This window comes from Lontra canadensis, unplaced genomic scaffold (assembly GCF_010015895.1).
Source record: "Lontra canadensis isolate GAN:19392208 unplaced genomic scaffold, GSC_riverotter_1.0 scaffold85, whole genome shotgun sequence".
Classification (NCBI taxonomy): domain Eukaryota; kingdom Metazoa; phylum Chordata; class Mammalia; order Carnivora; family Mustelidae; genus Lontra; species Lontra canadensis.
Window position 1 is genome coordinate 8,184,014 of NW_022631079.1, and position 72,089 is coordinate 8,256,102.

Sequence of the window (72,089 nt, forward strand, 5' to 3'; positions counted from 1 at the left end):
CTCTTCCTACTTTGAGCCTTGTTTGTTCTTTGTTTTTCTTTTTCTCTAGTTCCTTTAGCTATAAAATTAAATTGTTTGTTTGATTTTTCTTGTTTTTTTGAGGTAGGCTTGGGTTGTTACAAAATTCCCTCTTATAACTACTTTTCCTGCATCTCATAGATTTTGATGTGTCTCATTTCGATTTTTCCTAAAGTTTTTTAAGATTTTATTTATTTATTTGAGAAATAAAATGCGTGTGAGTGCACAAGTGGGGAAGGGGCAGAAGGAGAGTGAGAAGGAGGGAGCCTGATGTGGGGCTTGATCTCAGGACCCCAAGATCATGAGTTGAGCCAGAGGTAGATGCTTAACTGACTGAGCCACCAGGTGCCCCTGATAGGCCTCATTTATATTTTCATTTGCCTCTAGGTATTTCTTCATTTCTCTTTTGACTTCTCCAATTGCCAATTGGTTGTCCAAAAGCATGTTTAATTTCCACATATTAATAATTTTTCCAGTTTTCTTCTTGTAATTGAGTTCTAATTTCATACCGCTGTGGTTGGAAATGATGCTTGATATGATTTCAGTCTTCTTGAATATACGGAGACTTTTTTTGTGGCCTAGCACGTGATGCATCTTGAAGAATGTCCCATATGCACTTAAGCAGAGTATGTGTTCTGCTACTTTTGGATGGAAAGTCCTGTGCATGTCTTTTAAGTCCATGTGGTCTAACATGTTGTTTAAGACTGATGTTTCCCTATGTATTTCCTAATTGGATGATCTATCCATTGATGTAAGGGGGGGGGGGTCAAGTTGCCTACTTGTATTGTAGTATATTGTATTTTCTTGTGTCAATTTCTCCCTTCAGGTCTGTTAATATTTGCTTTCTTGTAGTGCTCTCATATTTGGTGCATATGTATTTATAAATGTTGCATCTTCTTGCTGGATTGACCACTTTATCATTATGTAATGCCCCTCTTTGTCTATTGTTACAGCCTTTATTTTAAAGTCTATTTTGTCTGAGTCTAACTACAACAGCTTGTCTTGGTTTTCACTTACATGAAATGTCTTTTCATGGGTGCATGTGCCTTCATTTTGAAGTGGGTCTCTTGTAGGCAGCACATAGATGAGGCATCTGACCTTGGCATGGCTGCAGCACAGGGGGATAGGGTGCTTTCCTGGATGGCTCTGGTGTAGCTGCCATATATGGTACAGCTGGGGTTCTCCTGGCTGGCTGCAGTGTGCTGTGTTATGTGTGTAGCAGGGTGTGCCTAGTGGCACTAGTAGGTCAGAGTGCCAACATGGTACCTGCCAACACCAGCATTAATAGGTAAAGTGGGACTACAACAGTGGTGCCCACCAGCACTTTCATTCCTGGAAAGAGTCACAACAGGATTCTGTCTTGCTGGAAGTACTTTAAGATTAGTAGGTGACTCTCTTCCACTTATGGCTAGGTTTTTTCAAAATGCTGTTTTTATGCTCAGTCCCAGGCTGAGTGAATCTGTGTGTGAGTCCTTTAAGAATGGATAGTCTATTCCCTACAGTTCTGTGGTTGTCCTGAACATACCCCCCATTGGTTTTGAAAGCCAAGTGTCTTTCTTATGTATGTATGTTCAGTTAACCGCTGTATATTACACCATTAGTTTTTGATGTAGTGTTCAATGATTCATTAGTTATGAATAACACCCAGCACTTCATGGAACACTACATCAAAAACTAATGCAGTACTGTATGGTAACTAACATAACATAATAAAAAAGTTTAAAAAAATCAGGCAGGGGGAGACAAGATGGCAGGGAAATAGGAGGAGGCGCCATTTCAACCTGTACCCTAAAATGAGCTGATTACCTACCAAAGAACTCCGATCACCCATGAAATCAGCCTGAGATCAGAATTATACATGTCTGGATCTCTACATGGGCAGAAGACGCCAGTGGGCAGAAAAAGCAGAGTGGGAATGTCGGACTGATATCAGAAGATAAGCCACCAGAGGCGACTGATTGGAAAGTAATACCCCTAATACGAGAGTGCCCTGCGTCTGGGGACCAGCATTAACTTGGAGACTGGTTGAAAGCACTCAAAAAGAGCAAAGGATCGCGGGGAGGGGGGTGGAAATTGTGGGAATTGGGGCAGCTAGGGACAGGGGATTAAGTCCCCAGACCCAGGACAGCCTCCCCTGACACTGAGTCAGAGAGAGTCCGGTGGAGAAACCAGGTCTTGGTCCCTGAGCTGCCAGGGCACCTGAGAAAGCATGGGGTCCAATTCCTGTGAGGGGCTGGGAGCCTCGCCAGATGGCAGAACGCCAAATAGTGCTAACTGAGCCTGAGACATGCGTGCCCCAAACCTTCCCTCAGAGAGGTGTGCGAAGGCCCAGCCTGGTGCTATTGAACCCGCGCCCTGCTACCAGAGCCTGAGATGTGTGCGTGACCCACACCCTCCCCTAAGAGAGGTGCGCGCAAGCCCGATGCTCTTAGACCCAGAAAGACCAGGCACTCCCAGCCCGGGCCAGCGGGAAAATCTCAGTGTGCAATCACTGCTTGGAACCTCTCTGGCGGTCTGGAGCTACCCAGACAGCCACCGCTGCCATGGTTTTGGGTACAAGCAGAAAATCCTGTGTCCTCTGCGACCCGACTCGGAACCTGCTCTGCCAGCAGCCAAGGGGGAATTTATGTGGACTCTGCAGCACCCACAGGGGACCAGACTGAGGCTTCTCTCTGAGAGGGAGGTCAGGGTGCAGTTTGCTTTCCTCTAAACCTACAAAAACCATCAAAAGCGGTCAAGGCAAGAGAAAAAAAAGTGAACAAACATAAAAACCTCTACAGAACAAAAGCCTGAAAAAACAGAGGTTTCCTCAGAGCCCACTGTCTTGAGGGGGGCGGGAGGACTTAACTCAGGGAACGTCATTGACCGAAAACCCACGTGGCAGGCCCTTCCCCCAGAAAACCAACCAGGAAAAAAAAAAAAAAAAAAAAAGACTACAAGAGAACAGCCACCACTACTCCATAGGACAACTTTTATTTTTAACTCTTTCCCACTATTCTGGTTCATTTTTTTATATAGATAATTTTTTTAACCTGTTTACCATCACAGTGAGATGTCCAATACATCAAATTCCATAATAACCTTCTAACCTGAACTTTTTGATACATACACCTGTGTTTTTCTTTTGCATTTCTATTTTTTTAATTTTTTTAAAATTTTAGTTTATTTTATTCCTTTTTTATTTTTATTTTCTAATATTCATATAGAGTTAAACTTCAAGGTAATCCCCAATCAATGCTACCCCTATAGGTAAACCAATTTTTAATCCCCCTTTATCTTAGGAAAGTTGAGTCCTCTAACAAAGATACCAAGATACATCCAGGAAGAATCAAAACAACCTTCCTCGCCCACACTGAGAATTTATAACCACTTTCCCATCTTTTTCTTCCACCAGTGTTTCTGTGTTTTTCTGTTTGTCCTGATAGTGTATAAATCTTATACTTGGGGTTCTTTTTGATGAGGTTCTTCCTTTATTTGCTTATATATATATTTTTTTTCTTTTGTCATATACTTTTATTAGTCTTTTTGTTTGTCTGTTTTTGTTTGTATACTTCATAAATCTTACCTTGGGGCCCATTTGGGCTGAACCTTCTCTTTTATCTTCCCTTTTTCTCTCTCTCTCTCTCTATTTTTTTTTTCTTTTTCTTTTCTTTTTTCTCTCATTTGGGTGGGGAATCCTGATTGCTCAGAAGTGTTCCAGGGTGCACCTTGACAGCACCACGGTCGATACATCCAGCTACATCCGTTCAGTCATCTCTCACCAAAATGACTAGGAGGAAGAATGCCCAACAGAAGAAAAATACAGAGGATGGACCTTCTGCAACAGAGCTAATGGCTATCAACATAGACAATATGTATGAAAGAGAATTCAGGCTAACAATTATCCAGGCAATAGCTAGGTTGGAGAAAGCCATGGATAACCAAACGGAATTGATTAGGGCAGAACTGAAAGCGACCAGGGATGATGTTCACAATGTTAGGGCACCCCATTTTTTTTTAAAGATTTTATTTATTTATTTGACAGACAGAGATCACAGAGAATCAGGCAGAGAGAGAGGAGGAATGATTTCTAAGGCAGGTATTTTGGTAGTGGGGTAGCCTGCTTAGCGAGTTCTAGATAGAATTGGAAGAGAATGGCCAACAGTTACATGCAGATACAAACAAACTTGCAACAGTCGTCTAGATGCATATAGATGGCCAGCAGGTACAAAAAAAAAAAAAAGATGCATACCAGTAGTAACCATTAGGAAAATGCAAATCAAAATGATAATGACATATCTCCTCACACCTGTTAGAATGGCTACCATCAAAAACAGAAGAAATAGGAATTGTTGGTGAGGATGTAGAGAAAAGGGAATATTCATGCATTGTTGGTGGGACTGTAAATTAGTGAAGCCAGTATGGAGAATAGTATGGATGTAAGCCATGGTTGAAATAATTCTATTATTATTATTTTAGAGAGGAAGGGGAGGGAAAAGGGAGAGGGAGAGAGAGAATCTTAAATAGGTTCAATCCTACAGCCCTAAGATCCTGACTTGTGCCAAAATCAAGAGTTGGATGCTTAACTGACTGAGCTACCCATGTGCCCCATTGTAGGAATAATTCTAAACACAGTCCTTCAAGATTCAGGTCCTCTTATTATTCAATCAAACACTAATCTAGGTACCACTGTGAAGAAATTTTTGCAAATGTAATTAAAACTCTGAGTCACTTGACCTTAAGACATAGAGATTATCCAGGTGGGCCAGACCCAATCAGGTGAGCTCTTTACACAGGCTTTGTCTGGTAAAAGAAGAAAAGGTCAGAGAGGGGATTTGACATATCATTGTTGGCTTGAAGGTAGAGGAAGACACAACAGAAAAAGTGGGGGTGGCCTTACAATCCTGAGTGAGGGCCCAGGATGACAGCAGGGCCATGTGAGATCAAGTTGTGTCTCAGATTCACCAATATACCCGCAAAGTTGTGATGATCTCATAGCAATGGATATGATTAATGAGGTCTTCTCCTCAAACATAGTAGGTTAACTTTGAACATGATTCAATTTCACAATTATTTATTGCTTAATGTAACTCTATCTATAAATTGTTATTTGTTTAGAAATGGCAATCTCTTAAAGCGTTTTTTACAAAGGCAATGAAAATCTTCACTTTCAGTTTTGCATTTTTTTTTCTTCACTCACTATGGTCTCTGACAATTTTTTTTCTGAAAGAGGAAAGCCAGTCTTTAAAAAAAAATGCTGGAGAAAATGGACATCCGTAAGCTCAAAAAATTTCAACCCAAACTTCAGACCCTTCACACTAATTAACTCAAAATGGATCACAAACTTAGCTATAAAACATAACATTATAAAACAATCAAAACAAATCCCAGGAGAAAACCTCTTAGATGTAGGGACACACAAAGAACTCTTAGTTCTTTTTTGTGAACACCTTTTAATGAAATTTTACCTTTAATAGTATGTTCATTCATACCTTTAGTTATTCTGAGTAAAAAGGAAAAGCATTCATTTTGCCCTTTCAAGTTTATAGACAAATCACACGGATTGATCCTTCATTGTAAACGTACAGGTGGTCAATAGCAGAGCTATCCAGTGTTTTCCCAAGAAAAAACCTCTCTTTATACTCATGAAAGTTTTGGAGAACCAGAGGATTGGGAATGATCTGGGGATGCTGGCAGTGGTTGGTGTGGAGCAGGGAGGCGATTCTCCAAACCTGGAAGAAACCCTCGGAGAAAGAAAAAAGTTACTTGGGCATCATATCTGCTTATCAACCTTAGTGTGCCATATTATGTAGAATAATGAAAACAGTATTTTCCAGCAAAAACTGGAATAGGTAATACAAATTTTTTTTAAAGATTTTATTTATTTATTTGACACAGTGAGAGAAAGAGATCACAAGTAGGTGGAGAGGCAGGCAGAGAGAGAGAGAGAGGAGGAAGCAGGCTCCCCGCTGAGCAGAGAGCCCAGTACGGGGCTCGATCCCAGGACCCTGGAATCATGACCTGAGCTGAGAGCAGAGGCCTTAACCCACTGAGCCACCCAGGTGCCCTGGTAATACAAATTTAAGGATGCTAAAATGCACACATGTATATCACCATGTAACATATACGGATATACATGTGTGTGTATACATCTATGCATTTTTTCTTCTAGCTTTATTGAGGTATGATGGGCAAATAAAGATTGTATGGATTAAGGTTGTACAATGTGATGTTTTCACTTACCTACATATTGTGAAATGATTTCACAATCATCTCACAAGTGAAACCAGGAAATCATACCACAGTTAAGCTAATTAATATACCCATAACCTTATGTCTTTGCCCTTTTCTTGTAGTGAGAACACTTGAGATCTACTCTCCTAGCAAATTTCAATATATAATACATTATTATTAACTATAACCACCACTTTGTGCATTAAATCTCTAAAATTTATTCATCTAACAACTGAAAGTTGGTACCTCTGTATATTTGTAATTTAAATTGTTAGACAATAAGCATGCAGGCATATTTTCCTTTCTCTCACACACCTTTCAAATAATGTCTTTAAACACTTTCAATAATTCAAAAATAATTTTCAAAGAGGGAAAATGCATGCAGTGTGATTGATCACTACCCTTTTTTATATGAATTTATTAATAAACCAATGGTTCTCTGGACTTTTTAGCACATTAAATGTTAAAGTAAACAAGAGATAATTGTTTCATGTTTTTAGAATAGTAGATTTACAAGATATATAGCTGTTGCAAGTTGCATATTTAAATTATCTTAAATATACTCTTTGGTAATAGCTTTTTAAATGATTTTTTTGTCATCATAGAAATAATACCTTAAGGTAAAATTGCTTTTTAAACTGTATTCTGTAAACACGTAAGTTTTGTGATTAATCTCAAAAGCAACAAGGATATTTGTATTTGACATATAAAATAAAAGATTTAGATTCAATAATTTGGAGTTTTCTTTGCATCATTAAATTTCAATTGTTAATGCTATTTTATCTTACAGATTCTTATCAAAACATATTGGCTACTTGGAAACCTTTTTAAAGATGTGATCACACTGTTGTGATTCAGTCTTCAGGTAGATTGGAAAGCTCTACGACATGTGTCCATGAATAAGCCAACTTTTACTGATCCGTTTCAACAGGCACCAAACTAAGTACAGGCAATGTGGTCAGACATTCCTCCCTGGGCCTGCAAGGAGCTTTCAATGTGCTTGTGAGAAGCCTGCCATGATAGGCAGTGGCTGTCACAGGAGGGAGTGCAAGGGGTCTGGAGAAGCAGCACGTGGGACCTGACTCAGCTGGGGGAGGAGGCAAGTGCTGTGGAGTGAGTGGTGTTTGGAGGAAGGGCTGAAGAATAGGGGGTGTTCTCCTTGGGGAGGGAGAGTCAGCTGGTTGCCTTGAGATCATTCCAAAGTTCACATCCTCTAGCCAGAGACCACCAGGAACACTCCTGTGAACAAGTTTTGTCCAGAACAAGTTGGGCTTATTATTCATTGCAACAAGGGAGGACATACACCATGGGGAACCAGGAGGTGTCTGGGGAGGAGGTTTTAGAAAAAAATCTACTGTTGGATTGGGTTTTGGTTGGGTGATTTGAGGGAAGGACGAAAAGTGGGGGCTCACTTTAGATTGGATTTAGATTGGATGCTGAATCTAACCACATTTAATTGGATGCTGAAGGCAGAGGCAATTCTATGATATCAATAAATCTTATCTATAGGAGGGAAGATTATAGTCGGAAAAAACCATTACCAGTAATGAGGTAGATGTCACTCATATTAATGAAGAGAATGGGGTGCCTGGTATTTTGGGGTGATCTTTGTTTCTATACTTAGAAAACAATTATGAGTTACCTTCATTTTGTCCCCCTTTATCATTATCTCAGAGTAACTTTGTCTGGCATTGGTATTCTGTGATACCCCTTGGCATTTATGTCCAAGAGAAGAGTAACACAGCCCTGGTGTGAATCAGGGCCACTTCTGGCTATTAGCAGGGCTGGATCTCCCCCCCGCCACCCCCACCGTCCCATCAGTAAAGGGAACACAGGTAAGCTTTTACCTTCTATTGGGAGACATAATTCTTGAATTCTAGAAATCAGTGAAATGTACAGGTCTTCTAGCCAAACCTGTTCAATGTATGGGGAGAAAGAGATTAATGGGTAAGTGCATCACTGGCTTGGATGTATTCTCTTAAGATTGGCTTAACTCTTCCACTCCCAAATTTTATATTTATTTTGACATAGTAAAAATTCATAAATGTTAAAACCACCAAGATGATTTCAGTTCTTGCACTCTCTCTTAAGCACTGTCTCAGCCTGGGCCCTCTGGTTCCCTTTGCTTAAGATTTCAACCTCTGACTTTTCACCATCCCACTGTTATTCCCTAGAAAACTAGTGGACTTGTATCAGTGGAATGATATAAAACAAAGAGGACATTCACAAAACATTTATTATATAACAACATTTATTATAAAAATGTATAAGATGTATACAAATGTATAAATTATCATAAAACTAAATGACATTTATATAATAAAAAGACATTTATTATATAAAGTCTTCTTGTAATTTGAACACAAAGGGTTTTTTTTTTAAAGATTTTATTTGTTTATTTGACAGAGAGAGAGATCACAAGTAAGCGGAGAGGCAGGCAGAGAGAGAGGGGGAAGAAGGCTCCCCCCTGAGCAGAGAGCCCAATGCTGGGCTTGATCCCAGGACCCTGAGATCATGACCTGAGATGAACGCAGAGGTTAACCTACTGATCCACCCAGGCACCTCTACAAAGGGTTTTAATAAGAACTTGTTCACTGATAAATTATCCATATGCTGAGTACAGGCAAAAATGTCACCCCAATAAAAAGAACACAGACATGATAGCCCTTGAGAGTGGCAGAATGAAGTTAAAAGTAGAGTACTTCTCCTGAGATGGCAGAGGTCATTTTTTTTTCACATCTATAATTTATAGTATTTTTTACTGTCCCTTTGTTTGTCGATACATCCATCATATATCATATCTTATCATGTCATGCCATGAAATGTTTCGTTTGGTGCCTGTCTCTTGGTGAGCTGCATGACATTCATACTTCCTGTGAGTCTGTCCCCTGATGTCTGGCTTCACCTTGACAAGTATATCGGACTCTCCCAGTGTGGTGGGGATCAGAGAGTCTGAGAAATAATGACGTCCTTTCTGCAGAAGACAAGCAGGTAACGTAGACAGCGCATCGTGGACGAACCGGTTAGACTCTCAGTTCAGTCCGTTTTCTACATCTAGTGATACATTCAGGTGATTGATTCTGACATCGAAGTTGAAATACTTCTCTTTCTCTACTTGTGCTCCTCACATCATCCTCTATGGCGAGAGCTGACAGGCGCAGATGCTGCCTTCACCAGAACTGGGTCATTGGCTGACCTTGCTGCATCCATGCTTACAGCCCTTACCTTGGGGGTTTTCCGGGCTGTCTGTGCTTAAGTGCACTCACAGCAGCTGCTTGGCCTGTTAGCTAGAGGTCTGTCTTAATACGCCAGCTTGTGAGCACCATCAGTGGTTGTGCGCCCGAGGAATAGCCAAGCTGTTTAATTTGGTCCAATGTATTTAGCCCCCTTGCTTCCTAGCCAAATCACTGTGTCCATATGCTTGATGGCAGGAATCCATTCTTTTCTGTCCCCACAACTATTCACATGATCCAAAGCAAATAACATCTCCCAGTAGATTTTCCATTTTTTTATGTTGGGAAATAAAACTACCTACAAAATTTTACCTTGAAAGCAATAGGATACTTGCAAAAATGTAATGGAAATGCAAACCATTGCATTCTTAACGATAAGCCATTCTCCTGAGTATGGTGTGTGCGATCTCTGTTAAATGCTGTCTGGGGTCCCCACAGCTTCTGCACCCTCCCCACACCTCCCGTAGGTCTGATGGTCCAGGAAGGGCATGAGGTTCCTTCACTGCACTCTAACTGAATTTCAGCTCCCTTTAGTTTCCCCTCAACAAAACCCTCACCACAGGCTTGGGGTCCTATTTGTGCACAGCTGTGCTGTGTTTGCAGGTGAGTTGGGGCAGAATGGTTCACTCACCTCTGTGTCACCCATGCCCTGCCTATGAGGGGATGATCAAGGTTGCCAAGTTTGGTGAAACAGCTCTTCTGGAGTTCCACAGTCCTCATTCTTTCTGGACCAGCCATATACATGGTTTGGCTGATGGAGCCCAGAACCCATGGTTGTTTTGGATTCTGGATCAGCTTCTTAGAAAAGACTGGGAATCTTGTTCATGTCAGTGGTCTCTACATTTCTACCATTCTTTGAGCCCATAAAAATCTTTCAGAGTATGTATCCTCTTATGTGTGTGTGTTTATGTATTTGTAATTTAACTACATGCATAGTAAGTCTATAACTTATATCCATGGCAAAGCTCATATAAATATAGGGATTTAAAAAAAATGATATGAAAAAGTTTCCAAATGGAAGTTCTAATGTGTTCCTTCTGCACCCCTATGTACTGTCCTGTCCAGTCCCCTGGTGAGCTCCTCCACAGAAAGGTCTCTGTTGGGGTCCATTATCAAAGGAATGAGACTGAGACAAAGTGAAAGTTATGCAAAGCTTTATTCTATGCCAAGCACTAGAAGTCAGACTGACCAGACAGGGCCACCTCCGAAGAGAGTGACCCCATCCCGATCTCACAGGTTGGTTTTATAGGGCATAACCGCAGACCTCAAGGTATGTGGCTTCTATTGTTAAGGCATTTACTCCTGGAATCGATAGCTGGAACTGATACCAGGAACTAATGGGGCGTTTATTCTTGGAGTGAAGTCCGTGGATGTAAACAACATTATGGCTACCTAGGCAATATGGAGCCGCTCTAGTTAAGCAGGCCCTAATACTTAAACAGGTTTTAACATTAAATCGGCCCTAACCGTCTCACTCTTAATGGACTCCCCAAGCTTCTCAGATGAGCAAAGCAGGAATGGTATCTCCAGGAACTGGGTTTTGTGTACTTTTGCCTCCAATCCTCAAAATCTGTGAGGACTACTTGGAATTGCAGGTGGATTCAAGATGTGGAGAAAGGTACACCTCTCACCAAGGAGTCCACCCAGCAGGAAAAGTGGAACACACTCCATTGTACTTATTTTCATGAAAGTTAATAGAATTAAATTCCCATTTGTCATTCTTTTTAAAGAAATATTACAAACTGTCATTTGGGTGCCTGGGTGGGTTAGTCATTAAGCGTCTGCCTTCGGCTCTGGCTCAATCCCACGACCAAATCCCACATCAGGCTCCCTGCTGGGCGGGAAGCCTGCTTCTCCCTCTCCAGCTCCCCTGCTTGTGTTCCCTCTCTCACTATCTCTGTCAAATAAAATATTTAAAAAACAAACAAACGAAAAACCAGACTGTGATCCAGAGAGGTTTCTATTCTCTGAAATTTTCATTATCTAAATGGCAAGATGACTTTTTCTTCCTTTTTTTCTCTCTGAAATAGTGATATGTACCATTATCTGGTGGTGATGGAAATAATTTCCTGTAGGGATATCATCTGGCTTAGGAAAGGGATCCTTTCACACTGCTCAAGTTGTGTAGCAGAGGAAGCATTGGATTAGAGTCAGATGTGGAAACTGAGTACCCATGTGGCTTGGGGAGACTCTCCATACCATGGGATCCCCATTTGTTAACTAGGTGGCTGGGATAAAGCAGAGACCAACACCATTGTGTGTTTGTGTGTGTGTGTGCGTGCACATGTGTGTGTTGGTAATAGTTCTTTGTCTCCCCTCTTCTCCTCTTCTCTTCTTCCTTTCTTTACCTACTTCTTCATCTGAAGTCTGCAGTAAGTGTCTGACAATGAGGGAGGGTTCTGGGGGAGGTGGTGGTGGAGGGCAGTGTCTTCCCTGTGTAAATTGAGGGAAGATAGGACAAGCAGCATGCTTTGGCCAAGTTTTGTTTCCTACTTATATTACGGGCACATTTTCTAAATGGTGACCTAGCTATGGCCAAGACACCTTAAACGTGCCTGTTCTTCATCTGCTCTCTGCAAATCCTTCCAGCCAACAGCATGCAGTAGCCCTCCCAGTCTTAATAGCTTATGAATTGTGTACTTTTTTGTGGGGCAAAAGTGTCTCAGTTTCCTACCTGAGACCTCACACCTTTTTTTCTACTGAGAAAAGTTCGAGGTAATGGAATCACTTCCTAGAAAATGTTTGTGTTGGTTCCTCGCTTGCCCTTATTCCAAGTGGGGTAAGAATGGCTACTGACACTAACAAGACACATGTCTTATTTATCACTTCTATAAAAATAGTCTGTCCCTGATTCTTTATATGGAAAACCCAAAAGACTCCACCCCCGAACTACTAGAACTCATACAGCAATTCAGCAACGTGGCAGGATACAAAGCCAATGTACAGAAATCAGTGGCTTTCTTATAAACTAACAATGAAAATACAGAAAGGGAAATTAGAGAATCGATTCAATTTACTATAGCACCAAGAACCATAAGATACCTGGGAATAAACCTAACCAAAGAGGTAAAGGAGCTGTACTCAAGGAACTACAGAACACTCATGAAAGAAATGAAGAAGACACAAAAAGATGGAAGACCATTCCATGCTCTTGGATCAGAAGAATAAACATTGTTAAAATGTCTATACTGCCTAGAGCGATCTATACTTTTAATGCCATTCCGATCAAAATTACACCAGTATTTTTCAAAGAGCTGGAGCAAATAATCCAAAAACTTGTATGGAATCAGAAGAGACTCCAAATCACTAAGGAAATGTTGAAAAACAAAAATAAAACTAGGGACATCACGTTAACTGATTTCAAGCTTTACTACAAAGCTGTGATCACCAAGACAGCATGGTACTGGCAAAAAAACAGACACATAGACCAGTGGAACAGAGTAGAGAGCCCAGAAATGGACCCTCAACTCTATGGTCAAATAATCTTTGACAAAACAGGAAAAAATATACAGTGGAAAAGACAGTCTCTTCAATAAATGGTGCTGGTAAAACTGGACAGCTGTATGTAGATGAATGAAACTCGACCATTCTCTTACACTGTACACAAAGATAAATTCAAAATGGATAAAAGACCTCAACATGAGACAGGAATCCATCAGAATCCTAGAGGAGAACATAGGCAGTAATCTCTTCGATATCAGCCACAGCAACTTCTTTCAAGATATGTCTCCAAAGGCAAAGGAAACAAAAGCGAAAATAAACTTTTGGGACTTCATCAAAATCAAAAGCTTCTGCACAGCAAAGGAAAATCAACAAAACAAAGAGGCAACCCACAGAATGGGAGAAGATATTTGCAAATGACAGTACAGACAAAAGGTTGATATCCAGGATCTATAAAGAACTCCTCAAGCTCAACACACACAAAACAGACAATCATATGAAAAAATGGGCAGAAGATACGAACAGACACTTCTCCAATGAAGACATACAAATGGCTATTAGACACATGAAAAAATGTTCATCATCACTAGCCATCAGGGAGATTCAAATTAAAACCACCTTGAGATACCACCTTACACCAGTTAGAATGGCCAAAATTAGCAAGACAGGAAACAACGTGTGTTGGAGGGGATGTGGAGAAAGGGGAACCCTCTTCCACTGTTGGTGGGAATGCAAGTTGGTGCAGCCACTTTGGAGAACAGTGTGGAGATTCCTCAAGAAGTTAAAAATAGAGCTTCCCTATGACCCTGCAATTGCACTCCTGGGTATTTACCCCAAAGATACAGATGTAGTGAAAAGAAGGGCCATCTGTATCCCAATGTTTATAGCAGCAATGGCCACGGTCGCCAGACTGTGGAAAGAACCAAGATGCCCTTCAACGGACGAATGGATAAGGAAGATGTGGTCCATATACACTATGGAGTATTATGCCTCCATCAGAAAGGATGAATACCCAACTTTTGTAGCAACATGGATGGGACTGGAGAGATTATGCTGAGTGAAATAAGTCAAGCAGAGAGAGTCAATTGTCATATGGTTTCACTTATTTGTGGAGCATAACAAATAGCATGGAGGACAAGGGGAGTTAGAGAGGAGAAGGGAGTTGGGGGCAATTGGAAGGGGAGGTGAACCATGAGAGACTATGGACTCTGAAAAACAATCTGAGGGGTTTGAAGCATGGGGGGTGGGGGGTTGGGGGAACCAGGTGGTGGGTATTAGAGAGGGCACGGATTGCAGGGAGCACTGGGTGTGGTGCAAAAACAATGAATACTGTTATGCTGAAAATAAATTAAAAAACAATAGTCTGTCCCACAAATCTTTTTTAAAAAAAAGAATACTAATGCATCTGATCCACAGAACCAACTAACACACACGCACATAAAATTGCTGAGAGCAAAGAGCTGTGTCATCTCATTTCTTGTTATCAGGATGAGACGAGGCAGTGATGTTTTCCTTCAAAAGATGGTAGGACTTCAAAAATACCCATCTATTTTGTTAGAAGTTACATTATTTTATACCTCTTACAAGAATTTAATTTCATTCTGACTAAAACCATGGTTTAGAAGTAGCTTAAACTTAAAAAAGAAAGTATCTTTTTTATGATTGTGGGTTATCGTGGATGCAGGCATCTATAGGGAAATGATGAGTTGTCTTGGTTATTAAATACTACTGATTGGACATTATAGGCTATCCAGGGCCACTTTCCATAGTTCCTGTGATTCAGTAACATGAGAAAGTATCAAGGGAGCAAATTTCAAAATGTTAATAAAATTAATAACTGTGAGTCCATAAAATATTTTACTTCCTATGTTTTTTCTTAATTAAAAAAACGTATATATACCCACAGAACTGACACCAGCTCTTGCTCTCTTCTGAGAGAAAAGATTGTGGTATCATCACCTCAACAGGTGACCTGAGAGATTTAGGCATACACTTGAGATCTGTTATCTAGATCTTATCAAATCAGGGCAACAGGACTCTTAAGACCAGTGAGAAATATGGAGTCTCAACTACGTGTCCAGTTTGGATAATATTAGGTAGATGGTGAGATCTTTGTTATTATAATGAAATGCTGATTAAATGTATACTTTTTAAATTTAAGATGTTAAAATGCCAATTTCCAAGTAATTTAATTGAGGTAATATATATTTCAAGCAGCAACTAAATGGAATATTTTCTAAGATATCAAAATTATTTAAGCACTGTGCCCTTTTTTAGCTGATAATATAAAGCAGAGCCTGACTTCCCGAGTCATAGAAACTGAACATGCCTTAAGATTCTTTAAAATATGAAACTTTCTGAACACTCCAGAAGTTTAAGCTACCATAGCTGAGCATTAGCTCGTGATTTTTTTCATATTCTGGATGTATATGTGATATCATCTAAGGATACTATCATATTTTAAAAGGAACAAAAAGAAAAAGATATAATTATTTTATGTTGTTAACAGTAAATATAAACAAACCAAAGGCAATAACAGAAATATTGCCGAACTGTCTCATTTCTGAAACAGCTTCATGTGTTTGACACTGTGAATTCTTTGATTTAAAAATAAAGCAAGCCTCGCAAACCTACCACAAGCTGCTCTGGGCCAAAGAGTGTGCTGTCTGTACAGCTCAGTCAGTGGACTCTCTGCTGGTTCACTCCATCCCACATTCCAATGGCTGTAGGCCTCCCTACAGCATTTCCAACGTGAAGAAGTCACTTTGGGTGGAGGGACTTGTCCCTAACAAAATAAAGAACATGACCCCTGAGGCCATTTCACTAAACCGTAGCTAAAACTGGACAAATAAGAGTTCTTCCCTCATTAGACGATGGCAAAGTTTTGTTTTCAGTTTCTGATTCTTTAAACTGTGCATGGGAGCTCAAGCTAATGAAAATCTGTGAAGGAAAGGATTTTTCAGGTTTACATGGGGAATCTAAGTCTTCTTCATAAGTAATTAAAAAATACACAAGTCTTTTCTCTGTAGAGCACAATTGCACTGCCAGTTAAGTGGCTTCAGATCCATGCGGGGCCTGTCACTGGTGGCTACTTGGGTTCCTAAGGATGGAGGTGAGGCCTCTGTTCAGGGTATGTCTTTGGTGTCTGCAGGGCACTGGGAGGCCTCTGTGTGGGCTCTGCAGAGCTATGTGTGGGTATTCAGATCAGTTTCTGAGGTGTGTCTGAGAGAAGTCTGTGTGGATCTCTGTCACAGGTCTCTGTGAAGTCTCTTGGTGTTGTCCACTGTGAGAGTTTCTGCATAAGTTATGTGTGGGAGGGCTTTGAAGGTCATCCCTGGACATGGTGTTCATGAGGGCTCTTGATGTTGGCCCCTGTCAGAGGTCTCTGTGTAGGATCTGTGTGGGCTTTGTGTGGGTCTCTGTGGGAGGTCTCAGTGTGGGTCTCTGTATGAGTCTCTGTGGGAGGTCTTGGTGTGGGTCTCTGTCAGAGGTCTCTGCACAAGGTCTCTTGGCATGGGGCCTTCCCTTTCTGGCCTTCTTGTGCCATCTGGCAGGAGAAGGGCAAGGGGACTTGCTCCTTCCTGTTTCTGGCTGTTCCACCAGCCTCCTGTCCGCAGCACTTCTACCAACAGGAGCGTGGGGTGCACGTCCGACTCCTCAACTCCCAGAACTGATGCCACTGGGAGGACCTAGCAACAGCCAGGTTCAGGACTCTGCTCTGCGCCACCCTCTCCTGAGCTTCCAAGGGCCTGGGGCGCTGTCTGTCCTTGTACCACCTCCCCCGGGTCCTGACTACACTGTCTCTGCTGGCCCACCCTGGGGACTTAGAGGCAGGACCTGGCTCCAGGGAGAAGCTGCGGCAGGGCAGGACTGCACCCACTTTGTCCCCCACCCCAGATACATTCCCACATGGGGTATCCTGACAGCATGAGGGCGGGGCCATGCCTGCTGCCATCTGGATGGGGGATCCCTCCAGGAGTGGGACTCTCCACCATCTGAGTGATGTGTGAGGGGCCCTGGAGGACAATGTTGGACTGGGAGCGGGGCATGCAGGGGGGGCCCTCCTGGACTGCACCCTCATTCTGGACACGTCCCTTCCAGCCTGGGGTGGGACAAGCCCCATCTTGTCCTCCTGCCCTTCTGGGCTCTGGGATAACCATGCAGGAGCCGGGCCAGTCCCTTGGCCTCCGAGTCCCCACCAGTCCCCTGGGAGCCATCCTTGGGCCACATGTGTAGGTAAAGGTCACAGACCACAAGTCCGTCCTGGGGACTGCAGTCCTACAAGCTTATCAAATTGTGCAGAAGTTAATGTCTCTGCCTGAAGGCCTTGCTGCCTCTGGGAACCTGGCCCCCCATGTGGGAGCTCAGGTGGCTTATGTACAACCCCCACCCCACCCCCTCCACCACCCCACCCCTGGACTTGGCAGCTGGAGTAGGGTGGAGATCCTGTGGGGACAGTCCTAGGGCCTCTAACTGCTCCCCTCTGGGCCCGTAGGTGGCAGTGGGACACAAAGGATCCTCAGTCGTCACACCAGGCATGGGCTTACCCTGTCACTTGGCTTCCTTCCTGGCCTCAGGATGTGGTCCTGACCCTCAGGGCAGGGTCCCCCTGCCCACAGCCACACCCCCTCCAACCCCCAGAAGGGGAAGGGGGTGCTGGTGAGCAGGCACCTTCAGTGCCCTGGGGCTGAGCAGGCTGGTGCCTGGGGGTCTCTGTGGCACCCCACACACCCTCAACTCCGGGAGTGAGCTCGTCCTTTGCTGCTCCGAGTGCAAGAGGGGCTGTATGGAGCTAAGATGGGATTCTCTGGGAAGAGAAGTCTCCTGGGGTGGCGGCAGGATTTCTCACCTCTGCCCTCAGGGCCAGCCTTGCGTCTCCCAACTGCGGGCCCCACTCTGATCTAGGACTCCATCTTCCTGGAGCCTGAGTGTGATTTCTGCCTCAGCAGAGCCTCCCTACAGCCACACAAATTTCAGGTGGAGGGAAAGCAGGAGAGGATGGGCAGAGCGAGGTCCCACTCTGGGTCTTGTTCACCTTGTTGTGGAAATGGAAGGTGTGTGAGGAAGGGGGTGGAGGTCACTGGCCCTCCAATGCCCCATTCCTTCTGGAAGCCAAAGCAGGCCCTCAGGGAGAGAAAACCCTGATCCCCCCCCCCCCAACACACACAAGCAGGGCACACACAAAGTCCAGCACCACTCATGAGAAAAAACCAAACATACATATATTTTTGGGAAACAATAAAAATTGTGGCATGGGGAAGTCATTAGCACACAGAGGATGTGCTAATGTGAGAAAAAATGGGCTTTCTTTGCATATACTCGATTTTTTCTTGAAGGAATTCTTCCTGACCAGGAAAGATGTGTGAAGCGTTCTCTGACTGATAGGTTGAGACATATTTTCGAAGACTGCATGTAGGATAATGGTGAACTTGACCTGAGACACCTGCCACCATTGGCTGGTGCTGGCCGGGTCTGCCTGGGGGCCCCAGGTCCCTGGGGAGGCTTTCCCATTCACCATTCCTGTCTCTGGTCAGCTGGCTCTTGCTAGGGCAGCTATGACCCTTGGGGGTACCTTGCTGATTGGAGGCTATCCCTCCCATCCCCCTCTTCTGGTCTGTGGAGGCGAAAGCCCTGTGGGGGCAATAATGCCTATGTACTGGGGACTGCAATTCCTTGTGCTGATATATCTCTGAGGCCTGAATTCCTTGGTGGAGTCCCAATTTTTCCACCAGGATTTGTCCCACAGCTGTCACGATCATCTGAGTTTTGGCAGCCCTGTCGTCCATAACCGATCTGCTTCTGACTGGCACCCAGCTCTGGGCAGGAGCCGAAGCAGGCTTGCCTTTTTGAAGGGGGCCTTCCAGTCCTTTGCTTTTTTTATTGGGATTAAGGCACTGCAGAAAATTCTTCATCCTTTGTCTAAAGTGGCTTTCCAGAAAAACGTGTCCCTTTTCTGGTGGCATGAGCTGGAGGTATTTGCTCCCAAGGCTCTCTCCTGATCCTCTGACTGGGGAGGGTGGCCTATCTGGCTAGCGTGGGAAACCCTGATTTCCCATGGTTCTGTACACCTGTCTTCATTCTCTTCTGGTTTGGGTCTCTTCTGGTCCTTTCCTTCATCAGTGATCTCACTGTTGCTCTGGCTGTCACTTGGTTCCTCAACCTTTGGTCCACAGGGCTCTTGCTGCCCCTCACTGTTCGATCCACTTGAGCTAAGGTTATGTGACACAGGGGAAGCTGGTGTCTCTCCACTGGCACATTCCATTTGGGAACAGGAGGGTGACTCTGTCAAGCTGTCTACAGCAAGGACAGCATTAGTGTGAGAGTCTGGCAGGAGCACATTGGTACCACTGTCTTCAACAAGCACACAAGTAGCAAAGTCTGGAAGGAGGATGTCACTGGGAGAATCTTGAGGAAGCACACCAGTGGTATGGACTTCAGGCTGGTTCTCTGACTCTATCTTCTCTTGGAGCTCAACCTTACTAACCTTTGTTTTAAGGCTTACCTCCTCTGGATCTTGAACAACCAACACTGTAGATGGTGAGGGGCTTTTCCTAGCACCTGGATATCCTGATCTCCTCAGATCCACATAAATGGCTGGTTTGTTGGCCAGCCCACTGGGTCTTAAGACAACTTTCCAAGCAGGGGCCTTCTTGGCCTCCATCACCTCTGTGGCCCCTTCAGACCTTGGGGTATGGGACCTGAGCTTCATCTTCAGTGTTGCTACCATGTCTGGTGAGGCCTGACCTCCACTCTCCTCTTTTAGCTCATTCCTGGCTATTGCTAAACTTGGACTTGGTTCCAGGTTGTCTTTCTTGGCTCCCATAACAGTCTTGCTGTGCAGGGTTCTGTTTGGGAGGCTGAGAATGGAGGCCTGAGAAGGTGATCTGCCCTCCTGTCTTGATAAAGACATCTCTGAGGACTGATGGCCATCACCAGGTGAAGTCCCTCCCAGGGCCTGCTGGATTTGCTCACATATGGGTGAGGAAACAGGCAGGGGACTCCCTGAAGTGGGATCAGACTTTTCAGTTATACCCTTCTCTCCTGGATGGGGCAGAGGTGGTTTCCCCAAGAACTTGTAAAATTTGGCTTTTGAGGGGGCCCCAGGTACAAAGGTGGATGAGCACGGAAAGGGGGACTGGGGAAAGGGCAAGTGTTGAGCTTCACATAGTTTGAGATCTATGGGCTCAACAGTTTGGAGAGGTAGGTCCCACTTACGCCTCACTCGAAAACTTACGATGTGTGTTTCCAGCTTCTGCTGAGTGTTAGGACAAAGGAAGGACAGCTCATGGGAGGTGTTTACGCAGGGCTTCCGATCCTTCAAAATTGCTAGATTTCTGATAGCCATGTGGGGTTGGGACTTGGGAAAAGCATGGCTGGCCACAAACCAGTATCGACTAACAGTCACAGGGATCAGACCCTCACTGATCTGTCCCAATTTCCTGTGCAAATGAACCTTTAAAGTTTTTTCTAGATGTTTCTTATCTGGGCCCCTGGCTAAGTATTTTCCTGGATCACCCTCCAAGGCCCCTATCAAGGGTCTTCCAAACTCATTCTCAGAGTTGGTTCCCAGAACCTTCACTGGGAACCTAGCTGAGATCCTGGAGAGACCTATTGGGGTCCTCTTCAGACACTGCCATAAACCCTTACTAAAGTTCTTCTCTAGTTGGAATCTTGCTTGATACTTCCTGTGGTATCTGGACCTGGTCCTCCATGTAGCTTGGCTGCTTTTGCCCTTAAACACAAAGGGCCTTGAGAGCCCCTGCTCTCTCTGTGCCTGACTCACCCCTGGGGATTCATCCTGAGGCCACCTCAGTTCCAGAGACAGCTGAACCTTGTGGGGCAAGTTGCTTAGCTGTTTATTCCTGCTGAGCTTCCTCTGAAGCTGTGGCTTCTGGATATTAAAGATGACAAAGTCCCCTTGAAAAGTGGAACCTGATCTGTGGGCCTGGGAGTCCTGGTGGTCCTCCAGAAGCTTGGGAGGGACTTGGCTAAAGAATTTTGGAGATCTTTTCTCCATAGTGGGTAAAGTCTTCCCCCTTCCTTGTTGCTTTGGCAACCAGGGCCACTCCAGATGTTGCATTTTAGTTGGGATGAAGGATCGTGTCTTATTCTGGGATGTAGCACAAGATACCCCACTGGCCCTCCTCTGGGATGGGAGAGAAGGTGGTCTTATTGGGACAGAGGGTGAAAGGGGGATCTGGGGCTGGGGCAAGGTTAGCGTTGAGGGTTGGGGTTGGATCCCACGGTGGAGCAATGGTGGGGCATGGGAAAACTGTGTAGAAATTTGATCCTGGTTTAGAACTGGCAAGCAATTAGAGGTCCCATTGAATAAAACAGAGGGAAACTGTAATGGAGAAGAGTGAGTAGAGAACAAGGCAGTGGCCACCAGGGACTCACTGTGCAGAGAGGGGAGACCCCAGAGGAGCTGGCTGCATTTCCATTGCAAGTGGTCTTCCAAGACCTTGAAAGATGAGAACAGCTGAGTTTGGGCTAGTGGCTCTGCTTTGATTTTAATGTTCCAGAAGGATGGCAGGGTGGTGGTGTTCTGCTCAGCACCCAGCAGCTTCCACAGAGTCCCCCAGAAGCTCACGTGGTTGTCTGGGCACCATTGTTTGAAAACTGACCCAACTTTTTCTTTCTCCTTCCAACTCTTCAGTTCTACCCTTTTGCTGATTAGTAGTTCAAGGAGCTTCTGGACATCCGGATTGACAAACAAAGGGTTATGAGTCTCTATCTGCCTGTTAGTAAGGCCACCCCAGAACGAGGCATCTGGTGGGTGGCAGGACACGTTTCTTGCTGGCACTTGTGCTGTAATGTGCCAGGCAGGAACAAGGACTTGGTACTTTCTCACCACCAGGAAAAGGATAAAATGGGGTAGCTGGCATGGCCAAGGCCTGAGATGGCTGGAATGAGAGAGGCCCAGTAGGAATTACCTGGAAGAAAGTTCTTTCTCACTGTGTCTGGTAGGACTTTTTTTAAGTTAGTTTGCTCTTCTTGAGGTCGCACTGGCAGGGTGGAGGCCAGAGGCTGAGGGAGCCCTGTCAGCAGAGCACGAGCAGGTGATGAGGCCATGGCAGGAACAGCGTCTTCCACAGCCTCCCTGCATGGCTGACGGGCTCCATCTGGCGCCCCTCGGCGCACCTGCCCAGGGGCTGCTTGCCATAAGGACTGGTGAAAGCCCTCCTGGTCAGAGAGCCTTTCCAGGTGGCTGTGGGAGACAGGAGGTGTGAGCTGTCCTTGCAGCAGCCTGGGGCTGGGAGGGGACCCCATGATCCTCCATGCCCCACACCCATATCACAATGCTCCTGCTGTCCCTCAGCCCAGGGCTTTGGTCACAATCTATCCCATGGCTCCTCCCAGCTCCCCCCCCCCCAAACAGCCCCAGAGGCCATTCCCTGCAGCCCCAGGGATCACACCATAGACTCCGGGAGGCCCACCCAGGGGAGAAGGGGGCAGATTCTTTACCTTTGCAGAAGGGAGAACAGGTCCTGAACCTCTTCCAGATCCTGTAGGCAATCTCTGAAAACTGGAAACAGGAGACCGGGTCACAGAGGAAGGCGGGGCTTACAGGAGATGGGGTACAATGTCCCTTTAGGGGAGACATTTGGGGGATTGGACTCAGGAGCCCCAAACAGCCCTGTCCAAGGCCACATGCCCACACGGTGATTACAGGGTTCATTTTGGGGATCGCTTTGTCTTTTCCAAAGTGTTTTCTCACTCATGACCTTGCTGGGGGAGGAAGGACTGCATGGCCTCACAGAGGAATCTGAGCTGAGTTTAATAGCTTGTCCACAGTGGGAGCAGGAGGTCCCACCCCCAGTCCAGGCCCTGGGGCCCCTGCTGGGCGACACCCATTTCCAGCCCCTCAGGGCTTTGTTCTGGCGCAGAATCTGGGAAGCCTCTGGGTTGTGCTCTCCCTCCCAGGAGCCACCAACCTGCCACCCAGTGCTCTGTTTCCTGAGGGATGGGCTCAGGCCCTGGTGTCCTGGAGACGGTTGGGCTTGGCCTCAGAGCAGGGGGCACAGTGTAACTGGGGCATGCAGGGGTGAGTGGCGGATGCTCACCTTTCAGAGTCTGGCTTTTCTGGCTTCTGTTGCTCCTTCTCCGTGGCTCTGCTTGGTACTGAGATAAGAGAACACAGGGAGGCTGGGACCCCTGCCCCAGCAGCAGGTGCTCACTGCTCATGAGTAGCGTGACTTCCTACATTTAACTAAGAGGGGGTGGGCTGTGATTTTCTTTAGTTTTACTCATTTCCTTTTCAAAATGGATACAAATATTTCCAGTTTTCCTTTTTTGAAGAATGTACAGAAGGATATTCTATGTGAGAAGTTTGCCACTGTTCCTCTACTCAAGAAACACAATCCCAGACCTGGTGGTGCAGCTGGACTTTTTCACATAGGACTCCACTTTCCAAGGCCAGAGCCCCATTCTAGCTGCTGCTTGGGACCTCCTGGGCTCAGTACTGACCTCAATCAGCCCCAAAGGGGGAACATTCACCTGAAACACCTGTCCTGGACCGGCAGCTGGTGACCCGGTACTCAGGGGCCTGACCTCCGATAGAGAGGCAACTTTCAGCCTCCGGTCCTCGGCCACTGGTCACTCTGTTTGGGACGCTGTCCTGGACCCCTCCACCACACCTGGACTCCGGCCCGAGATCTTCGGGGAGAAATCCTTGTGTCCCTCTAACCCCTGCCTAGTCTGGCTTGTCCTGGATGGTCTACTCTCTCCTGAGAATACCCGTTCTATTCTTTCCCATTTCAGGAGTCTCTCCAGTGACTCAGAAAAGTGGAAAGAATAATAGAAAAGAAGATAGAATCACACTCTGCTGGGTCTGGGCCGAGGGTTCCTTACCTTCCTGCTCTTCCTGTGTCTCTTGCCTGGTGGTGAGGATGGATCAGGATGGAAATAGGAAAGTAAGAAGATGAAGAGCCCCAGTCCACATACGAAGGCAAAGATGGAATTAACTGCCCAGATAGTAGGACTGGAGCTCAGCCAACCATCAATAAAGAATTCCTGAGGGAAGAGATAATTCTCCATTTTTCCTCATCAGACATTAGTGTCCGATCGCACTGCTGCCCTCAGGCAACTGAGCCCTGAGAGTTAGTGACCAATCGCACTGCTGCCCTTAGGCAACTGAGCCCTGGGTGTGGAGGTGCAGACACAAGCCCCACACCCACATCACTGAGCTATTGTCTGGTCACAAAGGGCTCCTGAGGGAGGGGGAGGGGACAGAAGAGAAGCAGCCCCTCCCCCCACCCTGTGGCTCCATCCCTCCACCCTCCCAGGCCTCCAAGTTCCTCCCCTCAGCAGACACCAATGTCTTCTCTGTATCTATGAATCTGAGTTTCTTTTTTTTTTCAATTCTACATACAAGTGAAACCATATGGTATTTGTCTTTCTCTTATTTTATTTAATATAGTATTCTCAAGGTTCTCCATGTTACCACAACCATCACCATTTCATTATTTTTTATGGCTGGATAGTATTGATGTATGTGATATCTTTATCCATTCACCCCAGTATACATGATTCATTTAAGACTGATGTTTTCTTTTTGACTTTCTGTGTGGATGACTTTTCCATTGATGTAAAACTGTTGAAGTTCTATACTGTGGGGAACCACGTTTAATGTTTTTGATGTCACAATTTTTTAAAAATATAAATCTTCTAACTAATTATTGTAGTTTCAGTTAAACATACTATTTTAGTCTTCACTCTAGCTTTATAAATGATTTACCCACTACCTCTGCTGTACATACACTGTATGTTGCGTTTGCCTTTAAGATTTTATTTTTATGTATTTTCTTGTTAATTATGACATTTCTTTTTAGTTTAAATAAGTCCCTTCAACATTTCTTATAAGGCCAGCTTAGTGGTAATAAAATCCTTTAGTTGTTTATTTAGATAATTCTTAATCTCCCTATTAACTCTGAATGACAACCTTGCTGGGTAGAGAATTCTTGGATGCATGTTTTTCTTTTTGCACCCTGGATAGAAAGGCAGGTTGCAGTCAGCCAGCATTTTTTTCTTGTTTTTAAAAACTCATTTTGTGAGGGCCTGTATGAGGGCCTGGTTAGCCAGAGGAACTTACTTGCAAACCCCAGATATAGGGGAGAGCCAGACCAGATGGAGACATCCAATCAGTGGGACATGCATATATTTACTGTGGTGAATTGAAATTCAATTGGTCACTCATATTGCCCACCAAGCATGACTGTGCAGTTTTCCCTGTGTGTTGCAATCTCACTGGCCGCCTGTGTGTGGGCCGGGCTCAACAACCTCTATAAAGGTTAGTCTGTGAGGCTGGATGCGGGGGAGTAGTAGTATTCGTTGGGGTAGTCATTGGGGTAGTTGTTGGGGTAGTCGTCAGCCTCATTGAGGTCATGTCTAGGGAGCGGCCTCATCCGGGGAGCGGTCTTGCCAGAGCAGCGTCATCCGGGAAGCAGCCTCATCTGGGGAGTTGCCTCGTCAGGGTCATTGTCATTGCCTCTTCGAAAGAGATGGCCCCTACCAGTCGGTTTGGTTTTCGATGCTTGGTGCGAAATAAAGCTTTGCTTGACTTTCTCTTTGCATCAGTCTCGTTCCTTTGATCACAGACCCTAACATTGGGGCTCAGCTGGGATCAAACAATAAGAACTGAGCCAGCATCAGGATTTCTGGGAAAAGCCTCCGGAGGTAAGATCTTGGGATCCTGTATGTCTGACTGGTTGCGGAGCTCCAGGGTATAACCCACCGGGGGGAAGCTGGATGCAGCCATGCTCCCCAGGGCTGGAGTGGATGTCGGGATGCCCCATCCCTCTGCTGGTAGATAGATGGGGGATTCGAGTCCCCCTGGGTGGTCACCAGGGGGTTCGAGTCCCCCTGGGTGGTCAGGAGGTTCAAGTCCCCCTGGGCGGTCAGGGGGTTCGAGTCCTCCTGGATGGTCACCAGGGGGATTCGAGTCCCCCTGGATGGTCAGAAGGTTTGTGTCCCCCTAGGCGGTCAGGGGGTTCGAGTCCCCCTGGATGGTCAGGGGGTTTTGGTCCCCCTAGGCGGTCACCAGGGGGTTCAAGTTATCCTAGGTGGTCAGGGGGTTCGAGTCCCCCTAGGCAGTCACTGGGCGGTTTGAGTTCCCCTGGGCGGATGGGGGGTTCAAGTCCCCCTAGGCAGTCAGGAGGTAAAGAAAGTCCCCACCAGTGCCAGGTTCTGGGTAAGGATCACTGGGCCTGCAGTTGTTTTTGCCTTGGTTTTTTTTTTTTTTTTTTTTTGTTGTTGTTGTTGTTGTCCGTTGTCTGGTTTGTCGGGGACCAAGAAAGTTCCCACCAGAAGCAGGCTCTGGATGGGGATCACTGGGCCTGTGGTTGTCTTTGCCTTGTTTTTTTTTTTTTTTTGTTGTTGTCTGTTGTGTTGTTTGTTGTATTTGGAGAAATGGGACAAGCAGGGAGTAGGGGACCTGTGACACCCCTAGGTCTTGTTCTCGAACATTTCAAGGATTTTCAAGGTAAAGCCATGCAGTCGGGTGACAAGATTTACCTGGGAAAACTAAAAACACTCTGCCAATTAGAGTGGCTCACTTTCTCCACAGGGTGGCTGCCGGAAGGAATGTTTGCCTAGGCTCAGATCTATTCTACCCTGAGTGAGGTCTTCAATCTACATCGAGGCCAAAAACCATACATTGTGGCCTGGCGATATCTGATAGAAGAGCCACCATCATGGCTCAAGTCCCACCTTCCCCCTGCTAATGAAACCATCTCTCTCCCTCTAAGGTAGGTCAAAGCACCAAAACCAGAACAGACAGATGAGGGGGAACCAGGGAAGAAGACCGTCCTACCTCCATCAGATGTGGAGGATGTGGAATTCCCCCCCATCTGCCCCCTAAACCTGACTTTCAGTCCCGAGACACCCTTACCAGTCCACCTCATACACGGTCAGGGTCCAGCTACGGGACCACCAAGCAGAGAGACCGCCCTGATCTTTCCCCTTTCCTCTATCCCCCTCTGCCTCCCTTTACCTCACTGGTACTGTTGGCGCCAATGCTGCCTCTCTGTGAGGTTGCTCTATTGGATGGGAGAGGGAGCCACCACCTAACCTATATCCCTTTCTCCTCTTCTAACATCTATAACTGGAAGGCCCAACACAAATCCTTTTCTGTCCATCCTCAGGATTTAATTAGTCTCTTGGAGACTGTCTTTCTTACCCACCAACCTACCTGGGTGGATATTCAACAGCTCCTTATGGCTCTCTTTAATGCAGAAGAGAGGGATCGCATCATGTGAGAAACCCATAAGGAGATAAGCAAGAGCACTTGGCAAGGACCTCGATCCCCACCGAATGGAAGACTACTGCCCAAGGGAACCCCCCGACTGGGATCCAAACTCCGATGAAGACAAGGAGAGCTTACGTTTCTACTGCCAGACTCTACTGGGAGGCCTCTGTGCAGCTGCAAGGAGACCCATAAATTTATCTAAAATTAGTACAGTGGCTCAAGGTAAGAATGAGTCTCCAGGAGCTTTCCCAGAAAGGCTTATCAAAGCCTATAAAATGTATAGCCCGATCGACCCTGAGGCACCCGAAAATCAGAGAGCAATGAATCTTGCGTTTGCCAGTCAGTCAGCCCCAGATATAAGGAGGAAACTTCAGAAAATTGAAGGATTTGAAGGGAAGAATCTGACTGAATTAGTGGGAATAGCAGAAAAGGTGTTTACCAACAGGGATGCCCAAGAGGATGAAAAACAGACAAAAAGAATGGTTAAATTTTGGCATTACATGAGGTTGGGAGGAGACGGGTAGGGGATAGTAAATGGAAGGAAAAGCCTAAGCACAGAGAAGGCAGGTGGGAAGACTTAGATTCAGATCAGTGTGCTTACTGTAAGGAAAAAGGACATTGGGCCAGGGAGTGCCCCAAAAGGAAGACAGCAGTGCTCACAACCAGAGAGTGAAGGCGCCATGGTTTGGAGCCCCTCCCCAAACCTCGGGTAAAAATTGAAGTGGAGGGGGAGGAGTCAAGATGGCAGAGAAGTAGCAGCTGACACTACTTCAGGTAGTGGGAGATCAGCTAGATAGCTTATCTAAAGATTGCAAACACCTACAAATCCAATGGGAGATTGAAGAGAAGAACAGCAATTCTAGAAACAGAAAATCAACCACTTTCTGAAAGGTAGGACTGGCAGAGAAGTGAATACAAAGCGACGGAAAGATAGACCGTGGGGGGAGGGGCCGGCTCCCGGCAAGCGGCGGAGCAACGGAGAACAAAACCAGGACTTGTAAAAGTCTGTTCCACTGAGGAACATCGCTCCAGAGGCTTAACCGGGGTGAAACGAACGTGGAGTCAGCGTGGCCTCAGGTCCCGCAGGTTCACAGAAGGATCGGGGGTGTCTGAGTGTCGCAGAGCTTACAGGTATTAGAATGGGGAAGCCGGCTACAGAGACAGAGCCGAGGAGTGAGCTCTAAGCTCGAGGTTACCTTGAACTGGTCGCAGGCTCGGTCAGCTCGGAGCGCGGCCAGAGGCCAGGGTGACGGGAGTAATTGGGCGCTGTTCTCTGAGTGCGCACTGAGGAATGGGGCCCCGGGCTCTCGGCTCCTCCAGACCAGAGACTGGGAGGCAGCCATCTTCATTCCCGTCCTCCGGACTCTACAGCAAGCGCTCAGGGAACAAAAGCTCTCGAAAGCAAACCCGAGCGGATTACTCAGCCCGGCCCCTGGTAAGGGCGGTGCAACTCCACCTGGGGCAAAGACACTTGAGAATCACTACAACAGGCCCCTCCCCCAGAAGATCAACAAGAAACCCAGCCAGGACCAAGTTCACCTACCAAGGAGTGCAGTTTCAATACCAAGGAGAGCAGCAGAATTCCAGAGGAGGAGAAAGCAAAACACGGAACTCATGGCTTTCTCCCTATGATTCTTTAGCCTTTCAGTTAATTTAATGTTTTTTTCTGTTTCAATTTTTTTTCTCTTCTTCTGCTAATTTTTTTTTAACTTTTACCCTTTTCTTTTTTAACGTTTTTTAACTAGTTTATCTAATATATATATATTTTCCTTTTTATATTTTTTCTTTATTGGTTTTCTTTTTTTCATTGTTTCTTTTTTTTTTTTTTCTTTCTGAACCTTTTTATCCCCTTTCTCCCCGCTCACGATTTGGGATCTCTTCTGATTTGACTAAAGCATATTTTGCTGGGGTTGTTGCCACCCTTTTAGTATTTTACTTGTTCCTTCATATACTCTTATCTGGACAAAATGACAAGGCGGAAAAATTCACCACAAAAAAAAGAACAAGAGGCAGTACCAAAGGCTAGGGACCTAATCAATACAGACATTGGTAATATGTCAGATCTAGAGTTCAGAATGATGATTCTCAAGGTTCTAGCCGGGCTCGAAAAAGGCATGGACGATATTAGAGAAACCCTCTCGGGAGATATAAAAGCCCTTTCTGGAGAAATAAAAGAACTAAAATCTAATCAAGTTGAAATCAAAAAAGCTATTAATGAGGTGCAATCAAAAATGGAGGCTCTCACTGCTAGGATAAATGAGGCAGAAGAAAGAATTAGTGATATAGAAGACCAAATGACAGAGAATAAAGAAGCTGAGCAAAAGAGGGACAAACAGCTACTGGACCACGAGGGCAGAATTCGAGAGATAAGTGACACCATAAGACGAAACAACATTAGAATAATTGGGATTCCAAAAGAAGAAGAAAGAGAGAGGGGAGCAGAAGGTATATTGGAGAGAATTATTGGAGAGAATTTCCCCAATATGGCAAAGGGAACAAGCATCAAAATCCAGGAGTTTCAGAGAAACACCCTCAAAATCAATAAGAATAGGTCCACACCCCGTCACCTAATAGTCAAATTTACAAGTCTTAGTGACAAAGAGAAAATCCTGAAAGCAGCCTGGGAAAAGAAGTCTGTAACATACAATGGTAAAAATATTAGATTGGCAGCAGACTTATCCACAGAGACCTGGCAGGCCAGAAAGAGCTGGCATGCTATATTCAGAGTACTAAACGAGAAAAACAGGCAGCCAAGAATACTATATCCAGCTAGGCTATCATTGAAAATAGAAGGAGAGATTAAAAGCTTCCAGGACAAACAAAAACTGAAAGAATTTGCAAACACCAAGCCAGCTCTACAGGAAATATTGAAAGGGGTCCTCTAAGCAAAGAGAGAGCCTAAAACTAGTAGATCAGAAAGGAACAGAAACAATATACAGTAACAGTCACCTTACAGGCAATACAATGGCACTAAATTCATCTCTCTCAATAGTTACCCTGAATGTGAATGGGCTAAATGCCCCAATCAAAAGACACAGGGTATCAGAATGGATAAAAAAACAAAACCCATCTATATGTTGCCTACAAGAAACTCATTTGAAACCCGAAGACACCTTCAGATTTAAAGTGAGGGGGTGGAAAAGAATTTACCATGCTAATGGACATCAGAAGAAAGCAGGAGTGGCAATCCTTCTATCAGATCAATTAGATTTTAAGCCAAAGACTATAATAAGAGATGAGGAAGGACACTATATCATACTCAAAGGATCTGTCCAACAAGAAGATCTAACAATTGTAAATATCTATGCCCCTAACGTGGGAGCAGCCAACTATATAAACCAATTAATAACAAAATCAAAGAAACACATCCACAATAATACAATAATCGTAGGGGACTTTAACACTCCCCTCACTGAAATGGACAGATCATCCAAGCAAAAGATCAACAAGGAAATAAAGGCCTTAAATGACACACTGGACCAGATGGATATCACAGATATATTCAGAACATTTCATCCCAAAGCAACAGAATACACATTCTTCTCTAGTGCCCATGGAACATTCTCCAGAATAGATCACATCCTCGGTCCTAAATCAGGTCTCAACCGGTATCAAAAGATTGGGATCATTCCCTGCATATTTTCAGACCACAATGCTCTGAAGCTAGAGCTCAATCACAAGAGGAACTTTGGAAAGAACCCAAATACATGGAGACTAAACAGCATCCTTCTAAAGAATGAATGGGTCAACCAGGAAATTAAAGAAGAATTGAAAAAATTCATGGAAACAAATGATAATGAGAAGACAATGGTTCAAAATCTGTGGGACACAACAAAGGCAGTCCTGAGAGGAAAATATACAGCGGTACAAGCCTTTCTCAAGAAACAAGAAAGGTCTCAGGTACACAACCTAACCCCACACCTAAAGGAGCTGGAGAAAGAACAAGAAAGAAACCCTAAACCCAGCAGGAGAAGAGAAATCATAAAGATCAGAGCAGAAATCAATGAAATAGAAACCAAAAAAAACACAATAGAACAAATCAACGAAACTAGGAGTTGGTTCTTTGAAAGAATTAATAAGATTGATAAACCCCTGGCCAGACTTATCAAAAAGAAAAGAGAAAGGACCCAAATAAATAGAATCATGAATGAAAGAGGAGAGATCACAACTAACACCAAAGAAATACAGACAATTATAAGAACATACTATGAGCAACTCTACGCCAACAAATTTGACAATCTGGAAGAAATGGATGCATTCCTAGAGACATATAAACTACCACAACTGAACCAGGAAGAAATAGAAAGCCTGAACAGACCCATAACCAGTAAGGAGATTGAAACAGTCATCAAAAATCTCCAAACAAACAAAAGCCCAGGGCCAGTTGGCTTCCCGGGGGAATTCTACCAAACATTTAAAGAAGAACTAATTCCTATTCTCCTCAAACTGTTCCAAAAAATAGAAATGGAAGGAAAACTTCCAAACTCATTTGATGAGGCCAGCATCACCTTGATCCCCAAACCAGACAAGGGTCCCATCAAAAAAGAGAACTACAGACCAATATCCTTGATGAACACAGATGCAAAAATTCTCACCAAAATACTAGCCAATAGGATTCAACAGTACATTAAAAGGATTATTCACCACGACCAAGTGGGATTTATTCCAGGGCTGCAAGGTTGGTTCAACATCCGCAAATCAATCAATGTGATACAACACATTAATAAAAGAAAGAACAGGAACCATATGATACTCTCCATAGATGCTGAAAAAGCATTTGACAAAGTACAGTATCCCTTCCTGATCAAAACTCTTCAAAGTGTAGGGATAGAGGGCACATCCCTCAATATCATCAAAGCCACCTATGAAAAACCCATCGCAAATATCATTCTCAATGGAGAAAAACTGAAAGCTTTTCCGCCAACGTCAGGAAAACAGCATGGATGTCCATTATCACCACTGCTATTCAACATAGTACTAGAAGTCCTAGCCTCAGCAATCAGACAACAAAAAGAAATTAAAGGCATCCAAATCGGCAAAGAAGAAGTCAAACTATCACTCTTCGCAGATGATATGATACTATATGTGGAAAACCCAAAAGACTCCGCTCCAAAACTGCTAGAACTTGTACAGCAATTCAGTAAAGTGTCAGGATATAAAATCAATGCACAGAAATCAGTTGCATTTCTCTACACCAACAACAAGACAGAAGAAAGAGAAATTAAGGAGTCAATCCCATTTACAATTGCACCCAAAACTATAAGATACCTAGGAATAAACCTAACCAAAGAGACTAAGAATCTATACACAGAAAACTATAAAGTACTCATGAAAGAAATTGAGGAAGACACAAAGAAATGGAAAAATGTCCCATGCTCCTGGATTGGAAGAATAAATATTGTGAAAATGTCTATGCTACCTAAAGCAATCTACACATTTAATGCAATTCCTATCAAAGTACCATTCATTTTTTTCAAAGAAATGGAACAAATAATCCTAAAATTTATATGGAACCAGAAAAGACCTCGAATCGCCAAAGGAATATTGAAAAAGAAAGCCAAAGTCGGTGGCATCACAATTCCGGTATTCAAGCTCTATTACAAAGCTGTCATCATCAAGACAGCATGGTACTGGCACAAAAACAGACAATAGATCAATGGAACAGAACAGAGAGCCCAGAAATAGACCCTCAACTCTATGGTCAACTAATCTTCGACAAAGCAGGAAAGAATGTCCAATGGAAAAAAAGACAGCCTCCTCAATAAATGGTGTTGGGAAAATTGGACAGCCACATGCAGAAAAATGAAATTGGATCATTTCCTTACACCACACATGAAAATAGACTCAAAATGGATGAAGGACCTCAATGTGAGAAAGGAATCCATCCAAATCCTTGAGGAGAACACAGGCAGCAACCTCTTTGACCTCAGCCACAGCAACATCTTCCTAGGAACATTGCCAAAGGCAAGGGAAACAAGGGCAAAAATGAACTATTGGGATTTTATCAAGATCAAAAGCTTTTGCACAGCAAAGGAAACAGTTCACAAAACCAAAAGACAACTGACAGAATGGGAGAAGATATTTGAAAATGACATATCAGATAAAGGGCTAGTGTCCAAAATCTATAAAGAATTTAGCAAACTCAACATTCAAAGAACAAATAATCCAATCAAGAAATGGGCAGAACACATGAACAGGCATTTCTGCAAAGAAGACATCCAGATGGCCAACAGACACATGAAAAAGTGCTCCATATCACTCGGCATCAGGGAAATACAAATCAAAACCACAATGAGATACCACCTCACACCAGTCAGAATGGCTAAAATTAACAAGTCAGGAAATGACAGATGCTGGCGAGGATGTGGAGAAAGGGGAACCCTCCTACACTGTTGGTGGGAATGCAAGCTGGAGCAACCACTCTGGAAAACAGCATGGAGGTTCCTCAAAATGCTGAGAATAGAAGTACCATATGACCCAGCAATTGCACTTCTGGGTATTTACCCTGAAGATACAAACGTAGTGATCCGAAGGGGCACGTGCACCCGAATGTTTATAGCAGCAATGTCTACAATTGCCAAACTATGGAAAGAACCTAGATGTCCATCAATAGACGAATGGATAAAGAAGATGTGGTATATATACATAATGGAATACTATGCAGCCATCAAAAGAAGTGAAATCTTGCCATTTGCGATGACGTGGATGGAACTAGAGGGTATCATGCTTAGCGAAATAAGTCAATCGGAGAAAGACAACTATCATATGATCTCCCTGATATGAGGGAGTGGAGATGCAACATGGGGGGTTAAGGGGGTAGGAGAAGAGTAAATGAAACAAGATGGGATTGGGAGGGAGACAAACCATAAGTGACTCTTATCTCACAAAACAAACTGAGGGTTGATGGGGGGAGGGGGGTTAGGAGAGGGGAGTGGGGTTATGGACATTGGGGAGGGTATGTGCTATGGTGAGTGCTGTGAAGTGTGTAAACCTGGCGATTCACAGACCTGTACCCCTGGGGATAAAAATATATGTTTATAAAAAAAAATTGAAGTGGAGGAGAAATCAATTGATTTTTTGGTGGACACAGGAGCTCAATTTTTATCATTACTTAAACCTATGGGGAAACTATCTTGAGAGGAAGTCTGAGTACAAGGAGCAAATGGCACAGAGAGACATAAATGGACAACAGAAAGGGCTTTAAATTTGACCTCAGGAGTAGTTAAACATCGATTTTTGGTCCTCCTTAATGCCCCATATAACTTGATGGGAAGAGATCTCCTCCACAAGTTACAAGCTGGCATTCAGTTCTTAGAAAGATACATGACTGTAACCTTGAGACAACCCACTGTACAGGTGCTTATGGCAGCAGTAGATGAATATCTCCTTTACAAGCCAGTTTCATAACCAGAGGAGACAAAGAGGGGGAGCCTTCTCCAAACCCTACAGGTAGAGTTTCCTGAGGTCTGGGCAGAAGGGAAGCCCCCTGGGTTGGCCAGGGGACAACCTTCCATGGTGGTGCAATTAAAGGCGACAGCTACAGCTGTTCGCATTTGGTAGTACCCCCTCCCCCAGGGAACAAAGGAAGGGATCAGAAAACACATTAACAGCCTTGGAGGAGATGGGATCCTAGTTCCTTGCAAATCTCCATGGAACACACCTTTGCTGCCTGTCAAAAAGGCCGAGACTGGGGAGTACCGACCCGTTCAGGACTTGCTGGAAGTTAACTAATGGGTTGAAGATATCCACCCAATGGTGCCTAACCCCTATACCCTACTCTCCCTCCTGGGCCCCAAAAGAACTGTGTATACCATCTTAGATCTCAAGGATGCATTTTTCTGCATATTTTTAGCAAAGGAATCTCAGCCCTTTTTTGCTTTTGAGTGGTCCAACCCACAGGAAGGGTTCCAAGGCCAGCTCACCTGGACAAGACTTCCCCAAGGATTCAAGAATTTACCCACCATTTTTGACGAGGCCCTACACGAGGATTTGTGTGAGTACAGAACTGCCAACCCGGGAGTCACTCTGTCACAGTATGTTGATGACTTGCTAGTAGCTGCTGAGGACTATGAGTCATGTTTATGGAGGACGAGAGCTCTCTTACAGACTCTGCAGGAAAAAAGGTATCAGGTGTCATCAAAGAAAGCACAGCTCTGTCAGAGCCACGCCACTTATCTAGGCTTTGATCTCCATGAGGGAGTGCATTCACTGTCTGAGTCCAGAAAACAGGTGATCTCCCAATACCCCCACCCCACCACGTCCGGACAAGTGAGGAAGTTTCTTGGGTTGGTGGGTTACTGTAGGCTGTGGATACCACAGTTTGCAGAGATTGCCCGACCTCTCTACGAACTGGCAAAAGGGGGGCTCACTATGATAGAGTGGACTGCTGAGGCCGAAGGAGCATTTTGGGAATTACAAACAGCCTTACTGAGTGCCCTAGCATTGGTCATCCCAGATGTTACCAAGCCCTTCCACTTGTATGTGGATGAAAAAGCAGGGGAGGCCAAAGGAGTTTTGACTCAGACTCTGGGACCTTGGCAAAGGCCAGGAGCCTATCTTAGCAAGAAACTAGATTCAGTAGAAGCTGGGTTCCCCCCTTGTCTCCACATAATTGCTGCCATGGCCCTCCTGGTCAAGGATTCAAGTAAATTGACTTTGGGTCAAAATCTCCTCATAACCCCCCCCCCCACACTATCATGGGCCTTCCACCAGACCAATGGATGATGAACGCCTGAGTGACGGGGTATCAGGCCCTCCTCTTCAAGGAACCAAGAGTGAACTTCTGGCCCCTGGTGGTGCTAAATCCAGCCACATTGCTGCCAGAGGAGCTGGCTGACCACCCACATGACTGCAGGGAGGTCCTAACCCAAGTCGCAGGAATAAGGCTGGATCTCAGAGACATTCCCCTCCTGGATGCTGAGATGACTCTGTTCACAGATGGGAGTAGCTACATGGCTGATGGAAAGAGGTATGTGGGGGCTGCAGTGGTTTCTCCTTATTAGGAACTCTGGACAGCAGCCCTGCCACATGGAACATCAGCGCAAAAAGCGGAGCTGATTGCACTCACCAAGGCACTGCAGATGGCCAAAGGTAAAACCGCTAACATCTATATGGACAGCAGGTATGCCTTTGCTACTCTCCATATACATGGGGCTATTTATAAAGAAAGGGGCCTATTAACAGCAGAAGGAAAAGGAATTAAAAACGCAGGAGAAATATTGGCTCTCCTCTAGGCTATTTGGGACCCAAAAGAGGTGGCTGTTATGCATTGCCCAGGACACCAAAAGGGGACTGATCTGATTTCAAAAGGAAACCAATTAGCAGATCAAGCCACAAAGCAAGCATCCCGAGAAACATTACAAGAACTGGTTACACTCCCGTCTCCAGCCCTACCAGAAAAACCGAACTATTCAGAAGAAGATTTAAAGTATTTACAAAAATGGGTTAAATTAGACTATGAAGGGGACTGGGCTAAGACTAAAGCAGGAAAAACAATTCTTCCTCGAAGACTAGATAAGAAGTTAGTAGACCAGATACATCAGGGTACTCATTTGGCAATACACAAACTCAAGGAACTTATAGACAAGTAGTTCCAGGTTTCTAAATTAGTGTGTATGGTTCAGGATGTAGTTGATAGATGTGCTCAGTGCCAGGCAGTTAATGTGGGAAGAACTAAAATGGGAAGAGGGAAAAGAGAAAGAGGTAAGGAACCAGGAATTTATTGGGAAATTGATTTTACAGAAATGAAACCCGGAAAATATGGGCACAAGTATATATTAGATTTTGTAGATACCTTTTCAGGCTGGGTAGAGGCTTTTTCCACCAAACATGAGATGGCAGGAGTGGTAGCCAAAAAGCTACTGAAGAAATAATTTCTAGGTTTGGGCTGCCTCTTGAGATAGGGTCAGACAATGGCCCTGCATTTGTGAGTTCAGTCTTACAGGCATTGGCCAAGGCGTGGGCACTAATTGGAAACTACATTGTGCCTACTGGCCCCAGAGTTCCGGGCTAGTAGAGAGAATGAACCAGACTCTTAAAGAGACCTTGACAAAACTAATTCTGGAGACTGGCGGTGGATGGGTGGATCTCCTTCCTTTCACCCTCCTTAGGGCACGATGTATACCCTATTTAAACAAGGTGACCCCATTTGAAATAATGTTCAGGAGACCCCCCCCCTCCACTCTGTCCTTGGCTTCAAGAGGTTGCCTTAGCAGAAATGACTGATCAGTCTGTACTCCAGTCACTGCAGGCATTACAGTCTGTCTTAAAAAAGCCCATGCAGGGATCCAGACTGCCCACACTGGGACAGAGACAGAGGTGAAACCACATCCTTACCAACCCGGGGACTTGGTTTGGATACGTCGCTCTCAAGTGGGAAACTTGGAGCATTGCTAGAAGGGACCATTTACTGTCATCCTGACTTCCCACATGGCAGTAAAAGTAGAATGCATTAGGGCCTGCATTCACGCGGGTCATGTCAAACGAGCCGAGGACGAAGATGCCTCCCGGAGATGGAAGCTGCAGCCGATGGACCCCACTGACAGTGGACTAAAGCTAAGACTAAAAAAACTGTGTGTTCATTTTTGCTCCTATTGTTACCTGTTTATGTAAAGTATAGGCAGGAAATTAGATGAATGGAATTAGGAAAAATGGAAAAGGTTATACAAAGCGGTGAATGGCTAACTCATCAGCCGACTGTGCACTACTGTTACTTTTTGGCCCCTGCATTATAAACACCCTAATGTCATTTGTATAAAAGAAAATTAGAGCAATAAAAATGTTAGTCTTACATGCTAAATATAACCCCTTTTAACAGGAGAACATAGAACTGGCTGAAAAGTCAAGGATTTGACTAATTTCCAAGGAAAAGGGGGGCATGTGAGGGCCTGTATGAGGGCCTCATTAGCCAGAGGAACTTACTTGCAAACCCCGGATATAGGGCTGGGCCAGGCCAGATGGAGATATCCAATCAGTGGGGAGCTCATATATCTACTGTGGTGAATTGAAATTCAATTGGTCACCCGTATTGCCGACCGAGCATGACTGTGCAGTTTTCCCTGTGTGTTGCAATCTCATTGGCCACCTGTGTGTGGGCTGGGCTCAATCACCTCTATAAAGGTTGGTCTGTGAGGCTGGAGGGGGGGAGTAGTAGTAGTCGTTGGGGTAGTGGTTGGGGTAGTCGTCGGCCTCATCAGGGTCATCGTCATCGCCTCTTCATAAAAGATGGCCCCTACCAGTCGGTTTGGTTTTCGATGCTTGGCACGAAATAAAGCTTTGCTTGACTTTCACTTTGCATCAGTCTCATTCCATTGATCACGGACCCTAACAATTTGTTTGGAAGAGGGATGAAAGAAAGAGAAACTGAAGCAGAATGAGCAGGGAGCCCAAGGTGGGGCTCGATCCCACAAACCTGAGATCATCACCTGAGCAGAAACCAAAAGTTGGACACTTAACCAATTGTGCTACTGAGGTGCCTCCCTCAGCACTCTGAATACGTCACACTGCTCTCTTCTGGCCTGTGAAACGTGTGCTGAATAATCTGCTGGTAGCCTACTGGGTACACTTCCCTGCACATAATAAATGGCTGTTCTGCTGCTGCTTTTTATCATTAATTTTTGACACTCAAATTATAATGTGGCTTGGTGTTGGGGTCTTTGAGGTGTTTTTTATTTGTTTTTCTGATTTGAATATCCCAGTGTGGTGTTTTCTTTCCCAGGTTAGGAAAGTTTTCACCCATGATTTTTTCAAATAAGTTTTCTGCACCTTTCTGTTTCTCCTCTTCCTTTAGGACCACATTAATTTGAGTGTTATCCTGCTTGATGTCACATTAAGTTTCTTAAATTATCTTTAACGTTTTGAATTCATTTTTCTTTTTGTTGCTCTGTTTGGGCAGCTTTGTGTTCCACCTCAGAGACTCTATCTTCTGTTTCATCCAGTCTCATGCTGAACACCTTTAGTGTAGTTTTCGGTTTAATTATTGTATTCTTCATCCCTGTCACTTCTGGTTGGTTCTTTCGCACACTTCCTGTTGCTGGTGAATTTCTCCCTGTGCTCCTCCATTCTTCCCCCGAGGTCCATGGGCATCTTTATGACCATCAAATTGAGTTCATTACATAGAGATTACTTATCTCCATGCCATTAACGTTTTTCTGAAGTTTTGTCTTATTCTATTATTTGGAACATTTTTCTATTTCCTCATTTTGCTTGACTTCCTGTGTTTCTATATATTTGGCAAAACAACTATTTCTTCTAGTGATGAAAAGTTGCCATGGGTGGGAGATGAGCTTTCTCGCTTACCCTTGTCCTGGTTCTTAGTTGTCTCCTAACCTTTGTGATTGTCTAAACAGTCTGATTTATTTCTGATCTGTCCCCAAGACCTGTCAGTGTTCCAAGGAGAGGAATCTAATCTAACACTTCATTTTAGGCTGATTGGAAGTCAGACACTCAGGCAGAAGCTTTTAAAATGTGCTAGTATATATAGTCTTGTGGGGTGACTATTGCAATCCCAGTTGGACTCCAGATTGGGAGATCTGGAGGTGTCTCTGGTGACAGTTTCAAAAATCAGGGCTCCAGATAAGTGTATAAGCTCCTTTCTGGGATGTTTGGTAGAGCTATATTGAGGCAAAGGGGGTGAGCAAGGATGGTTTCTCTCTGCTTACATTCCCTGGGAGCACCTCTGTAGCCTTTAGATGTCTGGGAGACATGAAGCTTGTCCCTCAGGTTGAAGCTCAAGGGTAAGTGAAAAGGCTTTTTTCAAAGAAAAACAGAGTTTATGTTTCAGCCTGCTGTCTATGCAGTGTCCTGGGGGTACTGGTCTGCCAAGAAGTGTCTTTGCATTTGTTATAGTTCCCTGGAGCTCAGGAATGCCAGCCCCCTTGGCCACCAGAGCCAAACAAATAAGGGGCATCCCCTGTGCGGTTTTCACATGCCTACTGGCTTTAGCAGGGAAGCTGGTACATGCAGGGGGCAAGGCACGCCCTCTGGCTTCACAAGGAGAACAGGAAAATGCCTTGACTGCATGCACTCATCAATTTCAGCTGTGCTGTGAGAGAGTGCCCTATCCCAGGCCCGAGGTTGGGGGCGGGGAAATGCCATGACTGTTCACGCTAGTCTGCCCTTGCGGGAGTGAAGAATTGCTGCTACCACCCACTCTCTCTAGCCTCAGCAAGGCGGTGGGACCATGCTGTGACTGTGAGCCCTCACCCTTCTTGTGAGCCAACAGGAAGGTGCTGTGTCACAGTGTGCCTACCTTGGCTAGCAGAGTAGATGGAGAACACACAAATGGTGTCTGCCAGAACCTTTGTCTCCAGAGAGACCCCTGATTCTCCCCTGCCCCTAAGGCAGATATCCTCAGATGAACAAATGAATTTTCTTGCCATACAGTCTAGGCACTTTAAAAGGGGGAGGTGAACCATGAGAGACTATGGACTCTGAAAAACAACCTGAGGGTCTTGAAGGGGCGGGGGGTGGGAGGTTGGGGGAACATGGTGGTGGGTATTAGGGAGGGCACATATTGCATGGAGCACTGGGTGTGGTGCAAAAACAATGAATACTGTTATACTGAAAAGAAATTAAAAACAATATTTTTTCCACGTTAAAAAAAAAAAAGTGGTGCTTTTGAGCAGGATCCCAGGATGAGTGAGATGAAACATGAGCTCTTTAGAAAGAGAACCTCAGTTTCCTATAGTACTTTGGATCCCTCATCTCCCTTGGTTTTCTAAGCCAGGCATCCCTGGGGAACTCATGGTGCAGATCCCAAGGGTTGGACTGCCTGATATGAGGCACCAACTCTTCACTTTTCCAGAGGAAGCACCAGACTGGTGAGACCCCTCCCTATTGTGTGCTGGGCTCTGGGGCTTGAGTTTTTTTTGAAGACCACATCTCTGCCTCTCTTACCTGTCTCAATGACATTCTTTTATCCGTTGATTGTCATCCAGATTTCAGATCTTTTTCACAGGGGAATGATCTGTATGTAGCTGTAGATTTGATGTGTTTATGTTTATGGGAGATCAGTTTGGGATCTTCCTTTGCTGCCATCTTGAATCCCTTTCCAGAATACATTTTGATAGTGTTTTATTAGACAAGATAGTCCCTTTCCATACTACTTCCTCAGCATCTAACAGGTGTATTATGTAATGGATTTTTCCTAAAGTAACTGCTCAAATCTATGAAATGGTATTAGTTTTACTCTTCCTGGCCTGTTCTGACCTTTAAACTCTCTGAGTCCTAAATTCATGTTGCATTTCTTTCTAAGATCCTTGGAGGTGTACCCATTTTAAAAGCCTTTATTTATTCAATTATTATTATTATTATTACTGTTGACATTTACTGTTATGTCTCAGCACAGGCACTGATTGATGGGGGTGTTGTATGAATGTCCTCCCTGCTTGTTAACTACACTTCATGAGAGTAATGTAAACCTTCTCTTTTTGATAATTTACTGTATTCTCTCCTGAGGACAAAGTCAGGAGTGAGTCTATTGCTGTAAGGCCAAAGAGCATGATTGATAGTATGGATATAGAACAAGCCAAGTCACGGGCCTTGTGTGCATAATGGGTTCTGTAGGTGAGGGACAGATGGGAGTGACGTGAAGGGAGGGAACTGAAGTGACACGAAGAAATAATCTATTCTTATCTTCTCTAATGGCACCAGCCTGGATCAGAAAATTTCAGAGCACACAGAACCAGTGATTCAGAACTCATATTGTAATTATACATCCATTATTTTCAAGCGAGCTCTTGGATCATGATTTATCAGAGATTTTTTTTGAGACATTTTTATAGATAAATGGAAAGTGTTTTTGACAGATATCAGTCTAATAAATGACTTCAGAGACATTGAGAGCTGGAAAGAGCATTGTTGGAAATTAGTTACTTTTTGTGAACCCAGCAGAGAACTGATGTCACAGGAAGAAGAAGCAACATGAAAACTAGAGAGTGACAGGCACTCACTGGGAGAAGTAAGAATGCAGCATTATTCAGGGCAGACACAGATTGAAGAAGTTATAAGCTCAAACAAAGATGAAACCAGGAAATTTTAACAAATTGAGCAATGGCACAAACAAGCACATGTTGGATCAAATTCCAAAGAATAAAATAAATGTCCATGAGTCCATATGAAAAAATAAATAACAGAAAAATTATTCATTATATAGATACAGATATTCCTGCCACCAAGAGATAGAGTTTAATTTCCTTCCCCTTGAGTGTGCACTGAATTTAGTGATTGGCTTCTAGCTGATAGAGATTTGAGGGGGAAAAGTGTAATTTTTCAGCAGAGAAATCTGGTAGGTGCCATCTAAACCCCATGATCAAGCTACCATCCCCAGTGATTAGTCAAGCTTCTGTCATGTACGTCCTGATATGATGCATAAAAAGGGGACTCACCTTTGTGCTATACTTCCCCTCAAACATAACCCCAGCCTAATTAATAGAAAATATCAAAAAAATCCAAAATGAGATAACTTCAAATGTGAAAAAGTCTTGAAAAAGAAGAAAGGGCTGTGGAAGTATCACAGATTGAGGAGACTAAGCTGATACATAACTAAATTCTATGTGTTATCCTTATTTGGATTCTGGGAGAGAAAAAGGACACTAGTGGAAGACACTGGTGAAATCAGAATAAAATCTGTAGTTAACAGTGGTACCAATGTTCACTGCTCAGTATTACAGACATAACATGGTTGTATAACATGTTGACAGAAAGGGAAGCAACTTCCAGAAGTCATCACTTTTAGCCTTACAGTAAGAAAAATCAGGACAAACTGGAAATCAGTAGCTTTTCTTGGGCTCCTCAGAGAACCAAGGCTTCAAGACTAGTTGCCACCCTGAAATTTAGAGAGGCAGGCATATCCAGAGAGACAGGAGCTGAGCCTGTGACTGCCTCCTGAGGCCCGTAGCAAGCACATTGAAGCCACAGACGTGTGAGACTTACATGATACTTTTCACAAATGGCTGGAGGCTGGGTGTGACTCATTGGGAAAATCCTGGAGGCCACCGTTTTGGGGCTTTCTCCATTAGGACCCCCATAGGTTCTCATGGTGTGGATGGAGAAAGGTGCCCTTGTGGCTTTGGAGCGGGTGAATGAGAGGAGGAGGTAGTTGGGGCATAGGAATTATTTGGAAATATGTCCAGATCTTTCTATAGAACAGAAGTGTGCTCTCCAGGAGAAAGAAGCTAGCCTGAATGCAATTCTGAAATCTTATCCCAGTCTGTACCATGTAAAAATTAGAGACAAAAGCATATAGAATTAAAATTATGCTTAGTAATTAAGTTTCAGTATTTTCTCTTCTTTATAAGTGACCTGGGTATCTAAAGAAAACTATTAACTCAGGTTAGCATAAGTTTAAGGTTTTTAAGTTACGTAAAGAGCTTGGAAACTATTTTTATATTACAAATCGTAAGTACTGTTGAAATAAGGTCGGTCAGAAGAAGGTTCAATTTGGTTAAGGAAAAATTCGCATTTTTGATAGTCTGAAACAGCTGTAGCCACAGGCGGGTTTATGTAATCAGGAAACCTTTGTAAGTTTGGGAAGAATATACCCAAATAGAATAGAAATGTATGATGCTAAAAACGCCAGTGTTTCAACCAACAATATCAAACTAGTCCTGATTGCTAAAGACCTACCCAAATTATGGAAACTTGAATTTTGAAAATCCTTGAGTCAGTTTGTATAAGAATATTTTTAAAGCATATGAAAGTATTAAAAGTTAAATTTCCCAAATTTCTGGGAATTTTAGAACTGTTCAATCTGTATGGGTTTATTTATCATTACAGCAATTAAAATAAAAGTCCTTTTAAGGAATTTATGGTGTAATTTTGTAATACCATCCAAAGGTAGGAAACTATTACATATGTGTAGACACAAAAACATCCAGACAGATATAAATAAAGAGCTTTAATTCTAAAACTTCTGCATGCATCAGACAAAAGCCCATAAATAAGAACACATGGTGCCTATTTCTGGTTGTGCAGAAGAGCTAGTTATCACCATTACCACCAATATTTGTGGAGAAGATCTTTGAGATTTCCTTTTAACTAATGTGTAATTTTATGAAGGCTGTGGGCTAAATTTTGGAAGAAAGACCAAGGAGAGACCCAGTGGCCAATTTGGGTGTCTCCAAAACCCATCTGAGTGGTGAAGCCTCCTGCCTCATCCTTCCAAGGAGCTTCTCAGCCTCAGGTGTTAGCAACTGCAGTGCGTTGGGTCCATTAAGTTTCTGTCTCTACAGAAGGTTGAGCAGGGGACAGTGTGTGGTGGTGGAGGAGGAGTCTCCTTGGAAAGTGGCTGTCTTAGTGTATTTGTCAGTCAGGGAGTTTCCTTGGCTTTGGGGGGTCGGCTTTGATTTTGAAAGTAGCTAATTATTTACAGGGAGCCTTCTAATAGTGACTTGGGCTCTATTTTTAGTGGGTCTTTTTGCAACTGTCATTGAACACTCTTTGTTTCTATTAAAGGGTGTTGAGTGGCCTTGACAGGAGCAAATGTAGGTCAAGTTATCAGTGAGAGCCATTCAGGACAAAGGTAGCTCATCATGAGTCATGGACCTGGAAGGGGGCCATCGGGAGAGCTAACAATATTTATGTTCCGACTGGAAAGTTATTCTCTTTCCAGAAGGTTTATGGTGGCCATGGGACTAAGCAGGCAACCATGCTGGGTAGTGAGAGGTTCTAGTAAGACAGAAAGAGGTTTGGGTGAAGGCATGTCACGTGGTGGGCATCACAGACGCATGTCACTTCTAGGGCTCTCTGATCTTCCCGACTGCATGGCCTCTGTTAGACAAACCTCCTGTAGGGATTCGTAATTCTCTTCTCCCACACAGATGGCCAACCTAACACGAGGTTACCCTTCCTCTCACTAATTAACGATTCTTCTCCACTAACTTCTACTCTGTATAAGTGAGCCATTCCACTCCTTTCCCATTGAAAGTAGATACACTGAACATTGCAAACAAAGGGAGGGGGAAGAACCAGTCTCTTGGTTAAGCTTGGCCTCTTTTGTCTGAATCCCATTTTTGTGTCCTTCTGCTTTAATGGGTTATGTGGTTAGTAGGAATAAGATAATGAAGCAGATGAGTCTGAGAGGTCTGAATATCACATAATGAACAATGCAGGAGGCCTGGCTTCCACAATCATATGACAGCGTCCCTAGGCACAGAACATTCTAGACCCACGTGAGTGGTTTGGGACCACTGGGTCAGGGATAGCAACCATTTTATGTGAAGTCCAAATAAATAATGAGTACATGCTCATGCAGAAGAAAATCTACTTAGGGCAAACCAACTCTGAGTGCTGAGGATAGGAACACGAAAGGGGATCACTATGCTTACAGACAGAGAACTGAAGCTATAGGGTATTAACAGATGTCTCTACATCAGTTTAATTTGTAAATTTAAAAAATGTCTTCCTTAATTTGTTTGTAAACAACACAAAGTTCTAAAAAATAATCCCTTGAGCCAGGCAAATAATCCTCATTTCATTTCGACGTAATTAGGGACACCAGTGAGATGCTCTTGGATGTCATAACTGGTAGGCCCGCGTGTAGTTTAGGAGCCCGATGCATTCATGATATTTCATTGTTATGCAGACGTTAAAGACTGTGAGCTTCTTTGTATGGCGAGTTTAATAGGTTTATATTTCTAAGTGAGGCAGCTATGGAGATACATTTTTCAGCTCTCCCTTTCAAAAGAACCTGTTGTGAGGGGCATGGGAAAGTGACAGCCTCCAGCCTCGGTATCTCTGGGACTTTCGGGCCCCCACTCACCTCCATCCTGGGTCCATATTCTCCCAAGGCTTCTCTCAGCCAATGACTGGATGGGGGAGCGGAGCTCTCGCCTGATGTGGGGTCTCCCTGGAGGGTGCCTTTACTCTGGACTTCGCATCAGCCTGGCTGAAGCTGTCTCTGAACTGCAGTCAAGTCCAAAGCTCTTCTTGCCCAATCCTGCCTCATCCTGTCTCCTCGATCGTCAGACATGAATCGAAGTAGGAACACTTTCCACTCCTACTCCTGCTTCCTCATTCTCCGCAGACATCTTCCTGGCAAATCACTCATATGACTGATTCCATCCTGGCATCTGTTCCCAAGAGAATGCAAAGTGACTAACTAAGAAAAACTAGAAAGTTTCCTCATTGGGCTCTTCTGGACTCCACTGATCATTAAAGGTGGGTCCTTTTCCAGGAGTGAATGGTGACACTCAACATTCAAGAGATAGTGAACAACCCATTGCAGCTACATATAACGGAACTTGGGAACAATAAGGGGTATCTCCAATGGGCTAGAAATGCTTCATCTAGATTAACACAGGCAAGTCATGCAGATCTTAAATATGACAGACTATATATATGTATATATTTCTCCAAACCTAGAAAGCTTTCAATAATTCTTTTAAGCTTAAAACATTGCATGATTCATGCCAGATTAATTCTTCTCAAGGATATAAAAAATTTGTTTTTATGTGTGATTTTCCTTTTCTTACAATGCAAAGTAATTCATCCCAGTTAAGAGAATAAATAGGCACAATGTATGTCTCCCTACACTCTCCCTTTTCTCCCTAGTCTCCTAATCTAGATGAAAACTGTCTCTAATTTACCAGCTAAGAATACTTACAGCACTTAAAAAGAAAGAGGGTTTTGCCTCTTGGAACTGCTAGAAACCACTCCCTCTGTCTGCAGCCCCCTGCCCACAGCTGGTTATCTGGCACAGCCCATCTTGTCTCTCATGTCTACATAGATGACCCTCCACAGGAGACCCCCCCGCTTTGATCCTTCATCCTTCATCCAAGGTAACCCCCTCCCATTTTTCCTTCTTGGTTTGTCTAAATAAAATTATTTTTCTTTATTTGCTGCCTTAGTAATGAAGGGAATGACGATTAAAACATAGAGAGATCCCATTTCCCAACCACCAAGTTGGACACAATTAAAAAGAGCAACACCATCAACTCTACATAGCAACATGGACCTCCAGAGCCTTTTAACTGCTCATGAGGACACAGCCGCCTCAGAAAACAGTTTGTTGAAGCTTCATAGCTGTGAAGATGTGTCAAATTTTGGACACATCCATTCTTATTGTATACACTCTAAATAAATTTCAGCCCTGTCTCCAAGATCCTGAGAAGATGCATAGCTGTTTTCACTGTAATATGAAAAATGGGGGAAAGGCCCAATCCAATCAACTAGAATGGATACATTTGCTTAATATAATTTTATGATGAGATATAATAAAGCAATGACCATAGACCACAATGAAAGTTTATGAGAGTTAATATTAGCAACATGATACTGAGCCAGAAAGCAAGTCAAAATGCTTAATATAATTTTATGATGAGATATAATAAAGCAATGACCATAGACCACAATGAAAGTTTATGAGAGTTAATATTATCAACATGCTACTGGGCCAGAAAGCTAGTCAAAGAATACACACAGTATATGATTCCCTCTATTTGAAGTTCAAAGTATGCAACTCAAAGTGATAGCTTCTTCAGCCTTATATTCCCATCAAGTAAACTATGAGGAGGAACAATGGGGATAACCAACAGGATGGGAGTAGAGATGGACCGATAAAGGTCTGCAAAGACATGGCTGAGTTTTCTTTCTTAGGCAGAGGAGTTATGCATGGGTGTTCCTTTATTTTTATCCCTTACATCTTCTGCATAACTTACACCCTTCATTTTGTAAGCTTTAAAAATAAAGCAAAATAATAAAGTCAACCAAAAACTAGGAAAAAAGGAACGTAAGTAATAACAACACCAAAAAGTAAGCCCTATCTGCTAGAAAGTATTACGCAGGGCACAGGAAATATTCCAGGGGCTGCTTTGTGTACCAGAATCAAAGCTTTATTTCATAACATCTTAAGAATTTAGTGAGATTTTTAGCTTTTGAAATAGTGTTTCTTTGCTGCCTCCCTGTTACCCTGTTGACAACAAGCCAGTGCCAATACAAGTACTTCTGATGGTTCCTAAACCTAAAATGCAAACATAAAATTCTATTTCTTCCTTGATACATGCCCTGTGACTCTTTTTCTGGAGTTGGACTGTGGTTGTCTCCATACATATGGATCTCATGCTGTGATGTGGCTACTCTGGGACCCTGGGATGTTGTGGCAAAGACTCTTAGAATCTGTGACCCTGAAAAATAGATGGGAGAACGGAGTCCATAAGAGCTGAAAGGCAGCGGTGCTTCAGATCAAACATGTATGGCTTCAGGCCAGTGGCTCTCTGGGTTAACAACCTTGGGGCATATGTACAGTAGCCAGAAAAGGTTTTGTTTTGTTTGGTTTGGTTTTGGTTTTAAGATTTTTTTATTTGAAAGAGAGAGAGAGAGCATGAGCTGGAGTGGCAGAGGGAGAAGGAGAGAGAACCTTCAAACAGACCTCTCTGAGCACAGAGACTGACTCAGGGCACAATCCCATAACCCTGAGATCATGACCTGAGCCGAAACCAAGAGTCAGATGCTTAACCAACTGAGCCACCCAGGTGCCCCTAGAAAAAGTACTTTTAAAGAGTTAAAATACACATTACTGAAAAGAAAATTAAAATATATAATTGTGTTCATAGAATTTTAAATAGAATTTTTATACATATAGTAGAAATGCAGTAAACAATTCTCTATATGTGTTTGTACAATATGCTCCTTTTTCATAACCCCAACTGTGGGGATTATAGATATTCATGTTGAATAGCCAGAATGATAGTACCTTACAGGGCATTGATATCCCCCCTCCTCACAGCCTTTCCAGGGGTTCCTCTCTGAAGTGTTACCCAAAACCTCCTCCTTCGATCCAGTGGTATTTCCTAGGCCTGATCCTCCCCAAGCTCCTCCTGATGTTATCCTCCATGGTCTCAGCTTCTGTAGGGGTCAGGCCATGGGGAGTTAAGGGCAAACAGGACAGCTGAATAAAGGGCATGAGTAAAAGGAAACAGTCAGATGACTCCACTCTAGAAATCCAGGGGAAATGGGGTTGTCTCTGACCGTAACACGGGGAGGACTGAAGTATGTACAAGAAGGGAAAGATGATTAAAGTTGTCTGCAGTTGGAGAGGACAGCAAAATGCCTCAGAGGCCCCCGAACCTCCCTCAGGACTGAATTGTGAGACAGGAAGACAGCAGGTCAGGCTGAGCCTGGCAGGTCATTCTGTATAGACCCCTTCCCACCTCACCTCTTTTCTCTTAGTTATTAATTTTCTCAGTTCACATTTTTATTTGACAGAAAATTTGCTCTTGCAGCAGAAATGAAAAACAAACAACTTAAAATGTTTTCAGAAACATGAAGAAATAGGAAGAGAGACACACACCCTCACTGGGGGAGGAACGGAAAATTTGTTTCAATCCTTCCCTTCTCCTGAGAACTTCTCATGTGGGCTCCTTCAAGTCCTGATCCATCAGAACGGCCCCTGTGCCCACACCCCTTCACACAGGCTCTGCCCTTCTCGTCCTTGAACCCAAGGCATGGATGGACCAGCCCTCATCCTCACACTCTTCACCTTAGCTCCTCTACAATCTGGGCACTGGGGAGACTCCGACAATACCACATTTCTCAAGAGGAGCCGGGGAAGGCTGTTCCTGGACCTGCCTGATCGTAGAGAACATGTGTGCTCTGAGTGGTACTGAACCCACTGTAAAACAAAACAAAACAAAACAAAAATACATGAGTCATAAATATCCCATCCAAACTCCTTCCACTTCTTTCAGAAAATCTTTCATAATGATGTAAAAAGAAACTATTTTAAAAACCTGGTTTACTGGAGTGTTTTTGTTTTGTTAGATGCATGACCTCACTGTTCATATTATAAAGACAGAATTTTTCCCTTTGGAACTGGACTCTTAGTCAGCACCCTGATCTGTCCTGATGATGTCCTGGTAACCAAACGACATTCTTGAAAACAATGGGGACTTTTACTCTACTGGTCCAGTAGTTTGGGGGTGGAGACAGGGCATTTGGTTTTCTAAGAAAAGATGCCGTGCTTTGAGAAACGCTGCTTTATAAGATGCCCTGTTTATTTCCATCCTTGTTATGATGCTCGTCACATGGAGTCATTAGAATCATTCCTGATAACATAACTGAAGAGAGATAAGTTAGAAGAAATCTCACTCCCTCTAATTGCTCAATCTTAAGTTGTGCCCTGTGCTACATAACTGCTGGTCAAGAGAATATAAATGAACCCCTTACCTCTAACCCTCTGTCTGTCAAGAATTACTAACGTGCAGTTTGAATGAACGAGAGATCCTTGTGCAGCCCTTCAATAATTAAGATGCCAGGTGTTGCCTTGAGTCTGATGTCATCGTGGCAGAATCTGAGCTCACCCACATCCCCAGAGGTTGGTGGAGTGACAGCTGCTGCTGACAGCACTTCTCATTAGACCTTACCTGTAGCGTGCTTGGATCATGATGCAATACTTAAAGTCCTCTCACCCACTCCTGGTATGATTGAACTCCACTTAATTTGAATATATGGTTTATCCAAAAGTCATACTGACTTAAAGGATAGGACTTTTTCCTGTAGGTTCAGAGATGAGGATCCCTTGAGAGACCTGATCACTCCCAGGACTGGAGACTGGCACTTCTTGGCCCCAGGTGCTTTCTGGCTGTGGGCCAGAGACATCAGGGCCTTACTACATGGCATGTCGGTGGGGCAGCTCACAACATGGCCACTGGCTTCTTCCAGAGCAAGTGCTCAAGAGAGGGAGGGCCAGGGGGATGCCGATGTAATGTTGTCACCTACCTTGGCAGTGCTGTGAGTGCTGTGTGTGTGCTTCTGCTGTGTATTTGTTAGAAGCATGTCATTCAGCCTAGCCCATGTCCAAGATGTGGGGGGGATTACAGGGGGTGGGGATACAAGCAGGTAGGGGTCATTGGGGTCACTTTTGAGGCCACCTTTCACAAGGACATTTTTGAAATGCTCCCTAAATTCACAACATGAGCTAGTCTCCTCCACGTATTCTTCATAAAGTCTCTTTAGTTAGTTTTTTTTTTTTAAATTTTATTTATTTATTTGACAGAGAGAGAGAGAGATCACAAGTAGGCAGAGAGGCAGGCAGAGAGTGAGGGGGAAGCAAGCTCCCTGCTGGGCAGAGAGCCAGATTGGGGCTCGATCCCAGGACTCTGAGATCACGACCTGAGCTGAAGGCAGAGGCTTAACCCACTGAGCCACCCAGGTGCCCCTCTTTAGTTAGTTTTAACATTAAACCAACATACACTGTGTGACCTTAATTATTGGCACATTATAATAATTTGGGTAATGCAGTTGAAATTTTTGATTACTTTAAACTTAACAGTTGGCCCCCTGGTATTCCTATAGAAAAATTTTAAAGATTTATTTATTTATTTTAGGGAGAGAGAGACCCCACACACATGAGTTGGGGGAAGGGCAGAGAGAGAGATAGAGAAGCAGAGTCCATCCCCACACAGAGTCCGGCGAGGGGCTCCATCTCATGACCCTGAGATCATGACCTGAGCCAAAACCAAGAGCTCAGTGCTCAACTGACTGAGCCAGGCACCCCTAGAATTTGTTTATATAGAAGATTTTTAAAAAAGGTTTAAAGGCCAATTTTTTTTTACTTACATTTATACTTTTTATATCTTAAAATCAGAGAAGACAATTGTTCATTTTACTTTAGGGTGATGAAGGGATCATCAGAAACTTTCTTATAGGATGTATTTGCTCACAAAACATTTATTTCACATGGTACAGAAGAAGCTCGAGGTGTTTTCTGAGAAGACAGGTCTGTTCCTTCTTCCTGGGCTTGGGTCACTCAAAATACGTCCACCACTGGGGAAATCGCAGGCCCAGGGTCAGACGTCCCCCATCTGGGCTTCCATGAATTGAATCCTGGTAGCAGTGAGCACAGAGGAGAGATGGCGTAGGGACAACTTCCTGCCCGTGAACACATGCGTGCCCTTGAGCATCTCCTGGGCCACATGAAACTTCAGTTTCCACTTTCAGCAGAGTAGGGACTAAGGTTAGACAGTCTTACTACAACCCCAAGAACACATGTGATTAAAGACAAATTGGCATTCATAAAAATGAAAACATTTTGAACTTCAAGAACACCATTAATAAGTGAAAAACAAGTCCCAGAAGGGAAGAAAAAATGTTGAAAACATATGTATGATAAATTGATAAATGATAAACTTGCATCCCAAATAGATTCTAAAAACTTGCAGCTCAATTATCAGAAGACAAAAAGGCAGTAAAATATAAGCTAAAATTTTGAATAGACGTTTCATCAACGCACATATATATAGAATGGCCAACGAGCCCAAGGGAGAATTCTCAATATTATTACCCATCAGAGAAATGAAAATAAAAACCACAATGAGATGTCACTTCATAATCACAAGGAAGACTACAGCAAAAAAGACAGGGGCACCTGGGTGGCTCAGTTGGTGAAGCATCTGCCTTCTCAGGTCATGATCCTGTGTCCTGGGATCAAGCCCCAATTGGGCTCTCTGCTCAGAAAGGAGTCTGCTTCTCCCTCTTCCTTCTGCTCCCCAGCTTGTGCTCTCTTTCTCTCTGTCAAATAAGTAGATAAAAATCTTAAAAAAAATAAAAGTGAAATGAAAAATGAAAAAAATATAAGTCAAGAATGAGTGTTGGAGAAGCAGAGGAGAAATTGGAACCCTCATTCATTGCTCATGGGAACACAAAAAGGTGCAGCCACCGTGGAAAACAATCTGTCACTTATTTGAAAATGAAGATGTAAATTTACTAGATCACCCAACAATGACTTTCCTGAATATCCATCCAAGATAAATGAAAATATGTGTCTATACAGAGACATGTGCATGAATGTTCATGGCAGCATGATTCGGAAGAGCCAAAAAGTAGAAATAATCCAAGTGCGCATCCATCCTGCAATGGAGATGAACCTCAAAACATATCAGGCTAAGTACATTTTTAAAAAGCACAAATTGTGAAATTCCATTTATATGAAATGTCCATAAAAGGCAAGCCTGTAGAGATAGGAAGTACATTAGCCCTCACTTAGGCATGGAATGGGAATGAAGCCAACGGCACGGGAGTGCGAGCCTCTTTGGAAATGCTTTCAAATGGGACGGTGGTCATAATGACAGCACTCCAGAGTGACTAGGCATTACTGAGTTGTATGCTAAAATTGGGTGCCTTCAGGATGTAGATACATCTACTGGCTCTGGATGCTGTGTTAGCTAGGTACATATGAATGTGGTAAAAAATGAAGTAGTAAGGGTAAGCACTGCTGTGACGAGGAGCGTCTACGTGCTTGATGTATGGGGACTAGTCAATGAATTGCTGTTGCCTTAATTTCTGACTCAGCCAATTATTTCAGCTTCTTACCTATTATGCAAGACTGTGATCTTAAAAACCAGTCCTGGATGTATATTCAAAAAATGGAGGGGATGCCCAGGGGGCTCAGTCCATCAAGCATCCAGCTCTTGATTTCTGCTCAGGTCAGGATCGCAGGTCATGGGATCCAGCCCTGCCTTAGTCTCTGTGCCCAGTGGGGAGTCTGCTCGGGATTCTCTCCCTTTCCCTCCCCTCCCCACCCCACGCTTCCTCTCTCCCTCTTGCTCTCAAATAAATAAATGAATCTTTTTATAAAAATAGAGTGCTAACCCACACTTTTTGCCATATTCTTGTGCTACTTGGATAAAAAATATGAAATTTGTGTATCATCACCAACCGATGGAATTATGCCCATGATTTAGCTAAATCTTATCAATATTTGAGATTATTTCTTTTATAATCCTCTTGTGAATGAAATATAAAAAAAAACCTTTTAGTTTACAGTCTATAATTAGAGATACAACCAAGAAAAGAAATAAAAACTCAAACCCCAATAGCAGAATGAATTTTACAGGCTAATTAGAAACTTTGAGAGCCTCAAATTTTAATTAACACTTTCCATTTGCAAATTAGCTGTAAAAAGTGGTTGTATTTTGCTGCCCTTCTCTCTGTAAGAAGTATACTTTAAATAGTGAATGTAAAAAAAAACCAAAATGGGAAAAAATATTTGCCACAAAGGAGAATGCCACGTGGAGACAGGGGCAGAGATGGGAGCAATGTATCAACACTTCAAGAAATGTCAAGGGTTGCTGGCAGCCCCCAGAAACCATGAGAGAGTGTGGAGCAAATGATTGCCTCAGAGCCTCCAGAAGGAACAGCCTGCCCTAACCCTGTCAAAACCTTAACACTTCTGTTCAGGCACCAAGTTTGTGACTGTTTGTTATGGCAGCGCCTGTGGCTTTGGAACTGGGAAGGAAGAATGGATGTTAAGGGGGATTCTGGTGACAACTCAGGAAGAAGCACGGCAGAGAAAGTTTCTCATTGTGAACATCGAGTTGTTGATGACCAGAATCTTGGCAGAAATACAAATGTTAAAGGTGTTTCTGGCGAGGTCTCAAAAGGAAAGGAGGAACATGTTATCTGAAATTGGAGAAAAGGTCATCTTCGTTGCAAAGTGGCAGAAAACTCAACTGAATTGTGTTCTTTTGTCCGGTGGAAAACAATTTATGAGCGGCAAATATGGAGAGGTTTAGCTGAGATTTAGCTGAGGAGATCCTGAGGATAACTGAAGAGATTTCCAAGCAGGACTCCACTCAGCTCGTAGCAATGTGTGAAGAAGGAGATAAATTGAGGAGGGGTTGCTCAGCAAAGACAGACTAGCCCTTGACTGAGTTAGTCCCAAGCCAATCCCAGTTGGGAGTGGGAAAACAAGGCCATCCATGGCTGATGAAGGATGCTCAGGAGAGAGGGCCAAGTGTCAGGCTGGGCAACCTTCTGCTGAAGACATGAGCCGGGGCCCCATGGACCCACTCAAACATCTCAACAGAGCCAGGAACAGAGATGGGGTTTGGCCGGAGGGGTCTAATGGCAGGGGTGCCCCATGATGTACACCATAGACCAGCACAGTTTCACGGAATGTTGTATCAGCAGAAACACCACCAGCTTCTCCTGAAGGAACAGAGACAGGAATAAATGAAGGGAGGCTGTCCAAAACCTGCAAGATTCTAGAAGCAGGAAGTGGGCTTCCAGAGCTACCTGCGGGAAAACATGGGCTGTCCTTCAGGAACAAGAAAGAATGACTCCAAAGACACACATGTGGACATGGAGACGGAGGTCAGAGAGGCTCAAGGCCAGGCCAGCAGGGCCACCCCAAAAGCCCTGGGGACAGGGCACCAAGACTCAGAGGATCTTCCAAGCCTTAATGGAACTTGCTCTGCTGAGTTTGGACTCACTTGGTGATCCCTCTATTCCTTTCAGTTTCCCTCTATGGAAAGGGGAATGTCTATCCTGTACCTGCCTCACCATGCTATTCTGGAAGAAGATAGCTATTTTCTCTCTTCACAGGTCCCCAGATAGAGTCTTTCTGAGTGTGGCCTTTACTCAGAGTCATACTCCTGCCTGATGTGGATGATTTAGAGGATGAGATTTGGAGCTTACAGGTGATGCTGGAATGGGTTAGGACTTTGGGGAACGTTGGAATAGGACGAAGGCATTTTGCACGCAGGACAGGGGGGCTGCACTACCTGGTAGGCAATGTCACTCTCTGTTGTTCAGAGTTTTGTGAAAATTTTTTTGGTCTATTTCCCCATGGGAACTTCAGAATTGGCTTGACTAAAGGAACTTACCACTCACTAAAACAAAAACGGGAGATCAAAACCTGTTGGTGTTTTAACTGGGATCCCTTTAAATGTATATATTAATTTAGGAATAACTGACATTTCAATTACACTGAGTAGATCTACACAAAATCTGTTGTTTAAGACAGATTTTCTTGGTGAAATTATTATTGGTTCCTTTTCCCTTCTACCTATATTCCTTGAAAGACTTCTCTGTGCATCTGTCAAGTCTATTCTTTTGTCATCTTAGTTCTGGGTACTTCAAAAGATACAATGTAGAATTACTGATTTTGCTCACAAACTGTCTATAACTTCATAGTGAAGATAAGAAGTCTACATTTATAATTCATATCTGAGAGATTAAGTAGTAAGAATCCAATGAAAACAGAAAATCTTCTTCAGGATCTAACAAGCCTAGAAGCAAAGCACTCCTCTTTTGTATTTTCTGTACTATTTATTAGATTAATGCACCAACGGACAGTGGAAAGTGGGAAGAATAGGGACTTTGGAACAGGCAGATCTGAGTTCATCGCCCAGGAGCAGAGCTTCCAAATCTTGGAAGTAGCTTTCTTGCTCACATAGTGGAAATACTGTCTTCTTTTTAGAGCTCTTATGGAGATGAAAAGAAATAGTCTTCATAAAATATCTATTAAGAAATGCATGCCTTTTAAATTGTACTGTCACTTCTGATACACTTTGGGTCTAAAGTTCAATGAGTCCCTCAGAGTGGACAGTCCAGGAAGGAAATGTATTTATTGAAATGTACTTTGAGAGCTGTGCATCTTAACTTAGGTCATGTTTGTTACAGATGGAAATTGTACATCCTTTTTTTAAAGTTATTAAATATCACTCGAAATTTCAAAGCATTAGGTATCATTACTAAAAAGAAATTGAATAAACAGAATGAAGAACACTTACCTTGTGTCAAATAGAAGTTTTCCTCACATAGGCTTTGTACATTACTTCAAAAAAATTCTTGTCATATCTTTTGATTTTTTGTTATTGATCTTGTTATGTAAATGAGGTCATTTCTTTCATGTTTCTTCTCAATGGTGGTTGATTATAGATGTATCTTTTTATAGTGCACTTCAGTCTAGAATAGAATTCTGCAAAACAGGCAAAAGTGACACAATTATAAATGCAGATTTTCTTCTGCAACTCAGCCCAAGTTAATGTGGACTATTAATCCATAGCTTCTTATCAGAAGTCCATTAAGGGTGTAGATGTCTGGAATATAATTATGCTGCAGCTCTGCGGATAATTGTAGAACTATTGATCTCCCTTTATTCTTCTTATTTTATCTCCTTAAATTGTTATGGATTTAACCATAAGTCCATGGCTCTCTAAAAGATCTTATTGCTGACAGTGCTGGGACAGGGTGTGGTAATTTCTTAATGAATTGTTCCTGAGGACCATAGATGTCTTGAGACTTGATTTGCTAAAGTAGCAGATGGAAAGGGCAGCTCTTCTAAATATTAGTTTCTGGTAGGAAAAGCCAAATTAAAACTGTAATAGATAAAATTTACATACCATAAAATTCACCCATTTAAAGTGCATGGTGTTCTTCAAGTACAGTTACAGGGTGCGAAGCCACCACAACACTCTAATTTGAGAACATTCTCATTCCTTTTCCAAGGAAATTTACACACATGGGCAGGTACACCATATCCTCTATGCTTCCCCCCGTCCCATGCTCACTATTACTACTTAGTAATATTATTAGCACACTTTCTGTCTCTGCACATTTTCCTCTTCTGGAAACTTGGTGCAAGTGGAATCGTAGAACATACGGTCTTTTTTTGACTGGATTCTCTTGCTTGGCATAGTATTTTCCAGGATCCGCCCACGTGGTAGGATACATCAGTACTTCTTACACCTAATATTTCACTGGACGGTATACTGTATTTTCTGTATGCCTGCAGCAGTTGATGGACACTGGGTTGTTTCCACTTTGGGGCCCTTATAGACAATGCTGATGTGAACATTCGTGTGCAGGTTTTCCTGTGGACCTCTGTTCTCACTCCTCTTGGGGACACGTTCACCAGTGGGGCTGCTGCATCCTGTGATAAATCTGTGTTTAACATCCTGAGGAACAAACTGTTTTCTGAAGCAGATGCGTCATTTTATATTCCTGCCACAACGTATGAGGGATCTTATCTCTTCATACCCTCACCAACACCTGCTTCTGTCTTTTTATTTTAGCTATCCTAGTGTGTCTCCAGTGGTATCTCATTATGGTTTTATCTCATTATGGTTTGAATTTCCCTAATGACTAATGATTTTGCACATGTTTTTGTGTGTGTGCCAGTTACCATTTGTATATTTTCCTTGGAGAGAGGTCTATACACATCCTTTGCCCATTTCCCATTGGTTTAGTTATCTTATTATTGACTTGTATGAGATCTTTACATATTCTGGAGAGAAGTCTCTTATCAGATATATGCTTTGTAAATATTTTCTCCCATTTTGTCGTTTGTCTCTACTTTATTTAATAATACTAATTATTTGATAGCAGCCCAAAGGTTTTTAATTTTGATGAAACCCAATTTACCTATTTTTCTTCACTTTTTTGTGTGTCTTATCTAAGAAGTCATTGCCTGCCCCAATCATGAAGATATATTTTTATGTTTTCTTCTAAGATAAAGATATTAAATTTAATGTGTCCCCTAAGACAGTGTCCTTGTATGTGTCCTTGGATGTTAGCTGATGATGGAGAGGGGTTCCTCCATGAGGAGGGAGCCATTCCTGGGACAGGGAGCTGCATCCGTGGGGAGGGAAGCCCTGTCAGTGGCAGGAACAGTGGTGGAGGTGAGGAAGCAGATAGGAAAGGAAAGGACTCTGCCAGGCACAGGTCAGAACCACCAGTGGTCACGACCTCAATTTTTATGAAGAGGAATTTTAAGACTATGCTTGTTGATTCAACATTTGTTGAGCAGTCTGGAAATCTAATTAGAAAAATGTGCTGTGACCAACCTGGTGGGGTTCCCTTCAATAGGAAGCTGAGGCAGGGGGATGAGAACTCCAGGTGGGTTGCAGAAAGCGTCCTCCCCAGGGAAACCCAGAGTGTGAGACCCCAGAGTGCAGGTGTGAGGGGGTCTCCACACCCTTTCCTGCTCACTGTGGACACAGCTAGGCGTCCTCACTGTGTTCCAAGAGCCTGTCCCTGACCCAGATGCTCAGGCAAGTGAGGGTGGGGGCAGATGGTCCCCTGGGCACCCCCTTAGTTACTTCAGCTAGCACAGAGTCTTGCCTGAACGGAGTTGAATACCCATTCCCACTTCTCAATGCTGTCACATTCAGACTTCGGTGGTGTTAATTACAAGTATGTCCAAATAGAAAGCTGTGCTAAAATGGTAAGGAAATGAACTTGAAGCACTTTGGAAGTAAAAGTACTAAGACTTTAATTCCTTATTTACCGAAGTTGGGGTTTTGAAGGGCATATGTTTCTGCCTAAATCATTTTGTATTTCCCAAATATTTTCTTATAACCATGAAGAACTTTTAGAATCAGAAACAAAGTTTTAAAAATTATAGACGAGGAAATTCCATATTACTTCAGAGTTCTTGATCTTTTAGCAAAAAGCCAAATCAGACGGAAGGGACCAGGTCCTCACCTGGGACTGAATGGGGCGCACGTTCAGTGTTTGCCATATAACAGTTTACAGGTCCCAGACTCCACCATGGCCAAGGTACCAGTGTCAGGCACTTGCAGGACTGAAACTTGGACCCCCTCTTTGGATTCCAGATCCCACTTGGTAGGTTTTCCCGAGTCAACATTCCTGTCCTGACCTGAGTATGTCTTGCTTTTTGCTGTGGAGAGACTGCCAGGGGTGGGACCGCCACGTCACCCACCCCGGGCAGAGGCCAGGCCCTCAGGCGGTTCTGGTCTAGGAACAGCAATGGCGGGGGTGCTGGTGTCACACAAGAGCACAGAGGGTAAGGGAACTAGTCTGTACCAACTGCTCCATGGGACACAGCCCGCCTCCTGTGTGCTTGCTGCGGCCGGAGACGGACTCAGCTCCCTCGAGCCTGCGGCCTGTGTGCTTGTTCCAGCCGTCCCGGCACACAGGCGGCCTCGCACCTGCCGCAGGCTCAAGTGAGGAGCACGAGAGATGTCGTGCGCCCCTTTGCTCAAGATTTTACCATCTTTCTTACAGTAAATCGAGGACATTTTTTCTGTACTTCATCGCATGAAAAATATGTGAGTATAGAGACAATATCGGCGTTATTGATCCCCTTCTCATTATTTATATTTGCTTTTCTTTTTTTTTTAAAGATTTTATTTATTTATTTAACAGACAGAGATCACAAGTAGGCAGAGAGGCAGGCAGAGAGAGAGGGGGAAGAAGACTCCCTACCGAGTAGAGAGCCCGATGTGGGGCTCGATCCCAGAACCCTGAGATCATGACCTGAGCCAAAGGCAGAGGCTTTAACCCACTGAGCCACCCAGGCACCCCTTTATATTGGCTTTTTACAGAGCAGTTGTTTGTTAATCGAAGTCTATGATACATTAAGTAGATAAACTGTTTTTGGCTTGTTTTTGCTAGACTTTAATAGAAATAATTTGAGATGTGAGCCACTCATATTACATTTTTAATATCCTCTTTTTTTTTCCTGAGTCAGATAGTCCAATTTTTAATTCTTTTTTTTCTTTTTAAGCAGACTCCACACCCAGTGGAGCCCAAGATGGGGTTTGAACTCACTACCCTGAGGTCAAGACCTGAGCTGAGATCAAGGGTCAGACACAACCGACTGAGTTACCCTGCTGCTCCCCAATTTTGGATTCTTTAACTAGTTCAGAGAACTCTCTATGCTATTTTCAAAATTTATTAATAAATGGCTGCTAATCACTTTTTCCACCAACTATAATCTCCATTAATTGGGTCCTCTGAACAGTACGATATCAAGTGAGTTTCTGAATAAAGCATCCAATAAATAATCGTATGAATGAATGGATTGATGATTCTAAGGCACTATAGTGCTGAATAAGCAACCTTTCAAAAATGTTATTATTATTTTTTTAAAAACTTTTTTCTTTACATTTCAGTATGCATTTTGTGCAATCTGCTTTCTCATGTATAGCCATGAACATGCATATAACTTGCTACCCTGAATACGTTAACTTTTCCAAGCTGTTACCTATGGTGCATTGAACTTACTCTAGTAAAATAATACAAACAGAAAACTCAATAAATTTGAGAGTTCTTTTCACATTTAAAAATTTCTATGTATTTCTAAGAAAATGAAAGCAGCTATGCTTTTGTGGTACACAAGTCATAGGAATGTAATAATAATTTACTAAATAATTTACTAAACTAAATAAGTTTAGGCTGAAAAGACCCCAAGGGGTGTGATAGGGCAATGGCGTTGAAAACACGATCAGGAGGAGTTGGCTATGACACTCTCAAACTCTCCTCCTGCCTGTGCCCAGGACAGAAGTTCTGAAATGTGAGAGAAACATGGGAGGCCAAGGAAATAAGGCATAAGAGACCTATTTTAATAAGGAACAGTCAAAATTAAGCATAACCTCAGAAATATTTGAGAATGAGGGAGAATTTCCTTAGTTATTAAAAAAAAAATTCATAGCTACAGGGACACCTGGGTAGCTCAGTTGGTAGAGCATCTGACTCTTGATTTTGGCTCAGGTCATAGTCTCATTGTCCTGGGATGGAGACCTGCCTGTGCTCAGCATGGAGTCTGCTTAATGATTCTGTCTCTCCCTCTGCCTCTGCCCCTCCTCCTGCTTGTGCACACACTTTCTCTCTCTCTAATAATATAAATCTGTAAAAAGAAATCATAGCTACAAATCACTGGAAAAATGTGGAAACTTAATATTGTAATCAAAATACAGATTGTGTTTTGATTTGAAATTTAGCTTTTCTTGAAAATAATTAGGATAGAAATGTATGTTCCTGGGTGAGAGAGTTACTCATGGCAGATCTTCACTAATCACAACTAGGAAAAGTAGAATAAACCATGAAAAGTTATGTGTTTGAAGGCATGAGATGCAAGTAGAAACAGCAGTACTGAATGAATTAAAACTTCAAGGACAGCAGACTTTGGGAAAGAACGAATAACAAGCAGTTGTTATTTCCCCTGTTGTCAGCAAAGGCTGGGCTGCAGAAAGAAAATAAAACTAACAAAAATTTTAGTAGTCACATGAGCTGAAATCATAAAATTGGAGAGTATAGGGGACCCCAGAAAGCGTTTGCTGATTTCTACACCAGACAGTAAAAGGCATATTCCAAAATCTCCTGAAAGTCAGTAAAATGTGCATGAACCTCACAATCCTTAGGAAGCAGGCATTCCCCCAAGTTCCCCGGCCTGAGGAAGGTGAGGAGGACCGAGAGAGGAAGGAGACCTGAGGATGTTCTGGAGAGAGTGATGATTTGATACTGAGGAGTACAGCGGTGTTTTATTCGAACATATTCTGTGCTTTTACCAGAGAGCATCTGCTGGGGGACAGAAAAATCGGGAGAGATTTTAACACTTAACAAAATGCATGTAGATGTCAGCCATGCTGTTTTGTGACTCAGCAGCTCACCGTGTCTTTTTTCTGAGCAGCAGCCCAGTACGTGTTTATCTTTTCATCTGCTCAAGGACATTTTGGCTGTTTATATTCTTTGTCAGCTGTGAATGGCAATTATAAAGGTTCACGTAAAACATTTATTGTTTTTGTTTTAGCAGTGCTGATTGTGGTATCTCATCGTGTTTTTAATTTGAACTTCCTGAAAGACCAATACTACTGTGCTTTCTGCTATATCCATTGATATTTTTACTCTGGGCTAGTTAGCGTGCTGCTGGGGATGAAATTTGGGTGATGGTGAAACTCTCTGATTTTTTTTTTTTTTTTTGTCAGAGACAGAGGGAGAGAGAGTGAGCGAGCACAGGCAGACAGAGAGGCAGGCAGAAGCAGAGGGAGAAGCAGGCTCCCTGCCGAGCAAGGAGCCTGATGTGGGACTCGATCCCAGGACGCTGGGATCATGACCTGAGCCGAAGGCAGCCACTTAACCAACTGAGCCACCCAGGCGTCCCAAAACTCTCTGATTTTCTAATTAAACCTCGGCTTCAGGAAATCACATTTTTTTAAGGATTTTTTTTTCTTTTTTAAGAGATTGAACCTTAGTCTTAAGAATATGGATGTCACTATCGTTCCCACCCTTCTTCCTGAAATAGAGCTTCATTTTTCCCTTCTTCGCGTTGAATGGGCTTCCATTATGCACCCCCAGCCTGTGGATTTGCCACTGTGCCCTCTGCAGGTTGGGGCTCTTATCTACTTGGAAAGATATGGGGGAAGGTAGATTTTCAGTGGTGGTCCCCATTTCCTTTTTCCAGGACCCAGACTATGATTTAATTGATCTTTCTTCTGTAGGCTAAGGCCTTTGTGTTTTAGGGAAAATAAGGGGGGATGGGTCTGGGTGGAGCATTGGCTGAGGCTGCTTCTCCCTCAGCCATTACCTTTCTTAGCATTCTCCCCATCTTCCCTGCGGTTGTTAGGTGGGGTTCTTAGAGGAAAAACCTGCAAGAGGGTGAAATCCCTCCTTTATAGCAGTGGTCCCCAGGGGCTTCACACTCTCAGTAAAGTCCATGCTTCAACAACTTGTTAAAAAATTTTCTTGTTTGATATTTCTATTTGTTTATATGACATTTGGCCACTTCTGTTCCAGGGAAGCAAATGCTCTGGGGCTGTTCTTCCTGTAGGCACCTGTCTCTGTAGCTGTGACTGCGGTTCTTTCATGGTCTCATAGAAATTAGTCAACTTTCAGCTTTATAGCTTTTTTTCTTATTTTAAGGATGGGAGTGATGCTCTTTCTAGCTCTCTCTATATCTAGTCTAAAATCAGGTGGAATTTCACTTGTCAAATGTTGAAGTTGTTGGCTGATAGACTAAAGACTGAGCTGAAAATCTTCTAGAGGACAAAAGTGGGTCTCTTAAACTCACCTTCTGTGTTTTAATTTTAGATATTGTACTTTTTAATTCTAGAATATCCACTTTAAGGCTATGTTGTTGGAAGACCTATGAATCTTTCAGTTAGATGCTATTGAGGACCCTACCTGAAAAGGAGAGATGAAGGAGAAGGAAACTAAAACTTACCTAAACTGAAATTTAGTGATTAGATGGATGTTACCAACCACTTACTGTTTTTGCCTAATGGGGGAGATGGACAAATGATGGAAGATACCATCTGGACCTTCAAATGTTCTTTTGTCTGAAATATGCATGCATATTTCTGTCTGAAAATTGCATGCAGTTAAAAATTACAAGACATGCAAGGAGGTAATACAGTATGGCTAAAACCAACAAGAAATAAACAAACAAGATAATAAAACCCTAAAAAACAAGTCTGACAGATAATCCAGAAAATAACCTTAGCAGACCTTGTAATAATTGTGATTAATATGCTGAAGAAAAAAAGAGAAAGATAGACACAAAAATGAATGAGAATTTTTACCAGAGAATTCAACATTATATAAAAGCAAAAGCCATAGCTTATAACTGAAAAATATGTATGTGAAATTAAGAACAGGATGGATAGGTTTAAGAACAGATTGGATAGAATAAGATTATTGAACTGGTCAATGGAAAATGTCCACAGTATAACACAGAGAAAACCAAGAATAGAAAAGAACAGGAGAGACACGTGGGACTTACCCAAAGTTCCCAGTATATGTGCAGTTAGAGTCCAAATAGAAGGGGATTAAAATGGGGCAGAAAAAAATATTCAAAGAGATATTTTATCTGTAAACATTTCTTAGGTTTTAAAAAATATAGCAATGTTATCAGCAAATGGCAAAGTAGAAAATCCCAAGACTGATTTCTACATATAATACACACACACACACACACACACGCTCACATCAGAAGCTGTATGAATCAATTCATAAGAGCTCTGAAAACAGTAAAAGTTTGTAGAGACCAAGCAATAGTCATCTAACCCCATCCCCTGCCTGACCTGGTAATAGTCTCGGTCTTAAGCTGGTAGCAACCTGGTTCCCAGTTTTCCCCCTAAATTAGAGGAACAGACTTTTTTCCCAAGTTATTTTATACATCTGCTATAATCTGAAAATTCCCAAAAGGCTGATGTAAGGCATTCATTCCCATCTTGCATAAGTTGGAACACAAGCAGGAAAAGTAATGGGAACTGTTTGTAAAAGCTAGGAGAACTATACTCACAGATGCCTGGAGCAAGACATTACAAGCAGAGATATAGAATAGACCATCTAAGGCCCAGAGAAGCTGGGATGTGACTCTTTTGGAAATTAGGATATTCAAAAGCAACCACATATAAAGGGAGAAATTACAAAACCATGTCCATGCCCAGAAAAGATGTATGCTCAGAAAGGATCTGAGAGCACCTTAAACTTTCAGTAGGGTGAAAAATAAAACAGAAAAATAAACAGAGAATCAATGATGTGTGGGACAGTCTCAACCAAGCCAGTGTAAGAATTATGGGAGTCCTAGGAAAAGACAAGAGAGATAAAGGGATAGAAAGAGCATTTGAAGAAATGAAGTAAAAATTTTTTCCAAATTTGATTAAAGACATAAATAATGTAAGCCTAAGAAGTTCAACAAACTCCATGTTGAATAAACCCAAAGATAGTCACACTGAAACACACTAATGAAGTTATCAAAAAACAAAGGCTAAGAGAGGATCTTGAAAGCAGCAAGAGAGAAATGAATGATCATATGCAAGGGATCTTCAGGAAGATTGCCAGGAAATTTCATATGAGAAACCTTGGAGGTCTGAAAGCTATGGGATGGTATGTTCAGAGAGCTGAAAGAAGAATGCTGTCAACTGAGAATTCTATAACCAGCAAAATTGTCCTTCATTTTTGAGGGAACATTAAAGAAATTAGACACTTCCAGATAAACAAAATCTGATAAAATCCCTGAGCACAGACCTCACCACAAAAAATAATATATCCTTCAGATGGAAATAAAACAACTTTAGACAGCAAGTAGAACCCATAGAAAGATATAAAGATCTCTGGTGAAGGTAAATACATGAGAAAATGCAAAAGTCACTTTGCTAAAAATCAAGGAAACCTAAAATGCCAAAACATCCTGGAAAAGAAGGACAAAACTGGCGGACTCCCATTTCCTGATTTTGAAACGTATTCTACACCTGCAGTAATCACAGGAACATGGTATTGGAATAAAGACGGAAATACAAATGAATGGAGTAGCGACCCCAGAAATAAACTCATACATGTATTGTGAAATTATTTTTAGCAAGGTGCCAAAACCATTTGATAGGGGAGAAAACAATCTTTTGAGCAAATGGTCCTGGGAAAACTGGATACCTACATGGTAAAGGATGAGTTTGGGTTCTGACCTAATACCATATACAGACATTAGTCTGGAATGTATCAGAGGCCTACATGTAGAGGCTAACATTATAAAAATCATAAAGGAAAATGTAGGGAAAAGTCTTCATGACATTGGATTTGGTACTTCATGGAGGAGGACACCAAAGCCATGGGCAAGAAGAGAAAATTAATTCGACTTCATCAAATTTAAAAACTTTGTGCATCAAAGATATTAGCAAGAGTAGGAAAAATAACATATAATGGGAGAAAATATTTTCAAATGATATATTTGATAAGGGGTTAATATCCAGAATATACAAATACTACAACTCAAGAATAAAAAAACAAAGAGCCCCAATTAAAAAAAAATGGGCAAGGACTTGAACAGACCTTTCACCAGTGAAGATACACAAATAGCCAAAAAGCACATGAAAAAGGCTCAAATTACTCATTATTGGAGAAATGCAAGGCAAAGCCCAATGTGATGCCACTTCACACTCAGTGGGGTGGCTATTCTCAAAAAAGCTGAAGACAACAAGCTTCAGTAAGGACACGGAGGACCAGAAATCCATGTGCACTTTCAAATGGCACAGCTGCGGTGTGAAATTGTTAGTTCCTCAAAAAGCTGGATGATAGGATCTAGCATTTCGACTTCTAGGTATTCACCACCCCCCTCCCCAAACAGAGAGCAATGATTCAGACAGATACTTGCACACCAACATTCACAGCAGTATTACTATTCACAGTAGCCAAGAGCTGAAAACAACACGTGTCCATCAACAGAGGAATGCATGAACAAATATGGTGTCTGCATACAATGGAATATTATTCAATCTTAAAAAAGAATAAAATCTTGACACATGCTCTGTACGTGAACCTCAAAAATATTATGCTAAGTGTAATGAGCCAAACACAAAAGAACAAATATTATATGAATCTGCTTATGGGATGTACCAAGAATAACTAAGTGCATAGAGACAAAAAGCGGGAAAAAGGTTACCTGGGGCTGAGGGAAGGGGGAAATGGCGAGTTGCTGCTTAATGGATGTAGAGTGTCCTGAACGAAGAGAAAGTTCTGGAAATGGGTCATGGTGATTAACATTATAAAAGTTAATGCTTCTAAATTGTACAATTAAAAATGGCCAACAGCATGCCTGGATGGCTCAGTCAGTTAAGTGTCCAACTCTTGAGCTCAGTTCAGGTCTTGATCTCAGGGCTGTGAGTTTAAGTCCTGCGTTGGGCTCTATGCTGGGTGTGGAGTCTACTTTAAAAAATGGTTAAAATGGCAAATTAATAACTGAATGATTAGTCTTTCACAATAGACCAAATGATGCTGGTGTCTGTAATATTTCTTGAAATTAGCATTCTTATTTTGTAATTACTAAAGCTGTAAGATTTTTTTTTTCTCAAATGAATCCAGGAATATTTTTTCTCTTATTAAGTCAAATGATAATCAGTTTTTGAACTTTTGAAATGTCTATCATGAAAACATGATGATAATTACATCCAAAACTTTTATCCATTTCTTAGTAAATATTATGATTGAAGTAATCAACAAACCCCCAAACTGATAGTTACAAGTAAAAATATTTTTGAAGAATCATATAGCTTGGAAGTATTGAAAACAGCAATAATAAAATACCAAAAAACACACTTGGTAGAAAGAATCTGTACAAAAATATTGACAGCAGGTAAAACTTGACATGGTAAGAAGTTTTATTTGGTAAAATATGGACAGATAACAAAACTATTTTTGACAAAGTTGTAATGTTTAAGATCTTGGATAGTTGCATTTAGTTAACAACTGTGTGCAAAAAAAAATACACATTGACATAAGATAGACTTAGTAAACTTTGAACAGTAAATCAAGTTTTTTTCTGAAGGAATAGGAACCACTGAAAATACATTTAGTGAAAAAAAGTTTAGAAATTGGAAAGATTTTCTCTATAGCATCAAGGAAGACAGTATTAATTAGGTGAATAATTTAATGAGACTCAAATTTGAGATAATTTTGATTGAAGTTTTGTATGCTTGTCATAAATATGGAAGCAGCAAGGTCAACACATGAATTGCATCAAAATGGCAGTAACAAAACTTTGGAGCCAAGACATCTTATAACATCAGGTTTTCTGATATTTTGCCTTAAATTTTGGAAGGCTTTCATGCTTCTCTGAGAAGCAGAGACAGACAATAATACACTTGCTTTTGAAACCTATGCCTAGCTCTGAGGGCAAGAAAAGCATTTAGTTTCAGGGAAAAAAAAATGCAGTTTACCAATTTTCTTTCCCTTAACAATCTTTTCAATTCCCAAAAGATCTGTATTATCATCTGTCCTCAATAAATTACTGTGGGATGATCTCAACCGAATTTCTATGTATTTCTCTAAGTTTGAAGAACTCTAGGAGAATAATTTGCTATTATAGAAATGATATGATCAGGTATATCTTAAAATGTAATTCTGTATCTCACAAATTATATAATCTCAATAAATTATTACAACTTCTCGATCCTCTAAGTCTTCATCTGGTTCACAGATGGAGCAACGCTTCCTTCACACTTTAATGTGAAGATTAAATAGAACATGATTTGTGAGTTGCGTGGCACATCAAATATTACTTCATAAATCACCATCTGTCTTCCTTCCAATAAGAAGAATTGTGGACCAAAACCATGTCATCAGTTCTTTATCTAGATAAACTTCTGTTCAGTTTCACATTCAAATATATTTATATTCATATTCCAAATTCATATTTAACAAATCTCATTGTTTAGTTACATTGTATCTTTTTTTAAAAAAATTTTATAAACATATATTTATTTTAGTTACATTGTATCTTACATGCCTGACTCTCATTCAGGTGGGCTGTTTGAAGGCAAGGGGGCAAGTCAGATTGCGAGTTCAAGCGGCGTTTGTCATTAGGACGCATGAGTCAAAGAGGGAGGCAAGGCTCATGCCAGCAGAATGGGTTGTCCTGTCGGCGCGGAGGATCCTTGTTAAATTGGGGAAGTGTAAGGATCCAACACAGCTTGAAGAGCTCAGGTATCTTACTGTCTCCTTTGATTGCCACATAGTCATGTAACAAACTATTAGCAGAATTGTCCAATCCAAGGTTACTAGCTAAAGCAGAGTTTTATCTCAGAGGGTTTTTTAATATTTATATTATATTATATTATATTATATTATATTATATTATATATATATGTGTGTGTGCGTGTGTGTGTGTGGTTTGTTTTGTTTTGTTTATGTATGTGTTTTCTAAATTCCTAAACATAAGATAGAATACATGAAAGAATATGGGCAGTGGGAAATACAATTATCACACTTCTTAGGAAAAGAGTTTTCTGAAAGGAATTGTGTGGATTGGTGGCTATTTTTTTTAATTTAATTAATTAATTTTTTTTTATTTTCAGCATAACAGTATTCCTTGTTTTTGCACCACACCCAGTGCTCCCTGCAATCCGTGCCCTCTCTAATACCCACCACCTCGTTCCCCCAACCTCCCACCCACCGCCGCTTCAAAACCCTCAGATCATTTTTCAGAGTCCATAGTCTCTCATGGTTCATCTCCCCTTCCAAATTCCCCCAACTGCCTTCTCCTCTCTAACTCCCCTTGTCCTCCATGCTATTTGTTATGCTCCACAAATAAGTGAAACCCTATGATAATTGACTCTTTCTGCTTGACTTATTTCACTCAGCATAATCTCTTCCAGTCCCGTCCATGTTGCTACAAAAGTTGGGTATTCATCCTTTCTGATGGAGGCATCATACTCCATAGTGTATATGGACCACATCTTCCTTATCCATTCGTCTGCTGAAGGGCATCTTGGTTCTTTCCACAGTTTGGTGACCATGGCCATTGCTGCTATAAACATTGGGGTACAGATAGGCTATTTTTCTTGAGTGGCAAAACACTGGATGTTGTCTAAGAGTAGCTTCAACAACATTAGGTATCAACAAAAATGTGACATTAATGAGCGAACCATCATGATCAGTAATTCCTTTTTCACAGTTCCAGAAAGTGTTCAGTGGAAGCACATTCTAAAGGAGGGTATTATTACAACACGTTAGAGGTCGAAAATGACAAGTTAATGGTAATAAAATTCAGGAGGAAGAGCAAGGAAAATTAAGCCTGCAGACTGGAGTTTGGTTTTTAGCTGTGTGGTCTTAGGTCAGTCTCAAACATACTGGCTGACTTTCCTCATTTGACTAAGAAGGGAATTAGAGCACATTCAGTTTGCGAACTCAAATGATTTTAAGTTTCAGGCAGGTTAAAATAAATAATGGTTAGTTCTTTGACAGCCAAGATACATCTTCACAATGATAGAAAAAGCCAATTGCCACACCTATGTCAGGACTTGGAAATGGCTGGCTGGGTCTTGCCTGGTGCTTGTACAGACGAAATGAAGTCAAAATGTGTGTGTGCGTGTGTGCGTGTGTGTGCACACGCGTGTGCATGCAAACTTGCAAAGCTCATTAAAATATATTCCAGGACATTGCATTTTATGTAGAATATTCTTTAGGGTGAATTCGAGGTTTAAAATTCCATGATTTTGTAACTTTTCTTTAACTAAAACATCTTTACCAAAGGAGTTTGAAGGTGACTCCTCCTGCTTCTGGTTTCACAACTCTTTTACAGTTTTACCTCTCAAATGAAAAAAGAGAATGCACAGACATTGAAGAAGTTTTGAAATAGCTGTTCCCCTCCCGTGCCCCCCCAAAATCAGGATCAGTGTGAACATTATTGCATCTGATTTTATTTCATTCTCTAAGAATTGTTTTTTAATCAATTTTGAAGGATATAATTCACATATCATAAAATCCTCCCACATAAAGTGCACATTTAATTTTTTGGTGGATTAGCAGAGTTGTGCATTTCTACCAGTTATACAATTTTAGAGTGTTTCCCACCAAAAAGAAGTTCCATATAAATGAGCAGCTTTCCCTGTCTCCCAGCACTCACACTACTTAGCGTCTGGGAAACACTAATCCACTTTCTGTTTCCACAGATTTGCCTATTCTGGAAATTTCGTATGAATGGAATCGTATGAGATGTAGGGTCTTGTTTCTGGTTTTGCTGTGGTCTGCATCCTTCACTAGTGTCATGTTTCAGGTCCATCCATACTGTGGCATGTGTCACTACTTCATTCCTTTTTATTGTGGAACAAGATTCCTCTGTATGGGTGTACCATATTGTGTCCTTTCAACATTCATCAATTTATGGGCATCTGGGACATTTCCACGTTTTAGCCATGTGGATAATGCTGCTTTGAGTTTGGAGAGATCATTGTACAGAGATTTCTTAAGTTTCTACTATGTATAAACACGACAAGCTAAACAGTGAGAATATGAAAAGCTGTAACCCTGTCCTCATGTGCCCACAGACTACTGTCTAACAGCTAAAAGGTAAGTGGAAAAGGAACCCACACGAAAAAAGCTGTGACGCACAGAGAGCTTCAAAAGAAACAGACCAGATTTGAAAGATAGTCATTGAAGGATCCCACTTTAATGAGATCCAAGAGGGAGCAGAGTCATGCAATGGCTCAGGGAAGAACACTGTGGGTGGCGTGCGTGAATGATAATTGAAAGACGCATCACTGGGAAGAGCCCGACTTCTCTGGAAACCCAAGGAATTCATCTGCATCACATTCTTAATTAAATGATAAATCCTTGAGGGGTTCTTGACAGGGAACGAGATCACCTTGTTTACATTTTAAATAATCTATCTGTTGTCCTTGGAAAACCTGTTAGGGGGGTCTGAGAGAAAAACTGGACAGACAAGTTAGTAGGAGTCTATTACAATTTCCAAGTGAGAGATGAGAGGGGTTTGGATTCTGGATGAGCCAGTGGGTATGGAAAGTGCAGACAGATTTGGGATTTGCTTTGGGTTTGGGGAAAGAGGGTCACAGCAGTGGCCTCCAATGGCCTCTCATCTATCCACATTCTTCTGTAGCCCCTCTCTGACTCTGGATTGGCCAGCTGACATGTTGTTCACATTTGCATCGCATTGCATCACATTGGACATTGTTCAATGCGATGCA

At 42.8% G+C, this 72,089-nt stretch overlaps 1 pseudogene; it reads right to left on the reverse strand.

The window, feature by feature from the left end:
• Window positions 1-18,139: 18,139 nt before the first annotated feature.
• On the reverse strand, window positions 18,140-23,942 carry LOC116882602 (annotated as a pseudogene).
• Window positions 23,943-72,089: the final 48,147 nt, after the last annotated feature.